This window comes from Antechinus flavipes, chromosome X (genome assembly GCF_016432865.1).
Source record: "Antechinus flavipes isolate AdamAnt ecotype Samford, QLD, Australia chromosome X, AdamAnt_v2, whole genome shotgun sequence".
NCBI lineage: Eukaryota > Metazoa > Chordata > Mammalia > Dasyuromorphia > Dasyuridae > Antechinus > Antechinus flavipes.
The window spans coordinates 536,471-598,981 of NC_067404.1; the positions used below are offsets into that span (position 1 = coordinate 536,471).

At 33.2% G+C, this 62,511-nt stretch overlaps 2 protein-coding genes across 4 annotated transcripts in view; one reads left to right on the forward strand and one right to left on the reverse strand.

The window, feature by feature from the left end:
• Window positions 1-465, reverse strand: part of LOC127542624 (RNA-binding motif protein, X chromosome-like) — a 6,344-nt gene extending 5,879 nt beyond the window's left edge. Inside the window, exons 1-2 of one of the 2 annotated variants that reach the window (XM_051968358.1) lie at window positions 185-465; window position 1 (exon numbers count right to left, since the gene is read on the reverse strand). The exon at window position 1 is cut by the window's left edge and continues 106 nt beyond it. In XM_051968358.1, the coding sequence (XP_051824318.1) occupies window position 1; window positions 185-437 (254 nt within the window). In that variant the 5' untranslated portion in view covers window positions 438-465. The remainder of the gene's footprint in view (window positions 2-184) is intronic. The other variant, XM_051968359.1, reaches the window with a different exon arrangement.
• Window positions 466-15,795: 15,330 nt separating this feature from the next.
• LOC127542586 (PHD finger protein 6-like) lies at window positions 15,796-45,592 on the forward strand. Of its 2 annotated transcripts, none has more exons than XM_051968315.1 (11): window positions 15,796-15,885; window positions 19,913-20,079; window positions 20,242-20,343; window positions 25,825-25,958; window positions 26,166-26,209; window positions 35,390-35,526; window positions 35,691-35,834; window positions 38,037-38,141; window positions 38,906-39,039; window positions 42,818-42,944; window positions 44,239-45,592. In XM_051968315.1, exons 2-10 carry the CDS (start codon window positions 19,951-19,953, stop codon window positions 42,942-42,944), a joined length of 1,056 nt encoding a protein of 351 aa, XP_051824275.1. In that variant the 5' UTR covers window positions 15,796-15,885; window positions 19,913-19,950; the 3' UTR covers window positions 44,239-45,592. The 2 variants fall into 2 exon arrangements, with proteins under 2 accessions (XP_051824275.1, XP_051824276.1); XM_051968316.1 differs by having other exon boundaries at window positions 35,393-35,526.
• The last annotated feature ends 16,919 nt before the right edge of the window (window positions 45,593-62,511 follow it).

Consider the following 62,511-nt stretch of genomic DNA (forward strand, 5'->3'; position numbering starts at 1 on the left):
ACTGAATCAGATTTTTAAAAATGAATTTTGTACAATGTTAATACATTAAAGAAATTTTAAAACATCTAGTGTAAGGCTTGTTTTAACTTTTCACGCATGTGAGGAGCAAAACATGAAATTATTGCAATCTTTGCACCGGAAACATTTTATGCTGACTTTAAAAAAATAAACCATCCACACTTACCTTCCACAATACGGCCATATTTTCCAAAAACTGATTCAAGAGCTTTTTCATTTGTTTCTGTATTGAGTCCTCCTATAAATAACTTCCCTGGACGATCCGCTTCAACCATTTTGATTACTCGGAAAAGAAATAATTTTAAACCGTGGTTATTTAGCAGGAAAACTGACCGGAAATTTTTAGTTAAAATGAACATTTTAAAAGCAAACCCAAAACAGTGACATGCATCCTTAATTCTAATTGTTTTCCTCATCATTTTTTTAAAAAAACGTACGTTCCTGAAAATTTACCTCAATACGATTCGATGGGCGGGACGCAGGCGCGAGGCAGTTAAGGCCAGAAAGGGAGGGAAGAGGGGAGCAAAGTTCGAAGTAAAGGGTAGAATGAGGCGCGAGGCGGTTAGGGAAGGCTTCGGTTGAGGGGAAAGGAGGGAGCGGTGTGGGGCTCGTGAGGGTTGGGGAGGGAAGGGCGGAGGCGCGAGGCGGCTTGGGAAGGAGGCCACAAGGAAGAGCGCGAGGCAGCTAAGGGGGCGGAGTAAGGCGCGTGACGATTGAGCAGGGAAGGGGCGGAGGCGCGAGGCGGTTGGGGAAGGAGGCCACCGGGAAAAGCAGTTAAGGGAGGGGGCGGAGTTGAGACGCATGACCGTTGGGGAGGGAGGAGACGGAAGCGCGAGGAGTTTGGGGAGAGTGGCGACTAAGGCGCATGACGATGAAGGGGGCGGAGTGAAGCCCGAGACGGTTAAAGGAGGGAGGGAGAGAGGCGCGAGACAATTAAGGGAGGGAGGAGGCGGAGCGAGGCGCGAGACAGTTTAGGGAGGGAGGAGGTGGAGCGAGGCGCGAGACCGGGAGGAAGCGGAGTGAGATCAAAGGGCGGAGGGAGGAGTTGAGAGCAAGAAACGGGGCGGGGCGGAGTGAGGCTTGGAGAAGAACTGAAGGGGGGGAGGACTTTGGGAAGAAGAGACACAAGGCGGGAAAAGAGGGTGAAGTGAGGCTCGAGGCGGGGGAGGGGAGTAGGACTGGGAGGGGTGAGGAGCTTCAGTGAAGTTCGAAGCGTGAAATGAGAGAAGGGGTGATATGAGGCTCGAGGAAGGACGAGAAGGGAAAGATGGGGAAGAGGAATGGGAGAACAAATTTTAAATACTACTTGCTATTTAAGTAAATTAAAATTCCTTTTCTATTACATTGCCTTTGAGAAACAAATAATTAAAAAAAATTTAAACTCAAAAACCTTAAAATTCTTAGTTGTAGAGACAAAAATTGAATAAAGCTACCTTATCACAAATTTTATAAACACAGTACTAAACCATTTATCCTCAAAATGGCCATTACATAATACAACTGTATTTTATTTTGGCCAAATTTGGTTATTCCTGACTTTAAAACACGTCACCGGACCGCCAAACTAAGAGCCAATAAATAACAAGATGGCGACTGTACCAATCCGACACAATCGAAGCAAGTCTAACCTCGTTAGGCCGTGATCCATTTTTTTCACTTTTAAAAGTGACAAACTCTTACAGGTTTTCAAACAGCAAAATAGTGTTATTTTACCTCAGATTTTTCCTTTAAACCTTCATCTTCCCTCCTCCTTCCCTTCCCCCCCCCTCCCCGCACTCCTCTCCCTTGGAATCCCGCGCAGTTCAAACTAAAGCCGATTCTTAAGAGAAAACTGTGGTAACGACTGCGGCTATTTTAAGGCCCTCGTACCTCAAAAACCCGAAACCTCTTTCCCTCCCCTCTTAACTCAGAAAATACCCAAATAGCAACAATGGGACATTTCTTTGTCTAAAATGGCTATTAAGTATATTCTGGTGACTTAAGCTAACAGCAGTTTTTAAATCTATGCCTTCTTAAACACAATTTACCAGAAAAAAATTTTTTTAAACAATGCTACTGTATGGATACTGTAGTTAACGCGGTTTTTCTACGTGTTGGATGATATCTTTTTACGGGCAAAGATACCACGAGTTTTTCACAAAAGCCTTACCTTCTCTTTTCTTCCACTCACACCGACCACCTACACAGACGTCCAGTATCTCAACTGCGCAACGATTACCAAAAGAAAAGTGGACGTCTAATTTTATACTGTCTGAGAACGAGGCTGAAAGACCCGGATGTGAGACGTACTTTGCGTTGAGCTTGGAAGAATGGGGGTGGGGCCGTTGCCTAGTACACATTCTCTTTCGGTCTGTACTATTTACTTCTTTTTGGCTTTGGAATTCTCTCCCTACTTTTTAAAAATAAAAATTAAACAATTTTGAAATTTTATAATGAATAAGAAATCTTTTATTACAGATTTATTAAATGGCCAACATAGCTTAAATTTTTTAAAACTACTCAATAAATTTAAATAATCTAATAATATTTTTTGCTTCTATTAAACTATTCAAACAAAAATACAAAAAATTAGAAACAGATTTATGATTATTTTCAAAGCAATTCAGAATTCTTATGGCATTAGGCAGAATTTAACAGAGGTTTTCTTAATTGTACAATTAGTAGTGCACTCCAACTCCATCCCACCCCCAAGGTTGTGAAGATTACGTGAAATAACTTTTCGAACCCTCTTACCAAGCGGTTTAGCCAGTAGTGGTCGCTGCCCACATGATAGCTATTAACCAGTTTATGGGAATAGAAAAAGAAAACACTTAAATTCCATTTTGGATCCAAAATGTTAACATTTTCTCATGAAACCATATTCAGTAATCACCTAAGTTGCTTGCTTTCTTCCTTCATTAAAATAAAAATAAATTTAAATTCAAATAAGGAAAATAAAAAAGGAAGTCATGAAACCCCAAATACAGCAGAAAAAATTTAATACATACAAGAAATTCATTCATTCCACACATTTTCCCTCAAGAGAAAATCAATTGATTAATGAAAAATGTTAAAAGTAATTTATTAGGTTAGAAAGAGTAAGTCAAGTGGAAATCATTTCAGCATTTTAAAAGCTGAAGAAATTAAATTTTATTTCAATTGAACTTTGATAATGTCAAAAGGAAAAAATAAATTACAGCATAATAAAAAAGAAAGTATAAAAAGAAAACTACCACCAAAGAATAAAATCTAAGATATTGTTGCCTGCTAAACCATGACATTAAAGTAATTCCAGATTTCACAACTCAAATGTCAAACTGAAGCTTAAGGCTAATTGGTAAATCACCTAAAAACTCTGGAGTTTTGAATTATGTATGCAACATGCAAAATAAAATTTGTCAATTAGTGGTACCCTGGTTTTGTTTTTGATGCCAGAGACATCACATTGGCACATTATAGTCTTCAAAATCTTATGATTGCTCTGAAATATTTCAATATTTCAATGTGAATTGGTAAACAATTTTATGAAATTTGAGATTATCTTATTTTTGTGATTTAACTATGATTTTTCTCCTTAGCCCATGACAAAGTAAGCCTATACCCAAAAGTTATGGAAGTAACTGTACTTTGGATATCATCTCATGAAGCAAATTCTTTATGCAGAGTTTGTTTGTTTTAAGAAACCTGGGCATTGCTCTTACATGTGCTACAGATCCAATTATTGATGATATAGGAAAAGTTTTCTTCACTAAAAATCCTGATGGAGTAATGAGAAGTATAATCTAGTTTCCCCACAGAATCACTTTCTCCAGAATCTAGAAAATAGGGCAGACAGAATTCTGATCTAAAAAGTCAATAAAAGGTTATAATGCTTCATTTTTTTGACCAGGGTAGCTTTGGAAGACAAATAGAAATATTTAGGCATACAAGGAATAGAAGATCAAAGACTAAAAAATTAAATATGGTCCAAGTCATATTTTGTTCAGAGGACTGCAACTAGATAAATCTTCTGGCATCTTTATATTATAATAGGACTAAAAGAAGAATAAATCAAACAGTTGCATTAAAATAGTTTGCCACTTCTTTCTCTAGATCATTTTATAGATGAGAAAATTTAAAAACAAAACAAAACAGGGCAAAGTGACTGTTCAGGGTCACAGATCCAGTAAATATTAAACATTAAAACAACTCTGAGGTATCATCTCATGATCTGATTGCCTAACTTAAAAAAAAAAAAAAAAGGAAAAGGAAAAATAGTGGATGTTGGAGAAGATCTGGGAAAAGTGGGATGAAATTGTAAACTGAGCATTCACTCTGGAGAACAACTTGAAACTATGCCCCAAAGACTACCAAATTGGGCATACTCTTAGACCTATAACCTGAAGACATTCAAAAAAAGGAAAAATAAGGGATGGTATATGGTATATGATGGTATAATATGGAATATTAAGGACTAACAAGATGATTTCAGAGAGGACTGGAGAGACTTACATGAACTTATGCTGAATGAAATGAGCAGAAGCAGAGATCATTGTACATGGCAACAAGAAGATTCTACTTTTCTTATGGATGTGGCTATTTTCAACAATGAAATGATTCAGGCCAATTCCAATAGTCTTACAATGAAGAGAACCAACTGAGTATGGATCACAAATAGAATTTCCACTCTTTTTGTTGTTGTTTGCTTGCATTTTATTTTCTTTCTTCTTTTTTTCTTTTTGACTTGATTTTTCTTGTGCAGCATAATAATTGTGGAAACATATGTGGAAAAATTATACACATTTAGCATATATATATATTGGATTCTTTGCTGTCTAGGAGAGGGGATAGAGAGAAGGAAAATAATTTGGAACACAAGGTTTTGCAAATCTGAATGTTGAAAACTGCATGTTTTAAATATAAAAAACTTTAATAAAAAATGAAAAGAAAAAGTTTCAAAATCAAAAACCAGAAAAGATAATTGCTCACAAATTGCAAATCTCTTCTGAATAGCTTGTTAATCTTGTAATATATAAATCATGAAGTTATCATATAAAAAATTAAAACAAAAACAAAAAAAAGCTTGCTTTTTTGCTAATAAGCAAGCTTGGTAGAATTTTAAATATAATCTTCTAGCATTGAAAATGAACACAGTTTGTCAATAATTTGAACATTTCTTGGCATCATCCTTCTTTGGGACACAGAGTGATGTTTTTGATTCTCAGGCCATTATTGGATCTTCCAAATTTATTGATTGCAGCAATTAATGGCATCTTCTTTTAGGATTGTAAATGGTTTAGCTGAAAATTTTTCATGAGGCTCACTTGACTTCATTCTTCAAGATGTCTGGCTCTAAATTTGTAACCATAGCATGATATTTCTTTTGTTTATTCTTGCTACATCTTCATCTCTCTACTTCTGTTAAATCCTATCTTTTCTGTCTTTTATTTCTTTCTATTGTTCATTTTAAAAAAAAGTTTCTCTCCTTTAAAAAATTTTAGCATGCATTTTCAAAAAAAATTAGGGCTCAAAAAAATTTTAGTACTTTTATAAGATTTTGAATATTTAAATTCCTAATTGATAAAGTTTATGCATGTACTATTTCATAAAACATATATCCACATTAGTCACAAAGGTGAAAGAAGAAACAAATCAAAAGGGTAGAAAATGGAAATGATTAAAAGAAATGAAATAATTAAATTTAATTGGTGTTCTGAGTCTATTGTTAATCTGAATATGGATAACATTAAGTCCTTTGTAGTTATGATGCTCAGTACATGGTAAACAAGATATAGGCTATACATATGTAAGTAATGTAAAACTTTTCCAAAATAGTAAATTTGGGAAGAGGGGATAAAAAAGGAAAAAAAAATGAAAGAAAGCAAAAAGTAGTTCTTTCTCTGGCAGCAGATAGTATGCTCTATCATTAGCCCTTTGGAACTGCATCATTATATTGCTGAGAATATTATTCATAGATAGTCCAGCAATAATATTGCTATCACTGTATACAAAGTTCTACTAGTTCTGCTCTTGCTACTATGCGTTAGTTTATTTAAACATTTCCAGGTTTTTCTGAAATTATGCTGTTTGTTATTTCTCAGAGCACAAAAATATTCTGTTACAATCATATAGCCCAAATTAATAGGCTTCCCTTTGATTTCCAATCATAAATCCATCACAAAAAGGGCTGTTATAAATATTATATGTATATCAATTAATTAATATATTATTATAATTATGATGTAATAATCAATTAGTTAATTATATATATTAAATATAAATATATGTCAAGTAATAGATCCTTTTTCCTTCTTTTGAATATATTCAGGCTGTAGATGTAAGAGTGTGCACAATTTGATAGTCCTTTACGTATAGTTCCTAGTTGTTCTCTAGAGTGGTTGGATCAATTCACAATTCTACCAACAATATCCCAGTTTTTCCACATCTTCTCCAATATTTTCCTTTATGTCATCTAGGTCAGGAATAAAATTTTTCTTCAAATTAGTTTAAAGGAAACTTTATTGTCACTCTTACCATTCATCCCTGAACTTCTACTGATTGTCTGTAAACCCCAATTGTTTAGATTATGTTCCTCAGTTTATCTGAAAGTGTGTATATTATTCCCTCTTTGAGCCAATTCTGATAATAATAAAGTTAATATACTTCCTCTACTTCCTTTCCCTCTTCTTCTCTCCTGAAAAATTTCCTTCCAGTTTCTTTTAATAGATTTGCAGCTTTATGTGTAATTCTCTTTTCTAATATGTGATTTTGTGGAAATGCTTGTTTTGTTTTATAAATTAAAAAGAAAAAAGAGAGAATGAAAATGAAGGCAAGTTGTTGGAGAAGAAAAGATAGAATAAGTAGAGGCTCGGTAAGTGCCCAATAGATAGAATAGACTTGGTAAGAAGAAAGATAACCTTATATATGAGATAAGCATAAAACAGGAGAGGGACAGAGGACACCAGAGTGACTGGAGATGAGAAAAAGGGAAAAGAGGGAGTTCACAATAAGTGGCCTTTTTTTTTTTTTTTTGGTAAAATATGAGGCAATGATCTCAGCATTGAAGAAAGGCAAGAGAGGAACTATGAAAGATTTGGATAAGGAAAAAAGGGTTGGAGAAACCTCTCTGGAAAGTGGGATAGTAAATAGATAAGAAAAAGGTAGAATGGTTGTAGAGTCGCAATGACAACCCATCTGAAGTTATGGAACGTAAATTTGAATTTAGGGTTAGGGTTAGACAGTGGAGAAGTTCTCTCTACATGACATTCACTTCAGGACATAAGAAATCATTCAAAGTTGAGGCTTGAGCTTTAGAAAGGTATTGCAGAAGACAGGGAATGGAGTTAGGTTGAAACTTTGGGGCAGGAGAACAAGAAGGAAGAATGGAGAATTGTGGTAAAGGATGTTAAGGAGGGTTAAGAAGATGATCTATAGGAGTTCAGAGTCACTAGAATATGTATAGATATGACTAAAGTGAATACATATAAACATTCCTCATTAAACCTCAAAGCAGAAGATGGGACACTTTAAGTTGAAGGAAGGTCTAGAAATTCTCCACATGAAATTTGAGCAGCTTTGGGACAGACAGAATATTCTTTTCCTTGAAGCTTTTCCTCAGGAAAGGTTTGCTGTAACAAGCAGGATTAGGTTAATATTAGGATTAGAGAATGCACCTATGATCTGACATCTTCTCATACACATAAATTGACTATAAAACAGCAGATGAAAAGTGCCAGACCTGGTAGCTTTTTCCAAAGTTTTCCTTTAAGTTATCCCATTCAAAACATTTATTTTATTTATTAAAATATTTTAAATACACTTTTGCATTATCTCTAGAAATTACAGTTCAGCTTGTAACCAAGCATTTTAGACATTGCTTATATGTCAGTCATTTTCTTCTTCTATTTGTATCTTGAATATTATACCTAATTATTATTGGGAGTTTTTGTTTGTTTGTTTGTTTGCAATTTTTTCTCCAACCTTCTGATTTCAGATTTGATTTTAGAGTTGGGTATTGGAGGATTTCTGCAGAGAAGATTTAGGCTAATGACATTTACCTCATTTAAGTCAAGTAAGGTATATATAAGTCCCTTATAAGTCAAGACATCTTATGTCAGTGATTTTCTTTAAGAACAGACAACAAAACCAATTTTTTTCTAACTCAAACGGGGATCATTGTATTTATATCACCAGCACCTTACATAAATTATTCTTGGCCTTTCATAAATATTTGCCAGTTGAAAGCAAATGTAGCAAGAACTTAATAGAGGTGGGTTAGGGTTGGGGTCAGGAATTGGGTGGGGAAGGGAGAAAAGAGACGGAAACTTTCTTTGATACTTTACTGAAGCTTTTCTTGATAGCTTAATAAGTTTGGCTTGTTCTTAGAGAAGAATACTGTTTGCATGTTTTGATTAAAAAACATTGGATGGCATGCATTTAAAATATAGCAGAGGAACTGATAAAACCTGATCTGTGAGACTGGCAGGGAGCAGGCTCTGATAAAGATCCATGGTTAATTTAGCTCCATGGTTACACCCTTTGGGAAAGTGATCCAGTCTGGAATCCAGTTTATGTCCAACTCCTCAGGCTCACCCCCTGTAGAAATCCCAGTCACGTCGCTGAGGCTCAACTTTCCCCATAAAATACACACACGGGCCATCCTCTGGGTGCTGCTGGCTTGCTTGGAGTCAGGCTGTCATGGCACGCTGCTTTCCCCTTTCTCTTCCCCCATGTTTCTCCCGGAACGCCACTGTGCTTCTCAACCCCACTTCTTCTGACAGCTGTCTCTTTTAGGGTGCTAAGTCTCTTTCAGGATTTAGCCTGCCAGCTAAGGGCATGACCCAACCTCAAGGGGGGCTCCCTCTCTACTGGGTAACTGAGTTCCACGGAAGAATTTGTCCTTCATATGCTCTCTCACTGTATTTCATGTTTACAATGCCATGTTTTTAGGGTGTCCCTTCATTTTGCCTATAACCGCTTTCCTCAATAAACCTTTTGTCAAAGAGAATGGTCATTGTGAATTTTTCACTTGACCAAATCCTAACTTTTGGGGCCTTCATCATTCGGTTATAAACCCCACTTCATAGAAGGACTTTGTTGGGGTTCATTAAGGAACCTCAAAAGGTTGGGGATTACAGATTGATATCAGGAGGTGTCTCCAAAGAATTTTCAGGCGTGAAGCCATCTCCAAGTCAAGGGGCAAAGATTATTTTTGAAAAAAAAAAAGATTTAATTCTAAATTAGATTAAGCATTTTAAATTGATTTTCAATCATTATGCTTAAATTCATATAGAACTAATCCTAATTAAGTTGTGAATATTGGATTCTTAATGTAAATTAGCTAATTATCTTCAATGAAAAGATCCCTTTTCCATTGAAAATTGAGATCCTCTTCCAAATGCATTTTCAGAAAATAATTCCTTAAATGAAGTGTCAGAGCTTGGAAATTGTCCAAGTGTAAGAAATAAAATATCTCCCCAAGAACCTCACTGACTCAGTGATGAATACAGGAAAGATTTATTTTACATTCTTGAAAGGATGGGTAGTCCTAGAAGAGTAGACATAACCTTTAAAACCCCAAAGCATTTTATTCCCTGTCCTGAAGCACAAGTACCTCACCAGATTGCCCATTGGTTGAATGTTACAGAAGTTTCAAGACATGAATCTCCATTTCTCATGTTGTAGCCAGCCCCTGACCCTGAGGAGCTTCCATTCATTTGGAAGAAGGTTAACCTCCTCCCCTTGATTATTCCTTGCTGTCCTTTGCATTTCAATTTTCTAATTTAAGTTTCATTTCTCCAATTTGATTTTCATAACTGTAGAAAACCATGCCCATCCCTTTCTTCACACCGGTATTGTTTGGACAATCTTGATGAGGTGCGAATGAAGAAGTTGGAGAAGTGGGTGGGAGATCCCTTATGAGGCGCAGGTCCTACACGAAAGAATTTGAAAACCCAAAATCTGTGTTGCAAAAAGGGATTTATTGCCACTGAAAGGCCAGCTTGCTAGGAAGACAGACTTGTTAGTGGGCAAAAAGGTCCTGTTAGGGAGACAGCAAAGATTAACACTGAGAAGAGAATGTCTTCCCCAGTGGGCCAAAAGTCCTGGCAGAACAGTTTGCTAAGAAGACAGCTTCCTTGGCAAGCATAATTCTGACTTCTTTAAAGACAGTTTGACCAACCCTGGATTATCTGGGCAGATCTTGGCGGGAGCAGTTTGAGTCGACCATCAGGATGAGATCTCTCATTGAATAAGCTATTGGCAATGGTTCAGAGCTAATCTTCAGCTCAAGAGAGGGGGCAACTTAGTCCCTGGCCATGATCTCCTACTGAATGAGACCCACTTGACATTGTTCCCTGAGGGTGAGTCTTTCCCAGAGGAAAATTTGAGACCTAGGTACCTCCCCCAAGAAGGAGGATCTTTCAGGGTTCACTTGCCCCTGAAATCAGTTTATATCAGTTTCATGTGCTCTTTTGCACATTTAACTTAATTTATTTAATGGCACCCAATTTAAATTAGGCAATTTACTAAAATAATAAATGCAAAATGGTAATTCAGTTGAAATTCCAGATTTTATTATAGCTGAGTTCTCTCTAGAAAGTTGCCAATTTTGGATGCCTTTATTGGAGAGATTTTAGTAGCTGGATTAGTAATGATAATGAAAAAATGATGGTTTCTAAGTCCTAAGTTTCCAGACAAGACCTTGTGAGTTGGCCGGAAAGGTTACATAAGTTCCACTTTAATTTTCAGCTGGAAGTAGCCTCAGTTTCATCAAAAGGCCAACCTTGTCCCCAGAATATCTGTTCCCCAAAAGATAGAAAAGAAAAAAAAGTGATGGCTCACAGCCTAGGACTTATTTTATCGCCAAGGATTGTGGACTAAATAAAACCTTTTTGCTCCTGATTTTCATCCAAGAAAATCCCCACCCTCATCTGATTTCTTCTCTCTCTTTCACCCCTTTGTAGGCTATTAGAAGTGCTGGCTAAACAGAATGCAATGATGAGAAATACTTTGGACTTGGCATCAGAATTTATTGGTTCTAGCCTGCTGGTCTTCTTTTTCACTCAAAGATAAGTCCCTAACTTTTCTGAGGTATGGGATGGCCCAATAGCGAATTGGGTGCGATTGATCAGATTTATTTGAGGAATGCCTCAGACAGTTTTGTTTTGCATGGACCCCATTTTTGGGGATGCTGGAACTGTGGCAACCAGCTATTGAAGCCTGGAACTGGAACCCTCAGATCACAGGTGCTTTTGGCAGGGAGAACACCTCATTTGACTGAGATTGGCTCTCTAAATTAAGAGAATCACTTTAAACCTGGGAGGTCCCCTTTTGCAGATCTGGATTATCTTTAAAATTACTTATGCCAATAATAGTCCTTTCAACTAACAGAGAGGGGGGACTGTAGATGACATTTTTTGAGCCCCTCTCTCATCTTGAAGTACTCCTAAGCCTTCACAACTACAAACCTGCTAAATTTTGAACTGGCCACTTTTGGTCTATAAAAAGTCGTTTTATGTAACCACTAAAACAATTTAGTAGATTCCAGGTTTTTTGAGAAAAAAGATAGTCGGATTTTGGGCTTGTTTTTTCTTAATTGACTCAAAAAGGAAACTCATTTGCTTAGGAAATACTTAGCAAACTTAGGAACTACTTATTGATAAGTAATAGTTAGTTCTGGAATTATAGAACTGAAATTTGGTTTGCAACTATAAGCTTTCTGTGATCCTGAAAGGCTTGCAGAAAAGCCTGTGAGGTGGGGGTGAGGGTGGAGGAGTGGGGGATAAATGGGTATGGTTTATCAGCTCAGAGGTCTGAGGGTGCAGGACCCCTTTCCCCTTTAACCTAATTGTAGAAGGGTTGAACTGGATAGACAAACTTGAAAGGGCAGTTTTCTCCCACCTTAAATTTGGGGCTATATTCAAATTGGAAGTCTAATTCTGAAATAGTATGAGATAATTAACAAATGAGTGCTAAAATTGTGAATTTGTTTATTCTGGTATAAGATCTTACAAATCGGTATACAAAGTATTATAACTAGAAATTTAAATCTATATTTGATTTGATTTTAAGTAAAAACTAAGTCACATGTTTGTATCTCTTAATTGCATGAAATTGTTACATTACTTTCTAAGTAAAATGTTAAGAGCTATGTTTTAAAATTAAGTCAGCACCACTGGACATTTGTTTACTTTGTTTTATGAAAATTTTTCCCCCAAATTATTTAATTATCACCTATTTTCTGATTTTTAGAATTGTCTTGTTTCTTTCTTTCTGAGATTGTAGTACTGGGATAATTTATTCTCTTGAGTTATTTGAAATTGAGTTTTAAAACCTAAAATTATTTTCTACTGTTCCTAGGATAGAAGGATATATGAAGACTTAATCTACGTGCATTTGTTAGCCCGATCTTTCTAGCAACTAGAAAAGTTTTTGGCTCTAGGAAATGGCTTTAGTATGTATGGAATATGAGATTTCCATATGAAAAAGAGAATACTTAGGTGACAATTTGGTTATCATTTCAAACAGTTCTTAAGGATTTTAGGTTGCACTCTGAAATTTAGGATGGAAAATTTCACAATAGCTTTATTTTAGATTAGTTGGCATAATTATAAAAGGCTGTCTTTAGCCCGAGATCTCCCTTCACTTCCATGATTTTTGGTGGAGATGGAAAGAATCCCATTGTTCTCAGGCCCCCCCTTCTGATTAGATGAATTTCCTTTAACTTTAAACATTTCCCCAACAGGACAGCTGCTCATTCCTCACATCCAATATGTGGCTTAGTCTTCGCCTTCTACCAAGCTACCCACTTGGGAGCAAGGGTCCTTGGCACACTTGTACAACCTTCTTCAGCCCATGTTTACAAGATGTGTGGTTGTCTTAAGAGTAAAAGATTTCTCTAATGCTAAAGATCACTATATAAAGTTTCTGTGCTTGATGATAGACAGAACTTCAAGGGAAGTTTGTTAGATTTCTGGTTAACTGTAAATTTGCTGAAAAATGATTATTTCAAAATCCATTCAGCAAATTGTCTTCTATTTTCTTAAGTGCAACATGGTCTCATTGTTTACTGCCCACTCTATCAACTCTGAGATAATTTAGGCACAGTGATTCATAAGCTTTTGTCTTTTTAGAGCTAAAGCCTCTAATAGGGGTGCTGGACTATTTGAGAGGAAATTTGGGGCGTAGTGAGACTTAAAGAATTTGAGTGTACTTTTGAAAACATGTAAATGAGAGTTTTTATTATATCTATACAAAAACTCAATTCTATTTATGTGGATGAGGATCAACACCTGTTCACGTGTGGTGTCTGTGACACAAACATATTTTCTCATAACTTAGTTGATATGCACAGACCAAGCCATGGGGAATTATTTTGCTAATGCAACTACAAAGGAGGTGCTATGATTTTGGCCTTCTTACTTCCATAGTTCTCCAGGCAATGGTAATTGATTAAAGGTCAATCCTAAGCGGGGCGACCTGGGAACCCCACTTGTATTGCATCCAAACAAAAAGCCATGTTATCATATCAGACTCTAAGGTTATATTTTTCTGCTGGTGTTCCCTCTCCCCAGAGTTTCTACTCCTGATTCAGAGAAAATTCCTGGGGAGAAACAGCCAGATCAGCACAAGAACAAGATCTCTAATACAAGAGATCACATTCTTTTTAGAGATGTCCAGCGCTTTACGATGATCAGCCTTCAGATCACCCAAACTGGGCTAAGGTACTTAAAATTGGTGATTATTTCCACTTTGTCTGGCAGTTTCTATCTTCAGGAAAGTGAAGATTCTGTTTCCTTTAAATACACCTCTCAGAGATGAAACTTCTGCTCGTAGTGCTCTCTCAAGAAATCTCTGATCAGTCACATGGGCCCCAGTCAGTTCTGGAGAGAATAATTTTTGGTCAGACTAAATCAAATCCTGATCTCAACCAATTATCCTCTCTACCCAGTGCCTCAGTCCTTCTGAACACTTTGCCACATGTCTTCTTGGTTACCCAAGTGACCCCTTGGTTGTTTGCAGAGCTACTAAGCTCCTCTTCTTAGGTGTGTTTTAGGCTTTGGTCCCCTTCAAATGACCAGCACTTTAAAGCTATATGGACCAAATTCAGGGAACTGGTTCAGAATTTATTGAATAACCCACTTCAGTCACCCCCAAATGCGATCTATTGGCCATTCCCAGCATGAAATCGTTTCAGAAGATGAGATCATCCCAAATCCCAAAGGATCCCATTTGTTTGGAGGGAAATTGTATTGCATAAACCCCAGCAAAATGCTATGCAGTGTCTGAATGAGCCCCAAATAAAATGCAAACTGACTTTGTGCCAATTTCTGTTATTGTGCCCTGATAAGTTCATACCCTGGTGATATCATCACCTTTGGATTCTGTTCATCTCAATAATACTCAAACTCCACAGAGTACTGTATTTCCACTCCCAGTTTCTGGAAACTAGTGTCCCAGAATTTGACCCCTAAAATTTCAGTTTGCTTAACAGATCCCCTTATGTTTAGGGATTCCCAACCAACAAGTTAAAATAGTGGGAAAATGATGAGGTGTTAGGTGTGATTAACAAAGCAATTGGTCTGTGAGACTGGCAGGGAGCAGGCTCTGATAAAGATCACTTTAGCTCCATGGTTACACCCTTTGGGAAAGTGATCCAGTCTGGAATCCAGTTTATGTCCAACTCCTCAGGCTCACCCCCTGTAGAAATCCCAGTCACGTCGCTGAGGCTCAACTTTCCCCATAAAATACACACACGGGCCATCCTCTGGGTGCTGCTGGCTTGCTTGGAGTCAGGCTGTCATGGCACGCTGCTTTCCCCTTTCTCTTCCCCCATGTTTCTCCCCGAACGCCACTGTGCTTCTCAACCCCACTTCTTCTGACAGCTGTCTCTTTTAGGGTGCTAAGTCTCTTTCAGGATTTAGCCTGCCAGCTAAAGGCATGACCCAACCTCAAGGGGGGCTTCCTCTCTACTGAGTAACTGAGTTCCACGGAAGAATTTGTCCTTCATATGCTCTCCCACTGTATTTCATGTTTACGATACCATATTTTTAGGGTGTCCCTTCATTTTGCCTATAACCTCTTCCCTCAATAAATAAAACCTCTTTTGTCAAAGAGAATGATCCTTGTGAATTTTTCATTTGTCCAAATCCTAACTTTTGGTGTCTTCATTACTTCAATGCAAATATTGCTCCATGAACCACATCATAGAGATCTCCCCATAATCAACAAATAAGATCCCTCCCCCAACTTTTGCTACTTTAGTTTTGATGTGGCTACAGTAGAAATAAAAAGGTAGTTAAATATTGACTGATTGGGTATATGAATTTATAAACTCTTATATCTGTACAATTAGCTTTAAAGGAACTCAATTTTTAATATTGCTCTGTGAGGTTACTTTCCTTGGTAATTGTTTATTCTGAACTTTTTTTTCTCCTAAAGTTTTATAATCATTTCCATTTCCATTTGCTATCTGTTTTAATTATTTTCTTTTTATTTGAATGGTCGGACATTAAAATATTGGTTTTGGAGATAATAAAAATTTCGTACAAATGGTCCCATTAGATTTATTCTAAACATCAAGTTTCGTTATAAATGCTAATCCCGCTAATATTGGTCTTATTATTTTCTCCACTATTATTCATTTACTTTACAATTTACACCTTGAAACTGTTGTATGGAAATTTTCCTTTAAGTCCTCTATCAAATCAACCACGCATGTGTAATAGAAAAGCAAGCGCATTCAAACATGGGGGGAAGGGACAGAATGGAGAATAAAATGCGCATGCTCTGTAGCTAGGTGACTGACGCGCTGTTTAGGCCCGGAAACGTGCTCACGTTATACTACGTCTAGGTAATTTCTCGAGTTTGTTCTTTCTCTGTCCCTGAATTTTCTTTTGGATTAAAGAGGTAAGTTACTACGATCGAGATTTTTTAGTTTTTTGGGATTATAGAAGATTTTCTAGAAGGAGAGCTATGGTAGGCCTTTACGGAATGGTGGGAGAACTTTTAAAGAAAATATAGATGACAGTAACGTTTTACGGTTACAACCACTTACTTTTCAAAATAAATGTGATTTTATAATGAATAGGGCTGGTTAGTTATTCTGAGCAAGACAGTAGTTTTAGTTTAAGCTGTTATTTGTTAGTTAGCTGGCTATTAAATATTATTATATAATTGTACAGTTGTAGATAAAATACTGGCCTTTGAGAGGCTTCCAGGGTTTTTATAACAATTTTTGATCTTTTAGGAAGTTATGTTTTTTTCTTCAGGTATTTTGACTGCTTTGCCTTCTTCCTGCGATCGTTTTATTTTAAATTATATTTTTAAATATTAAAATACGTTCTGTTTTGTAAGGAACATGAAAATCCCAGCTAAATACTACATTACATTACTTATTATATGCAGAGTTGTGATGTATTGTTGTTTAACCACTACAAAAAAAAAAGGATAAATCAAAGAAATAATTTTATTTTATTTAAATTTTTATTTAATTTAAATAATTACCAAAAAACAGCCCCTGTGTTCTGAGGGTGGAGAGAAATACAGAAGGTTTTAGATTAAAGTCTGATGGAAAAGTATCCTTGTTTTTAGTATGCAGTGATTAAACAAATGGAAATTTTTTCAGTTGTGAACTCGAAACATTTGCCAATGAAAAGGACTGGGAGCAATGACTTAAAATCTAGATCTTAAATAAGTTGTAAAGAGAGAACTTCTTCACAGTTATATTGTCCAGATAACGTATTCAAAAGATTTTTGAATGATATATTCTGTAAGGCTAGAAGTACAATCAAAGATTAATGGTAATCAAGAGTCACGGATTCTCGACATTCTGGAAAATTTATTGCTTATTTCACAAACTAAACTTATCTAAGGGCTTAACCCTGAGCTTTAGATTTCAAAATATTGAGAAAATATTCTGCTTAAAGTGGTTTGAGTTGGCCTGGCACATGCTGTCTCCTGTGTTTCTCATAAATTACATTATCTGAAGGACATCTTGTGCAAAATCACAGACACATATTTAAAATACAGCAAAAAAAAAAAAAAAAAAAAAAACCCAATAGCAGAAGTACAAAGTACATAAAAATGATTGTAAACACTAGAAAATCTGCATTTAAATTTATCTCTTAAACAATAGATAACCATTCTGGGTTCTACAAAATTAAAGTGACAATCACACTTATGTTTTACAATGAGAAGCCAGTTAGGTACAATTTATATGGAGCTGATCCTCCATGGCATTTTAAGAAAAGGAATGGATTCAAACACATTTTTCCCTTACTGGCTGGGCCTTGTCATATTTTTTCCTTATTTGAAAAATGTGAAAATTTGATTAGACAACACCAGCAAATCTTCAAGTTCTATATTTATAATTCTTTGAAGGCCAGCTACAATAGGCAGATGTAGACAGCCACAGTAGCCAAAAGAGAGAGACAAGAGAGAGGAGGCACTTGTTGCCAAGTGAGACAAACTACCACCACCTTAACCACTATCAGACCCTAGTGGGCACAGACCAGGACCCTGAGCCCAAGAGTCTGGGGAATAGTACAGCCCAGCATTCTCAGGCATCTTTTTTGGGATGTTACTCCTGTAGTGACAACAGCTCTTTTGGGTGTTGCTGCTGTGATTGTGGAAAAGACTTTGCTATATTCTGGTAATGGTAATCAGAGATGAAAATGACAATAAGTAAGAAAGCCCATTAGCATTTATTTTGCCAATGAATTCCCCCATTAGATTTTGAGCTTGTTAGCTAGGACTAATATTGTGTTTGAATATCAGACACCAAACATATATGGCTATAATAATGAGCAAATTTTTTTTTGAACTTTAAGATATATACTTTTCTTCACAGATATTTACATTATTGTAGTTATTAAAGATAAGTTTAAAAATTTTCTAACAAATACATTCTTTTATTATAGCATATAGCAAATTTAAAAGAAAATATTCTCTTTCTACTGAAAGTGACTTAATTTATCCAAATAAATGAAACATAGTTATTATGTAATCAAATAAATGAAACATGGCTAGTGGCTTGACTACATCTAGCAAAAAGGAACTTTAAATATCAGCCCATTTTCTTCTATAATTTTTTTTACTTCTTAGCACTTAACATGCAAGGTAATTCAAGAAGAATATTTAATAAGAATTTTTTTATATTGAAATTCCTAATTAAAATTTATAAATTTTCCTTCGCACTTCCAAATAATTGGTCTTTCTTTTCTGTAAACAAGCAAAATAAGCATTGTCTCTTGGAATTGATAAGATAACCAGCATTTGAACAAACTTAGTATTTATTTTTTAACACAATTTCTTTTTTCTGGTTATTGACATAGTTTTATGTTTGGGATTTATCTTCTTTTCCTTTTACATACCATTAGCAAACAAGACAATTTAAATTCCTTTGCTTTAACTAAATCTCCTCAGTGATGATAGCTCAATTTGTACAAGATATTTTTATTTTTTTCCTATGCAGTTATTTGCTATTAACAGGTTTTTTTCCCCTTGATTCTTATATTTGTATTTCAAAGACAGTGTTGGTCTTTTTTTTATAATGTATTTTTTAAAGGCTTTCTCTTTCATTTAAGATCCATTTCTCTCTATTTACTAAGTTTGGCTGATTTAAGTTATTCAATAATATTTTTTTTTCTAGTTACATGTAAAGCTAGTTTTCAACATTCACTTTTATAAGATTTTGAATTCCAATTTTTTTTTCTCCCTCCCTTTCTAAGACAGCAAGCAATCTGATGTCATAAATGTAAAGTCATTTTAAACATTTTCATTTTGGGATTATTTTTTATTGTAGTTATTAATACTAAATTATTATTACTTATAATATTATGTTAATATTATATTCTAATATCTTGCTTCCTTGCCAAATCTTGTATTATCCTCACTGTGGTTTTTAGATAGTTTAATTATAACTCCTCTTTGCAGTATTTTTTCTTTTATCTGAGAAATTAAGTTTTAATTTTATCAAGCACTAGTTACTATGATGATTTAGAGATTTTGCTTATTGTTCTTCTGAGTAATTTTTAACTTTTGTATTTTAAAAACTGTAGCTTTTATTGCTTCTTTTGTTTGTTACAACTAATTCTGTATATATTATTGTTACCTGACTCTGAAATCAAACAAGAATTTAATAAAGAATTAAAAAATTTGGATAAAAAGAAACAATAGGCAGTAGTTTGCAAAACCAAGTAATGTGGGTATAGATGATTGCTATTTTCCTAATGAATGGCCTCAGAACTTTTCATAAAGATGTGCTTTTCTCAGTTTTCCTGCATAGACTTGGTAATTATAATTATTTTTGTTTTAAGATTTTTTTAAATCAGTGGGGTGCTCTTTATGTATTTTGTTTTCCTGGTTCTACTTTTGTGTCACTTCAAATCATAATCCATTATAAAATTCAGCTTTTTAATAAGTAGTCATTAGACTCAGAAGGCATCTTTTTAATTTTACTTCAAAATGATTTTTCAGATATAGAAGTTCAAATGTAGAGAAGTGAATCACTAGAATATAGAGTTATAAAGAAAAGAAGTTAGAGATCATTTAAACATTTGAGATTTTAAGAAGTTCTTATCAGTGGGATCTAGGACTGATTATTAGAGGATCCATTAACATACTTGAATGGGTAAAAATTACATCTTTATTTTCATTAACTCTCTAGTTGAAATTTAGTATTTCTCTTAATTAAAAACATGGTGCTAAGAAGTCTGCTGATGTTTTCCATGATATTAAAAAAGGACTAAAAACTTTTGAAAATTGTGAAATATTAAATTACTTGTTTCATTTCAAAGAAAGTTCTCACATGCAGCAATCTTTCTACCTTCTGAAACAGGAGTAAAATGCCTCAGGTTTTTTCTATTCATGACTTCATATAATTTCCCCTGAAAATTAATGGTTTCTTGCATTTTTGTGTGTATGTACTTTTTAGTATTTTTTTTAGGATTTCAGTGTTTTTAAACGAAAACCATGTCAAGTTTAAAGAAAAGGTATTCAAGATTGCATAGATGTGGCTTTTGTAAATCTAGCAGAGACAAGGAATGTGGACAACTATTAATATCTGAAAACCAGAAAGTAGCAGCTCACCACAAATGTATGGTAGGTTAAAAAAAATGAAAATATTAGATACTAAAAATTAAAATAAATACTTAAATATTAAAATCTATTTCTATAGCATTAATTCTGTTTTTTGTCTTTTAAGAATAAATATACAGTGGTAAGATTTAAATGATTTTAAAAGTGCCTTTTGTATAATTTTAGCTTTTTTCATCTGCTCTGGTATCATCACATTCTGATAATGAAGGTCTTGGTGGATTTTCTGTTGAAGACATTGAAAAGGAAATAAAAAGAGGCACTAAATTGGTAAGTTACACAGTATTTCAAAAAATATATCTCTGTGTATGTGTTTGTTTCTGTGGGAGTGCAGGGAACTTGACTGAGGAAAATACTGATACAGATTCCTAGCTTTAACAAATTATTATTTTTTTAAGATTGTTTATTTAAAACAAATAGAAAAAGGAAAAAAAAGTTATGTTCATAGCAGAACATAAAGAGAATTCAAAATATGAAAAAATAAATTTCCATTTCAAGAAGTCATATATAGTAATACTGTGAGCATTGTTCATTTTTTCTTTGCTTTCTTGTAGCTTTTCTTTTGGTGCAGTTTTTATTTTATTCTTCCCACCCCTCTTATCCCCCAAGCAGCCTATAATTAAATGTGGAAATATTTATGTATCTATAAACTCACATACAATCATATTTGTTCTCCCCTTTTTCTTTAAAGGTGGATACCATCTAATTCCACTAACTTATTTCCTTTTCCATAACAATATTTCAACCTTATATTGGATAGTTGTATTACTCTAAAACAATATTAATGTGCTTGACTTATAATGTAGTTTTCCTTTTTTCTTGATTGAAATCTGTTTTAAGGTCTTTTTGCTGTTCTCTAGACATCTTGATTTAGATGTCAAGTAGATTTCATTGATATATTTTATTTATGTTATTTCTTTATTAAATTGTGAGCTTCTGAAAGCAGGAAATAGCTTTTTCATTGTTTTTGTATCTCCAGCAATTAGTAAAGTGCTTGGCATGTGGTAGACATTTTATTAATTAACTTTTATAAATTTGGTGATTACCTGTAAGATGTCATGAATTGGATGTTCTATAGACATCTTAAACAACATTTTCTCTCAAATTCTTCTCTTTTCTGACTTTTTTGTTTTTTTAATTAGCAAGTCCTTGATAATGTATTTTTTTTTATTTTCAAAATATGCAATTTTCAACATTCATCCTTAGAAAACCTTGTCTAACTTTTAAAGAATGTCACCATCTTCCCTGACATTTAGACTTACAATCTAGCATTTGTCATGATCAATTCCTTACATTTTTCACTAATTGCCTGTGTCCAATCAATTACCTGTCTTTAATTTTTTTTGTCTTATGTACATATGCCTTTATTATTTTAATACTCTCTAGTACAAACCGTAATGTGTCTATCCCTTGATTTACGAATGAGAAATCTCATCTTGTCAGCCTTTATTACTCACACTTGTATCAAGCTCTGTTCATCCCTCTAATGAAAAAGAACAGGATTAATGATTTCTTTTTTCTTTTGTCCCTTCTATCACTGCACTTAGATTTTGAGTTTTCTTTTGTATATTATCTTTCCTCATCATCTTTCCCAATCTGCTTACACAATGTACAACCCTTAATAGGAGAAAGAAAAATAGTTTTTTTGCAATCATGAATCCTTTAGAATAATTGTTGGTCATATGATCTTAAATCATTAAAAAAAAAAAAAAAAAAACCCGTAGGTGTTTTTGTTCATCATTTTTTTTTTTTAATTTTGGTGTTATTATGTAGTAAAGTGGTATTTCTGGGTGAAAATGTTTACATTTAATGCTTTGGGAGCATATTATAGTTTCATATTGATTTCCAAAATTAGATTTGTTTACAACTCCACCAACTCTGTAGTATACCAATTTTCCCAGAGATTTCTCCCTTCCTTAGGGACAAGTCATTTTTTCTCATTTTTTTGTCATCCTAGCCATTTTGATGGGATAGTTCATTTATATTGTTCTCATTAGAAAGCATTTTGATTTTTTTTAGAAACCTTGAGTATATCATGCAGATATTTCCTTTTGAATATCATATTCCTGCTTGACTAATCAACCTATTTATTAGTTATCATTTTGTTTGGATAATTTAAATTTGTAGAGAAGGACTGTTTGAGAAGGACTGGTCGGGTCTCCTTTTTCATTTTTATTTATTGGTTACATTGGTATTCAAGACCGTTTGCCAAGATTCCTTTACTTTATTTTTGTTTAGCTTTATGAGATAACTTTATTATTTTGCGTGGTATGATAATTTAGATAGTATTGTCACTTGCTTGCCACTTCATTAAACAGTTCTAATTTTCTGCAATATATATAATTTTGATTTTATGTAAGTTTATTTTATGCATTATCAACATTCAAATCAATTTAGTTGATAATTTATTTAAACGTTTAAGCAGCTGTTGTGTGCCAGGTTAACATTGAATTTGTAACATTCCTTATGTGAAACCAGTTAATCATTCTTGATTTCAAACTACTTTGGTCATAAGATATATATATATATATATATATTTATATATTTTTTTTTTTTTTTGCTGAGGCAATTGGGGTTCATTGCCTTGCCTAGGGTCACACAGCTATGAAGTGTTAAGTGTCTGAGGCCACATTTGAACTCAATCCTTCTGACTTCAGAGCTAGTGCTCTATCCACTGAGCCACCTAGCTGCCTCAGGATATGATCTTTTTACACATCTCATTTGATAACTTATTTGAGTTTTTCTGTCAATGTTGGTAGATAAACTGCAATTTTCTCTTCATGATTTGTAAATATCATTTTGCTATTTAATCTAAAATAAGACAAAGTACAGATATTGAAAGGTTTTCTTCATATTAAAACCAGAAGGAATTGTTTGAGTATCTGATAGAATTTGGTTATTCATTTGGTCCTCAAGCATCCTGACTCTGAACTTGTCATGCTTATTTAATAATTTGGGTGACCTAAACCATTTTACATTTTATATTTTTGTAAGCATTCATCTATTTTTTGTCTGCATCAAAGTCATGTAAAGCAGTTCTCATAATTTTCTTAATTCTTCAGTTTTTGTAATTGTCCCTTTTTAAATTGTTAATCTATTTTCTTAAGTTAAAAAATCTTCTTAAATTTCCAATTTTAGTATTCAACTTTCAGTTTAAAAACATTAATCTCTGGCCCCTCGCCATCTCCCCAGTTCTGAATTCTTTCTTTCCTTATTGAGAGGGCAAAAAACTCAAAACTTAGAGAAAATACACATGGTCAAGCAAAACCTCTTTTTTTTTTTTTTTTTTTTGACTTAAATTCCTCTATTAACCAAAACCAAAAAATACATGCTTCAGAAAGCATTCTGAGTTTATCAGTCTTCTACCTGGAGGTAACAGCTTTTCTCGTGGATCCTAGAAAATGTAATGGGTTATTGTGTGCACCAATTACTAAGTCATTTGCCTTCACAGTTTTATCATATAGTTCCTTCTCCTGGATCTCCTCACTCAGTCTGTAATCATTTTTTAGGGACCTTTAGAAATGTGTATATATTATGTTTAGCTCTATCCACGGAAAAATGTGTATATGTGTACATTTACAGGCTTATGAAAGCATATTTATGTCATGTATTAGGTGAGTATATGTGAGTGTTTATATTATATGTAACTAAAAACCTTCTCCTCTCCTCTGATATGTACACATAGCAATAGTGTCTGGCATAATTTCAAAACTGCTTTGCATAAATAGCTGGACTTCCTATTAACAATATACCAATTAATAAAACAACCAATATACCTGTTTTTCAAGTTCCTTTGGTATGTCTCATTTTTCTTTTTTGCTTAAGTTAGCCAGTCTCAGGGTGTGAAATAAGACTTCAAAAGTGTAATCAGAAGCATTTTCCTATTGCTAATAATGTAGAGCATTTTTTATATAGCTAATTGTTAGTTTGACTTTTTTCCTCGCAGTTGAAGAAGGCTCTTAATTCCTTCAAGTTTGAATTCATTCTCTACATGCCTAGTAGAATAACAATTTCGTAGAAAGTTTTTTCATTTGGCTTTCTTGAATTTTTTTGTTTTTAATAATAGTTTTACAACACAATGGTGGGAGACAGTGCTCTATCCTTTGATGAAATGCGTCACAGATTGTTTTTTTTTTTTTTTTTGAAGATTTCCCTTAAGTATAGGCATGCATTTCACTGGGGTTTATATAAATGATAGTGTTTATTCTATACTCTTTCTAGTCTTATTATTTAGTGGAACACCTGAAATCTGAGGTATCACTTCACCTATTCAGTTGGATAATATGACATAAAAGAAAAATGTAAGTGTTGGAGGGGATAGGTCTATAATGCTTGTTAACTTGGAAATGGGTGAACAAGCTGTGGCAAATGACTATAAAGATTGTCTTTGACACGCAAGATGATTTCAGAAAAACCTGGAAAGTTGGTACATGAACTGCTACAGAGTAAGATGAGCAGAGCCAAAGCACAATAACTGCAATTCATACAGTATTATACTATATCTTATGAAAATGACTTAAATATTCTCAGCAATACAACTATCCAAGAGAATTCCAAAGGATTCATGCTGAAAAGTGCTACCCATATGCATACTATTTTTATTTTTCTTCTTTCTTTGTTTTGGGTTTTTTTTTCCCCAACAAAATATGGAAATGTGTGTGTGTGTGTGTGTTTTTTTTTTTTTTTTAAACATTACTTAGTGTCTGGTGGAGGGCTAGAATTTGAAAGTCAGAATTTAACAAATGTTTAAATTTGTTTTTACGTATAATTGGGAGGAATTACAATAAATAACTTTTTAAAGTGGCCAATCTCTCTATATTTTTAAAAAAGAAAAACAGTTAAATTACTATCTTCTGTTGCTTATGCCATCATAATTATCCCAAATCCCTATTTGTTCCTTCAACAGAGGGGAGGGACTCCCAAACTGTGAGGTAGTCATTTTTTAGAGAGAGAAATAAACACATTGATAGTTTGAAAAAGACTGAAAATATGTGCAGTGTGTTTTTCTATCTCTACAAAGCAGTGATTGATCTAATTTTGTCACATTTACTTTTGATTTTGTAGTTTTTCACTTTTCTTTCCATTTACATTGTTGAAGTTCTGGTTGCTGGACTTGGCTTATTTTACCTTGCACCGTTTTTATAGGTCTCTGCATGGTGATGTATTCCAACATTCTTATATATCTCTATTTATTTAGTTATTTCCTTCTTGATAGAAATTTTTTCATTTGTGATTTCCTTGGTTAATAAATGCAAAAAATGGAGCTTTTGTTTATGTTTATGTTTATTTATTATTATTATTGTTGTACACGAATATTTATATATTATTTTAGTCACTTTATTTGCATGTTTCCAAATTGCTTTCCAAACATCTTACCTTTTTCATAATACTTATTCAATCAATATTGTATTATTACACCTGTAATTACACATCCCCCATCACTATTGCCATTTTTGCTTGTTTTTGCAAATTTTCAGGATGTAAGGATAATATTGATTAGCATTTCTTTTATTATTAACTCTGAAAAATATTAAATAGTAAAGCATGATTTAGAATTATATTTTGAATCTATAAAATGAAAGTAATTGGTTTTGATTAAAATAGTTTATGAAAGAGAATTGAATATCCAATAACAATTGTTTTCACAATTGTAAAAAGTAAGGTTTTTCTTAGAAAAATTTTGCTATATATCTGTTCTGATTTAATTACATACAATTTAATTAATTCTGTAATTATTTTGTGTTGCTTTAGATGTGTTCTTTATGCCACTGCCCAGGAGCAACAATTGGATGTGATGTGAGAACATGTCATAGGACATACCACTACCTTTGTGCCTTACGTGACAAAGCTCAGATGGAAGAAGAACCTTCACAAGGGATTTACATGTGATTATTTTCCTTTACTTTCCTATATATTAATGGTGTGTCTTTTTTATAAATATTGATGATCATGAAGAAATTATTTAGATCTTATATCCTAATCCTACAATGAAAAGAAATTCTGCCTTTTACTAACTTGAAACTAACTTTACTAACTTGAAAATAAATTGTTTTGATAAATTCTTTGTATAATTTTAAACTTTTATTTTATAGGATTTATTGTAAAAAACATAAGCAACCTGGACATAACTCTGAAGGTAAAAACTAATCAATGCTTTTTATTTTTGATATAATATAGAAAATTAGATTAGATCACAGATTTTATAAATTTATACATTGACATATTAATGATGTAAAAAGATAGGATTCAGAGATGGGAAAGGATTTTGAAAACTATTTATCAAATTCTCTTTAACAGATAATTCAGATGTAGGTAGGTAATGTAATGTTCTGAAGATCATACAAGTTAATTTCTATAATAAAAAAGGCTAAAAGTTATACAGTATTTGAGTAGGGAAATGTATATGTGGGCATACACACACATACATCCAACCCTTCTTTATTATTTTGTTATCTTGTTTATATTTTTTTATGAGATAGCAGTAAGGAATCTTTCCCTTTGCAGAACATATCTTGTCTTATTTTCATATTTTATGTATAGCTTTGTAAAATTTGGGCTGTATTATTATATCTTTTCTAATTATCCACATGATAAGGCAAAACATATAGCCATCAAGGAAATCTGAAGGAAAACAAATAAACAGTACTATCAGGGGTTTGTATAATAAGAGAAGCTAGATTAGTGTCATGGCAAAAATGGTAAATAAAGTTTTCCACAGATATCCCTTAAATTTTAAAGAAAGTGAGAGAGGGTTTATAGATGTTAGGTGGACAACTTTGGACGAAGGGAAAAAAAAGAATGTTGGATAGTTGGATAGCTTGTTCTCTATCTACAGCACTCCAATTCAGAACATTAGTATACTTATTTTGTCACAGGTCCTCTACTCATGTAATTCTTTTGGAGGCTTATTGACCTATTTATTTCATAGGAATAATTTGCAATTCTCTGAAAACTTAATTGACTGTCAAATTGATCAATACCATTTATTATTGTAAATTTGATTTGATTTCCATAATTATCACAGAGATGAGATTGTAAGAGAAAATTGATACAAATATTTCCTTTCTTCACTTGCCTCCTTTTTTCCTTCAATAATTTTGTGCAAATCTTTGAATTTTATGAAATTAAAAATAATTTTTTAAATATCTGTGAATCTCTTTAACTTATTTGAGTCAGAAACTTTTTAGATTTGAAACTGAGACAATATGAACAATTTGTGAATTAGGTGCACTTAATAGTGCTTAGAGTCAAGAAGATCTGAATGAAAACCTATTCTCATTTTTTAGTTATGGGACTCTAGGCTAGTCACCTAAACCTATTTGCTATAATTTTCTCAAGTGAACTTTGAAAAACTCATATGAGGTCACAGGTCACAAAAGAGTTGGACAAGACTGAACAATATAAAGCATCAACCAATAAATGGAGTCATTGAAGAAAGAGCTAAAGCTGTAGCTTATTAGTCTCAATATACTTTTGGGAAATACATAGTTAAAGTAGTCAGGGAAAACAATGCAGTTGGCTATACAGGATAGAAAGCATAAGGGAATGACTGCACTGAAGAATATGGATTGATCACGTCAGTCATTAAGGAATAATTGATTAGTTTATTAGACTTCTATATATTGAGGACATGTTTGGTTCCTAGAAGTATTTGTTAAGGAGATAATATGTTCTTTATTTGGACAAGGACAGGCAAGAATGAATAATATGTCAACTTGTTCATAGTTATTATTGTAACCTCATTTGCCAAAATTTGTGTGTAAGTATATTGATCAATCTGTCCAAATATGTATTTTTATGTTTTAGTTCTAATGAAAATATTTGTGTCATAAGAGGAATTTATAGGATTCCTTCATTTCTAAATGAATTATGATATTTGATAGAATTCACTTGTAAATACAGTATTCCTATTACTTTGGGTGTTTGTGGCTTTTTCAATTTTTAGGAATAAGTAATATTTCATGAGTATGATGTGTAAATAATTTTCCATTTTATTTATATTGTCAATTCTATTAGAATGTAGAATTGCTTTAAAATTTTTTTCATTAATTGTAAATTTACCTTTTTTATTTTTGATAATAATCTTTTATTTTTATTTAATTTAATTTCAAAATTTAAAAAAAACAGATCTTAGATTCATTTATTCAATACTTGCTTTCCTTACAATTTTGTTTTTCTCTGCATTAATTTTCAGGATTTATATTTTGGTTTAATTTAGAGGTTTTTAATTTGCTGGTTTTCTAGTTTTATACCCAGTTGATGTAGAAATGTTTTATGTGATTGCACATGGGATAGTCCTTTTCATCATGGGTATGGAAGGAAAATAGGATGGAAGGAGAAAGAAAAAGTTAGAATTAAAAATCTTATGAAAAATGAAGAAAATTATTTATAATTTTTTTAACCCATCTATTTTTTAGGATTTAAATTATTTATTTTCCTTTTTTTTTTTTAAAGTCTAAGACATCACATGAATGTAACTTTTATTGTATTATTATTGGTAAAAGTTCTAATATGTTTGTTCTGTATTGTGAGATTTTTATGTTCTAATTCACTTTTGTGACTATGATTTGCACAGCTGAGAAATATTCCATTTATTATTCTCCAGTGGTTTATCATATCTAAGTTTAAAAATCCTGTTCAGGTTATTAACTTCAGTTTTTAATTAATATTAAAACTTTTTATTTACAAAACATACGCATGGGTAATTTTTCCAACATTGACCCTTGCAAAATCTTTTGTTTCAAATTTTCCCTTCCTCCTCAGCCTATCCCTTAGTTGGCAGGCAGTCCCATACATGTTAAATATGTTAAAATACATGTTAAATCCAACATATGTACACATATTTATGCTGTTATCTTGGTGAACAAGAAAAATAACTTCTTGTTTATATATTTGTTCATTGTTTCATGATAGAAATAATAAATGGAGATCCTATTAAATCATTTTACTGTTTAATTTATTTTATTTAACTTTTCCTTTAAGAATTAAGTTGCTCTGCTGCCTATACATATATGTTTTATAATTTATCTGTGGTAGCTTTGGACAGTTGTGTTGTTTTTATCTCTATCTCTTTAATTTGGTTAGGTTTTTGCTTTTGTTTTATTTGAGATGATGTTTACACAAACATTTGAAAAAAGCAAAATATAGTTATACAATAAAATCTATTTTGCTTGAAACATAATAAAGACACAATTTCATATGTTTTCTGTTTTCTAATCCATTTTGATACCTTCCTTTCAATTATGATTTTCCTTTTTATGATTGCTTTGTTTCTCTTCCATCCTATTGTAGTTTTCTTCTTTTTTCTTTGCTTCATCTTTGTCTATTTTGCTTCTGATGCCTTTTTGATATGATTTTCCTTTGTTTCTCTTCTTGTGACTTAAAATCCTTGAGTGAAATCTATTTATGTTTCTATCTGTAATTGTGTGTATATTCTTCCCTTTTTAAACTAATTCACATAAGAGTGAAATTGATACTACTTTTTTCTGAGCCCTAATTATACATGGTATTTTCATATTCTTTTTTCTCTTATGCCTATCTTTACCTAGTTCTTTTTCCAATCTGTTTTTTTCTTCTTTTGAGATAGTACAAAAACATAAGAACTCAGGTTCTCCATCTAATTAGATTCCCCTTATGAGTAGTATAGTGGATAGAGTTCATTTCTAGAATCAATAAGACTTCCTTAGTCTCTTAATCGTGTTCTCTTTGAGTTTTCTTTTCTATAAAAGGATATGACAGTTACTAAAGTATTTTTGCTCAAATCTTTCTTAAGTAGGGTCACAGAGTTAAACACAAATGAAAAATGACTGAATGATTTTTAATAATGGCAACATTATGAGTGGCTCCCTCCCATTAGAATGTTAATAAGAATATTGATCATTATCTTTTATAATTTCTTAGTCATTTTACACTACTTTTGACTCATATTTGACATTTAGCTCTGAATTTGTTATTTGAGGAATAGTTAATTTTCATTATCTCTTTTCTCCCCTATAACATTATACTTAGTTTTTCTAGGTAGATAGTTCTTAGTTGTGATCTTAGCTTTTATGCCTTATAGAATATTATCTTCTAGGGAATATGGACTTTTTGAAAGCAAGGACTCCAACCTTTACTTCTATTATTATCTCTTAGAACTTTGCTTTTTGCAGTTAATAAATACTTCTTGTCTTGGTTTCTGCAGTGTTTTATAATTAAATTGATAGCAATCTTGGGAATATTTTAGAATTTAGAACATTTTTGTTTTATCTGATAGTATTATTTCAGTTCCTGCTTTTTAAAGAATACATATTTTGTTTTTTTCCCTAATTACATGTTTAAGCAATTAAAAAAAAACATTTTGAGCTTCAGATTCTATTCTTTATTCTCATTCCCTCCTCTTGAGAAAATGAGCAATAACATGTTATACATATACAGTCATATTAGTCATTTACAGGAAATAAAAGAAAAAGAAGGGGTAAAAATGAAAAATAGCTAAATAGACTATCTAGACTAATAATAGACTAAAGAGTCTGTATTCATCAAACAGTAACAGTTCTTTTTTGGGACAGTATGCTTAGCCATCCTTTGGAATTATCTTAGAAATTAAAAGTTCTCACTGAAAATATTGCTGTTTCTGTATATATACTGATTGTACTTATTTTGCTTTGCCTCAGTTCGTCTAAATCCTTGCAAGTTTTTCTGAATGCATTCTGATCATTTTTTATGGCACAATATGTTGGTAGGTTGTTCTTTGTTCTTAAAAATTACCATGGCATCAAGAAGGTGATGCCATAATGTGTAAGTGAATTAGATTTGAATGAAGAAAGTCTGTAAAATATATTGGTATACTATCACAATTTTTTGTTCACCTGTTCTCCATTTGACAGTCATTCTCTCAATTTCTAATACTTTGCTACTATTAAAAGAGCTACTATGAATATTTTTGTACTTTTAGGTCCTTTTCCTTTTTTTTTTTTTTTTTTTTTTTTTTTTTAATCTTTGGAATGTGGACTTTGAAGTATTATTGCCTGGTCAAAGGATATGTATGGTTTTATAGATCTTAAAATGTAATTCCAAATTGCTCCTCAGAAGGTTCAGTCAGTTCACAGTTTTACCAAAAAAAAAAAAAAAAAAATCCTCATTATATGTTTAAGAGGGAGGACCTGAAGAGGAGGAGATGGCTGTTGGACCCCTGAATTACAGGTCTGCTTGATCTCATCTTCATCTCCTTATAAAATCCAACAGTGCATTATTGTCTTAACTATCCCACATTTTATTTATTTTGATTTTCTGTCATATTGACCATTATGATAGACATGGGATAGTAATTTAGAGTTGTTTACTAGAGTAATGATTGAGAACATTTTTTCATGTGATACAGATAAGTTTTGATTACTTTGTCTAAAAACTGCCTCTTCATATTTTTGAATTTTCTAGATTCACTTTTCTCCTTATTGAATGAAAATAATATGCTTTGCCCCCTCCCTATTCCTATGTCACACTTTTTGCCTTATTAGTACAGTTTTACAAATTTGACTGTCTCTTGTATATTTGAGAAATTAAGCCTTTAGTAGATAAAGTTATGATATTATTGTACTATTTTCCTCTAATTTTCCCTCCATTGATGCCATTCTTTTTCTTTCTTCTTTCACCTGTCAAAATTGTTTTGCATCTGACTGCTATTTCCATTTTCCTTTTCCTGCAAAATCTCCTTTGGTCTTCCTTTCTCTTCTCCCATTTCTTCTTTTCTCTTCTTAGGCCTTTATTTATTTATTTTTTAAAAAAATAATCATCCCATTATATTTATCTCACACCACTTTCTCCTGTTTTAACAATCATTATACTTTTCTCTGTTGGAAGATAAGGCATTTAATTCTGTTGAATTGCATATGAATTACTTTTTTATTCTCCTGAGTCATGTATTTTGAAAGACAAATTTTTTATTTGTCTATACTCCATTTTTCTGAGTATATTGTTCTTCCTTGTGATAGTTCTTTTTGCTCTTTGGAATATCTAAAAATTTCCAAATCCTCTAATCTATTAATGTAAGAACTGCAAAATCTTGTTTTATTCTGACTGGCACCATGGATTTAAATTATTTCAGACTGCTTGCAAAATTCAGAGATCTGTGAATTTGATTATAATATTGCGGCAGTTTTCACTTGGAATTTCTTTCAGGAATTGATTTGTGAATTATTTCTATTTGTCCTTTAGATAACTAGAATATCAGTACGATTTCCTTGATTATTTCTTGAAAATTAATATGAAGCCTCTTTTTTTTTTTTTTTTAAACTAATAGTTTCAGATAGGTCAGTAATTGCTGAATCTGTTTTCTGGGTTAGTTTTTTTTTTTTTTCCCCTGTTTAATTCATATTTCCTATTGTGACTTATTTTTTTCACTCTTTTGATTTTAATAATTTCTTGATGTCTCATAATAGTCATTAGCTTCCATTTGACCAAATCTAATTTTTAAACAGTTAATTTTTTTTTTTTACTTTTTCTATTTTTTTGCTGAGGCAATTGGGGTTAAGTGACTTGCCCAGGATCACACAGCTAGGAAATGTTAAGTGTTTAAGAATAGATTTGAACTCAGCTCCTCCTGACTTCAGGGCTGGTGCTCTATTCACTGAACCACCTAGCTGCCTCAGCAGTTATTTTCTTTAGTGAACTTCTATACATCTTTCCCTATTTTGGTTCATCCTACTTTTTAATGAGTTCTTTTCTTCAGTGGATTTCTTGTGATTCTTTTAACATCTGACCTATTTTTATAGGGTATAATTATTTTCATTTTTGGAGTCTCATTGAGATACATTTCTTTAAACATTTGTGTATTTTAATATTTTTATTTAACCAATGATGGCGCTGATTTTCTTTTCTGAAAACAGCTATTATATTCTTTGATTTGTAAATTGGAGAATGATTTGTTTTTGTAAATTTGACTTCCAGTTTCCTGCTTTGCTTTAATTTTACTTAGTTTTGTATAAAAGCATTAATTTTATGTAATCAAAATTATCCATTTTACCTTTTGTGATTCTCTTTTTTCTTGTTTGGTCACACATTTTTCTTTTATCTGTATAATTGAAAAGTAAAATTTTCTGTGCTTTCCAAATTTACTTATAATATCATGTGCTTATATGTAAATTACATACTTATTTTGATAATTGTATTTATATAATTGAGATGTTGCTCTATATTTTTTGTTAATCTGCTATAGTATTACTAGCTTTTTTTTAAATGAGATATTTAGTTTTTTCCCCCCAAAGTTTGGATCTTTATAAACTGAGCTTAAACTTGTTCCTTAACTATTAAAAGGTACTTTAATGATTACCATGATATAACATATTTTGAAATCCAGTTATTATTAGATTTAACATTGTATTCATTGATTTACTCAATATTTTTGATCTTTTATTTTTCCTAGTTGAATTGTTAGTAGTTTTTCCAGATTTATAAAATTATTCTATGATAGTTTGATTGATATGGCACTGGATAAGCAAACTAATTTAGGTAAGATTTACATTTTTGTTAATTTGTATTATATTATATTGGTTTGGTATGACCATGAACAATGAATATGTCTCCATATATTTAGATCTCTTTGTAAAAAGTGTTTTATAATTATATTCATATAGTCCCTGGGTTTATCTTGTCAGAAAGAATTGCAAGTATTTTGCAATTGTTTTAACAGTAATTTCTCTGACTGCCAAGCTATTTGTATTTTATTTTAAGCAGATTTATGTCATTTGGTATTTGTCATTCTGGGAGGAGCAAAGGAATAGGGTAGTGTCATAGTGTTAGTTGAAGCTGGTACGGTTTTTGCAGTTTTATTGGTGATGGTCAGTGTGAGAATGGAATTTTTACTTTGTTTGGTGTCCTGAAGTCAGAAGAGATATAGCTGAAATAGATTCCTTCCAGTTTTTGTTTTATTATATTGTCATACTTCTTGTTTTTAACACCCTTTTAAATTAATAATTATGATGATACCCATCTTTGTTTTATCTTGTTCTTATTAGAAAACCATCTAATTTTTTCATTACATATATTGTTTGTTTTTGAACTTAGATAAATATTATTTACTATAATAAGTAAAGGTTATTCCTGTTTTATAGATTTTGCCATGTCAAACACCCAGTCTCCTTTGGCATCTATTGATTGTATTTTTCATAATTACATTTTCAGCATCATGTATTTTGTTAATTAGTCTTCTGTAAGTTAAAAACCTGTATGCCTGGATTAAACCCAGCCTGATCATAAGATGTTACCTTTCTAATATATTTGGTAAAAATTTATTTGCAAATCCATCTGATCCTGTGGGAATTTTTTGGTAAGTTAATTTATGACTTGTTCAATTTCTTTCAGATTATCCATTGTATCAGCACACAGAAGGGTCAGAATAATTAGAGAAACATAAATCATTAACCTAAAAACCAATGATTTAAATCTTACCTCACACAAGAACTAACTGTGGGTAACCACTTTGACCAGGAAAAGATTATCATTCAAATTCTTAAGTCTATGACGCTATAATTCTTTTTGATAAATTCATATTATCACTTCATTTCCATGACAAATTTAAGTTTTACCTTTTTAAAAAATTTATTTATTAGAAATGCATTTTATAATTCTTTTGGATAGTCTTTTCTCTCCTGGTTGCTGTTTGAATTTTCTTTTCAGAGTGTTAAATAAGCACCAAGCTTAATTACATACAAGGGATAATAAATTTAGTGTCATTTGTCCTAAATTTGACTGGTCTGGAAGAGGATGATGAGTTTGAGTAATTAATAATGTTCTTAAGAACTTAAGAGATGGTCAACGTAATAATTGTCTTCAAATAAAGGATAGGGAGTGGAGCTGTCTTGCAATTCACTGAATTGGATTTGTTCTTTTTATTCTAAGTAGAACAGGAAGTGTTTTTAAAGATCAATTAGTCTCTTTCCTTCTAAGGAGTTCCCTTCCCACCTTTTCTTGTTGAAGAATTTTAAGCTATGGGGAAGTATAAATAATATGCTTGAAAACACATGTATAATATTATGAGTTGAGCAGTGTACTAGATATTGAAGATTAAATATGAATGAAATAATCTCACTTCTTAAGAAGTTTGCTTTCTTACAAGTATACCTAAGTATATGCAGAATAAGAAGAAAAAATAATACATTTATATTAAAATTTATTCCTAATTGTAAATTAAATGATAATAGGACCTGTTTATGTTGCTTATGTATGTCTATTTTTAAACTACATTTTATTAAGATGTTACTTGAATCTGAAAATAGGAAGTGGATGGATAGATGGAAAGAGTGCATTAGGAATTGTAAACTTTATGTTAACTCTTAAGCAGCTGACTTAGAAGAAAATGTCAATGACACTGAACTGACATCTTCACCAGAAAAGGGAAAGAAGAGTGAGAAAGGAAAGCCAAGAAAAACTATTTCAAGAGGGCAATCAGAAGATACTAAATCTACATCTTCACATGTAAGAAGGAAAAAAAAACTATCCTTTTTTGAAAAAAAAAATAGCATTTTAAAATTCTATATGCCAAAAAAGACAAGCAATTAATCTTTTATTTTGTAGATGATTTAATGTGCTTTGAAAAAAAATTTTTTTGTTTCTTCATTTTTTTATGGTTTCTTTTTCAGAGAGATAGATCACCCCACAGAAATAGTCCTAATGAATCCAGGCCTAAATGTGGATTCTGTCATGTAGGTGAAGAAGAAAATGAAGCAAGGGGGAAGCTTCACATATTTAGTTCCAAAAGGGCTGCAGCACATTATAAATGCATGGTAAGATTGATATGTTTTGGTTTGTTTTTAAATTTGCTTAACATATTTTGGGAAAGAATGCCTCTATTTCCTCTAAAATTGGGGATATATACTACTTGTATAACAATTAGTTTGATTGTTACTAAAATAGACTATTGTTTCTAGAGATTGATTTATTCAGTAACTTGAAAATATTTCAAGTTAGGATAGAGTCTGAATGTCTAATTTCATTGGAATAGGGTAATTCTGGGTAGGATACATTTTACCAATATTTATAGTTACAATCTGTTTTGCACAGGTGGTGGGGATCCAAAGACAAAAGTGAAGCCTTTTCTTTCCATATCTTTTGGGGGAAAGGTTTGAGGATGTGTAGAAAGAAAATATACACTAAATAAGTTTAAGATAATTTCAAGACTGAGATAGCTAAAGTGATGAGAAAAGACTTGTATAGGGAATTGTATATTTACAGATAATAGCTTATTTTATCTTCACAACCTTATTTAGAGGTGAGCCAATTGAGGTTCACATTGCTAATAATTGTCAGAATTTAACTTGAACTTACCTTTCCAAATCCAGATTCAGTGCTTTTAAAATCAAATATCTTTGTTTAGAATTAAATTATTTTTCAATTTGCTTAGAATGTTTCCTTTCTCATCTTTATCTTGGAGTTTTTAGTTTTCTTCAAAGCTCATCACAAACAATCCTATTTACACCACACAACTTGTATCTTTCTATAACTTTTGATATTGTTGATATTAAATCTTTTAGGTTTTCAGAACATCATGCCCTATCTTATCCCCCACTCCTGATTTTCTTCCTGTCTCTTGATTCCTCCTGACAAATGAAACTGCTTTTCGATTAGTCTAAAACCATAATTCATTTTCTTCCTAAAATCTGCTTCTCATACTTTACTTATTATTGAAGACTACTTGAGTTCCTCAGGTTTCACAATTTAGGAATCCTAAATTTATCTCATACTCTCCATCTCCCAATTTTTATATCCATGCTGTTGCCAAAATCTTTAAATCATTTTTTTCTCTTCTCTGACACTGCCAATTCTCTGGTATAGTCCCTCATTACTTGTATATTGGATAGGTGCTTATAGTCTTGCCTTCTGCTACTTTAGTTGTCTTTTTACATCAGTCCATCTTAAAGTCATTAAAATAATTTTCTAAAATGCATGCCAAATCTTCCTATTTAGTAAACTCCTGTGATTCCTTGTTACAATCTCCAAAATTAAATGCACACTATTTTGTTTTGCTTTAGAACTACTTTTAACATGGCCCTCTTCTACTTTCCTAGTCTTTATTCCCTATTACATATTTTTTCCCAGTGATTTTATCCTCCTGGATGTTTCATGAACAAACCCTTCATTATCTGGTTTCTGGAAATTGGCTGACACTCATTCTTAGAATGTTCACTCTGCTACTGTTTACTTATGTGTTTTGCTTTATCTATATTTATTCTCTTATTTCTGCCATTAAATTACAAATATTTTGAGGATAGGGGTTGTCTTTTGCCTCTTTTTCTAGCCGTATGTATTTAGTATAAATATTTATTGAATTGTATAGTCCCTTAATATTATTCATATATTTGCCATTTTATATTTTACCCCCAAACCTCTAAGTTTTCCATTTAAATATTTGGAAATATTCTTTCATTAAATAATATTCTTTCTTTAAAAAAATGAAATCATTTTTTTCCCTATGAGATAATACTGAATTTCACTGGTTGTTTTTTTTTTTTTTTTTTTTTTTTTTTTTTTTTAGGCTTTCAATCTTTTGGATTATAATTTACTTAAATGCTCTACTCTTTATAGCAGTAGATGTTCAGTCTTAGGTATTTCTATTTAAAGTCTGAATTATTGTTATTGTTTTTTAATTGGAATTTCTTTCTAGAGATGATAGATTCAGTTGTACTTTATTTTCAATTCCCCAAATTTTCTCTTCCTACTTCCCAAGTCATTCAGAAGATTATGAAACTTAAATCTGTGCTAATGCACATAAATATAAAAAATTCTGTTTGTATCCCTGCTCCTGTTTCCTCCTTTTTGTGAAAAAGATTTCAGTCTTCACAATGATAAGTAGGCTTATTTAATGTTTCCTTTTGAGTTCTTTGAAACCGTGGTAGATCCTGTCATAGCATTTATATTTATTCTTGACTGATAAAACATTTGTCTCATACAACCCAAAAGAAACCATTTCATTTTGATTTTTTTGGTAGTTATTTTCTTCTGGCACAGTTCAACTTACAACAACATCACGAGCTGAATTTGGTGATTTTGATATTAAAACTGTGATTCAAGAGATTAAGCGAGGAAAAAGGATGGTATGTATACTGTGCTATTTTTAGCCTTTTGTATATCAAGAATGATTCAGGTTTACCTTCCCAGTGAAAATTGGAATATAAACTATCAGGAGTATTTTATGGTAATATTTTAGAAAATGACAATATTGGCTATTTTTGTAGTAAAAAAGTTAGCTTTTTTCTTCTATTCATAGCTAAATAAAAAGTTTTAAAAAGTGGAATTATACATTTTTTTCAACTATAAATACACATACATATGTAGCAGTTAACATATTTGGAATATATCCAGAATATACTAGAAAAATTATGTTTCATTATTAAATTATTTTTAACTTACTAGAAATTCTAATGAAGTGCTAGAAAAGGGAAGAAACATTTCTTTTAAATGAATTATTTTATTTTAAATTTAATTATATTCTGCAATCCTGGTTTCTTGGACTTAATATTTTTCTTTTGTTAGAGATGACTTCTGTTCAAAAAAATCCTGAGATATATGTAACGTAAAACAACATTTTTATTGGGCAAATGTCTTTAAAATTAGGCATTATTAGTCTTAGTTATATTACAATATTAGATTTGAGCAGGAAAATAGCTCCCAAATGTAAGCATGTAAGTTGATTTTTCCATAAATGTTTAATAATTATGTATAGGTTCAATTTTATAAAGATTATTATCCTAAAGCATTATAATAATTTGGGCTATTTTATTTTAAATACTTATATTAAGACATTTTATTTAAGATATATAGGATAATTAACTAAAAGAACTCTTTTCTTTTACAATAGAAGTGTACCTTTTGTAGCCAACCTGGTGCAACTATTGGATGTGAAATAAAAGCCTGTGTAAAAACGTACCATTACCACTGTGGAGTACAAGACAAAGCTAAATATATTGAAAATATGTCCCGAGGAATTTACAAGTAAGCAATAACATGATCCTTAAAAAAAACAAGTCAAAATCTTTTTGTCTTTTAAGAGAACTTTATTCCAAACTCTTTCTAAACAGATCTCTAAGTATGTTTTATGATGGTATCATAATGAAATATTTGATCACTATCTCTAATGTTTCGTAAATTTCATGTTAATTCTCTGGAGGGAAAAAAGCTTGTTCTTTTTCTTTAATGATTTTCTTTACCTTTGAGTCCTTTCTTTTTGTTTTATCCAAATTAGAAATCTTGCTTTGGATGTCATTCTTCAATTGAAAGAAATCTTCCACTGATTTTCTAATTCAAATCTAATCAACTTTTCTTAACACTTATTCTTAAATTATCTCATTTGTTGATCACTCTGAATATTTTCTCATTCAGGAGTTTTTCCATAGCATTATTCTTTCCATATTGCTCCTCAGTCTGACTCTCCTTTCTTTATATCTTTTCATCTTCCATGGTGTTCCCTTTACTGATTTTCCTACACCTCATCCCTAAAACTTTTTTCATTTATTCATCTTTATTAATTCTTAGATCTACCTATCCAACATCACTTTCTACCCTATTTTAAATCTTAATACTTAGCTTTTATGGAAGCCTTGAATTCAGCATATACTTTCCTATTTCTGTCAAAGGCATTTTCTCAGATTTTACTATACTCAACCAGTTGTCAATCATTTGCCTGATCTTGCTACCTCATAATACAGCTACACACTTTGTAGCACTGTACTTTCATTCATTCTTCTTAATTTACCATTTGATATGGTTGAATTAGAATTACTTTTAGTGCTCTCCATTACTATACTATAATGGTTCTCGTACCATTCAATAATTATGTTTATCTGAGGGTCATTCATTCTGTTTTTTACCATCCAGTCAAAATTCTGATAATTTCCTTTAGTCAGTGCCTAAATCATATTTCTTTTTCTTATCTCCAATTCTTGCTGTCATATTTTGGAATTTCAACATAAGTACTTCTTCAAATACTAAATATTCTTCAATTTCAAATAGAAAAAATCATCAGATCATATATGTATGACTTAAATAATATTCTTTGTCAATATAAAGTGGAACTGATAAATAGATTTAAATGATTAGAACTGGTAGAATGCCTGAAAAATTATTACTGAATTGTGTAAGTATTATACAATATTGTGTGCAGCAGCAAAAAAGTTCCCCAAAAAAAGAAAGAACAGTGAATTTCTCATGCAGCTTTATAAAAATCTGAGGAAAGAAGGAAATCAAAAGATCCAGGAGAGAGGGAATGCCCAGCCAAATGAAAAATTAAAGAGAATGGCTAGAATAGTTAACATTTTCTTAAATGAATAAATTTGTTCAAGTGTTCTGAACCACTGAACCATTCAGTTGAGGGTCTATCATATTTAACTCCTAATATTCTATTCATGATTTTGATATCTTTCCTGTTGACAAATATGTTGGATTTATCTCATTCTGAGATAAATTAGTATCTCATTTACTATGAGTATAATTTTTTATACTCATAATATGAGTATACTCATTATATAATTATTATAATATAAAATTAGTATAATTTTTTCTTTCTTACTGTAACTTATTTAAATTCAAACTTAAATTTAAAATCTCTAGCATTATTTATTCTGTTCCAGTCCCTTAGCTTTACTGTGTGTGTCTTTGTTTCAACTGTGTTTTTTGTAAATAGTATATTGTAGGATTCTGATTTTTTAATTGAGCAGTCTGCTTTCATTTGTAATGAGATCATTATTTTCATATTTATAGTTATGGTAATGAACTGTATATTTCCCTTATTCCTATTTTACCCTTGTTTCTTGCTATTTTTCTTTATTAAAATAATAATATTATTAAAGAATAAATATAACTCTTTATTATTATTTTTCTTTATAATTACTAATAATAATAATTATATTTCCTTATTCTATATTACGTTAATTTTATATATTTAATACCCGACTCTAACCCTAACCCTAACCCTAACCCGACTCTAACCCTAACCCTAACCCTATCATATAGGTAATTTATTTAATATAAATATATATTTGCTGAGGCCATTGGAGTTAAGTGACTTGCCCAGGGTCACACAGCTAGGAAATGTTACGTTTCTGAGGTCAGATTTGAACTCAGGTCCTTGAACTTCAGGGCTGGTGCTCTATCCACTGAACCATTAGCTGCCTGGCTTTTTTGCTGCTTCTCTGATCTGTCTTTTATTCTGTCATTTCTCCTATATCCACTCCTTTCTCTTATCATTGTCCCTTTTTATATTTCTAAAGAATAAGAGATTTCTACAACTGAATATGTTTTATTCTTTAAGTCATTTCAGATGAGAAGACAATTCAAGTGTTGCCCTGAATCTTCTTAACTCTTTTATGTGAGATTGTTTATGCTGTTTTTTTTTTTACATTTCCTTTTCTCTCAGTGCTATCTTCTTTCTCACTTTTAATTTTTTTAAAAACATAATCATTATCACTTTACACTTCTATCTTCTATGCATATGCCTTTTAATTGCCTTCATAGTAAAAAAGATATTATCTCATATTTGACCAAATTTTTTATACAATACTAGTCTTTTAATTAGGAGTGCTTATAAATCCTTTGTTTCATTCAATGTTCATTTTTTTCTCCCTTCCCCTCTTGTTTTATAGGATCATGGCCAAAGAATTCATCTCTATATTCCAAGATAGGATTGTCTTTAGAAATCAGATAGGACCACTTATGTTCAGGAACAAAATTTCATTCTTTAACTGTCATTTCATTTTCTAGTGGAAAGAATACAGGGCCTAGAATCAAAAAAACCCAAATTCAACTTTGTCCTCACACACTTATGAGCTGGGTGATACTGGCAAATCATTTAAGCTTATTTGCCTCAATTTACTAATCTGTAAAATGAACTGAATAAAGAAAGAGCAAACCACTCTGATGTGTTCACTTGGCCAACAAAGGACTGACATGAAATCAAACATAACTAAATCAACAAATCCATTTTAGCCCAAGTTGATAAAAATAGTTTACAAAGGGGGACTTAAAATCTGTTAGCCATGTGAAAAAATAAAATTTGAGTGCCCTCCAAAAAATTGTCAGAAAAATGCTGAATGTGAGGATCTTGAGGTACCACATTTCATCCAAATAAATATCAAAAAAGAATCGTTGCAGTTTTGGTCAAATGTAGAAATAGAGAGAAAGAGCATTTTAAAGTACCTACTACTATCTTTAGCTCAATTGATGATTTAGAGATTAATTTACCTGAGTTTCCATAAGCATTTTATGGTTTGTTCCCTTATTTGGTTCAGATAAAATTTTTCTCTCATTTTGTATTTAGGTTAGTCTTTAAATATACTTCAAATACTAAAAATATAAAAATGCTTTAAAAATAATCCACTAGACAGTAATTTAAAATATTGTAAAGATAGTCTTATGCTTGTGTCAAAGTACTAAATTATTTTATCCTATTTACCAATGTTATATACATTTTCTTTTGAATAGTAAAGAGCAGAAGTTTCTAGATAGACATTTACATATTTTTTGTTTCAGATTTTTTTGTAGATTTAAAGTTAAATTTCATGTTTTTAAAATAAATGGCTTGGAATCAAATATCACAGTTCTTTAAAAGCTTTGTGCCATGCCTTGTAGGACATTATCTGTTGAAGAGAAAAGATGATCAGAAAAATTCTATGAAATTTTAAAATTTGACTTTCCAAATATATATTTATAAATATGTCCATAGTAGAGATTCAGCTATGTGTTTACATCTCAATTTTGTTCCTTTTGGTATTTTTAGATTATACTGTAAAAATCATAGTGGCAATGATGAGAGAGATGAAGAAGATGAAGAACGGGAAAGCAAAAGTCGAGGGAAATTACCTGACTATTGTGACTCTTCTCAACAGCAACTTAATGGCAATTAGGTATGAAAGTTAATCTTAGTGATCCAACTTATCAATATTTATTATATTAAGAGCAATCAATGCACAAGGTTTTATAGTATTTAACATATGTGTGTGTATATATATATATATATACACGTGTGTGTGTGTGTGTGTGTGTGTGTGTATAGTATTTTATACACACATTTTCAGTGTGTGTTCATGTGTATATCTGGCTAACTTTCTGTCTGATTTGTAGTTGTCTCATTGTTTTTCGAATAGACTCAAGGATCATTTGGAAAATTGGAAATGAATCATATAACTACACTTTTTTTTTCATCATTTTCTAAAAATCAGAAAGGATTTTAAATGGATTCTTTTTCAGGTATTGTTTGTTAGATATTCTCCAAGATCCCTTTCAGCTCTGATGATTCAGGATTATCCTTGAAGTTCAAATTTCCATGAATAGCATTTTTAAAAATGAAATAATACTTTTAATATAAAAACCTAACTAAGATACAAAACAGATATACTAATAAGATATAAAATAGATACAGAACAAAACTTTTTCTAAGAAAATATTAATTCTAGTGAAAATATAGGAAACATTTTCTCTCATTGTATTCTAAAATTGATGTATTTATGTTGGGGAGCTGTAGTTGGGAAACTGAAGAATAGAAGCAGCATCTTGTGTAGCAGAGAAAGACAGGTTTACACTAAAGAATCTAAAATTTTAACTTGAATAAATTTATGGCAATGCACATATATATTTATATAATTACATAGGGCTTTGAAAATAATGTTATGCACTAATATTTTTTATTGTGATCAAAATAATGTTTTAATAATTGTGTTTCTTTATATAATAGCTTTTTATGCATTGAAAAATATTGACATTAAGAAATTGCCAAGGTTCTAAGGTTTATGACACACAAAAAAGTTAATTTAAAAAAATTGGTAATCGATTCTAATTGTAATTGGAAGTGATCCCAAGTAGTGATATCTAATTCTATAGAAAAAGAATTGAAAGAAGCTTGTTGCATTGTTACATTTGTTTTTTAATTTGTTTAAAAAATATTTATAAAAAGGAATCAAATCCATTCTCCATTTGCAACTTTCTTAGCAATTAAGATTTCCAATATACAATATGTTATGTTTATTAGTAAATGAAGAAGAAAAGACTTTATTTTTTAAGAGATTTAAGATGCTGTTACTTTTCTTCTTACACTTCTATATGTTTGTTTTTACTTTATTGAATCAATTATCTTAACATATTGTTCCTTATATTTATGTGCTTCAAGTTTACATTCTGTTAATTTATTTTTCCATAATGCAGATGTGGAGAATGGAATTCATATGAGTTGAGTGACATGATCATCAAATTCTCCGCTTTAAGCATTAGTAAACCATGAATCAAACTAACTCCAAGTACCACCTTCTGCCTACAACATTTTGTTAACCCTTTAATGTGTTCGTTGTTGAATAATGAGAAAATGCTTTTTAAAAATAAATAATATGGCTTTCTTTTCTCCAAGTATAATTTTCCTTTATTACATGTAGCTTTGAAATTTAACAGTTATTTTGAATGAAGAGGTAGTTACAAATGATTCGTTAAAATAACAAATTAGTCACTACAGAATGTTTTTATTAAGAATCTACTTTAGATTTTTTTCCTAATACTTCATATAGTTTGTTTTTGTATTAAGCTCCAATTTCTTTATTTTTTTAAAACTTAGCCAGTGTTCTTTAAAATAAAAAAAATTAAAAAGATGCATCAAGATATTGTCACCTAAATTAACATTATGTAAACAAGAATTTTAAAGTATTTAGTAATGACTTGACATCTCTTAGTCCAGCTTTTACCTTTTTTTGGCAATTAAAAATATCTAAAGCAAATAAAAATTAAATTCTTACAATAATTGCATTAGTTATAAATTTAAAAATATAATTTAGTATTATGTTTTGTCAAATATCCTTAGTTAAAAGTGCCTTATATTACAACAATTAATTTGTGCCCAAGTATTATTTGTTGAGTTTTTAGTTATATAATATTGTATTAATTAAATATTTTTAAACTTTATACTTACTCTCTGTCTATAGTGGTAGTTTCAGTAAACAAAAATTATTTGATAGCCAAATAACATTTATTTCAATCTTCATTAGTACTTTCATATGTTCCTTGTAATTTTTAAGATTACCTTTTTTGTATCCTATGAACTTTTATGAGTTAATATAATTTACTTTGTTATATTGTCACATTTAAAACATTTTAGCAAAATATTTACATTTCATGTCATTCTTTTAAAACATATGTATACACATAAAAAATATAAAATTTTGTCATCCACAATTTACATATACTTAATTCTCTATCTTTAGATTGTTATACATTTTTGCTTCAGTATTCTTTATCTCTAGAGAGGTAAGTTAACAGAACCCAGAGTTAACAATTGAATAAAATGACAAAGTGACATTGGACTATATTCTTGCTTAAAATGTGATAATGTTAGTAAAAGATCTTTTTTTTTTTTTCACATTTACATAAAGTATTAAAAATAAATTATACTTTGGATTAGAAATATTTCTTCAGAAGTATGTATATTTTTGTTTCTATTGCCTTTAATTCTAGGTATCTTTGCTAATAAAAACTGTGTATTATTCTTGATTGAATAAATGAACTATGACTTTAATATTCGTGTGTTCTTTTTATGAATGTGTGATTATTAACATAAAAAAATTTGTACTCTTTTAAAGAATTGTAGCATATGCAGAGCTGGTTAAAAAATCTCAGCAGCCATGCCAAACCAGTTTGGATTTCAGAATTAAGTGAATGTGGAGATTTCCCTCAGCAGATTAGGCAATTAAGTTCAGTGTTTGGCTCAACCTTTCTCTGATTCTAAAACTCTTGTTCTTCCAAAGGAAAAAAAAAGGGAGGGGAAATGAACCTATTTGTACAAGAATTATGTACAACAGCACTTTTTGTGGTGACCAAGAATTGGGAATCAATGAAATGCCCATCAATTGAGGAGTGGCTAAACATTAATGTGGTTTGATTGTAATGAATTATTGTGCTATTAAAAAAATGATTTCAGAAAAGTCTGGACTTAACATGAATTGGTATGTTGTGAAGTAAGCAGAACCAGGTTTTAACATTGTACACAAGAACAGCAACAATGTTTGATTAGCTATTCTCGACAGCATAAATTTATTTAAGACAATTCCAAAGATAAAGTATGAAGCATACTATCTGCTTCCAGAGTAAGATCTGATATTGTTTGAATACATTTTAAAGCATGCCATTTTTCTACTTTTTTTCATTTTTATTCCTTCTGACCCTTCTCATACAAAATAACAATATGGAAATGCTTTATGCAATTGCTCAGGTATAGGTGATTATTTACCATTCTTAGAGTAGGGAAGGGAAGGGAGAAAGAGATTTAAAATTTGGACCTTAAGTCTTTAAATAAAAATGTCAGAAAAAAATTATGGGGTGGGGAATCCTAAATTACTATTTTCATAGTATAGTTCTTCAGTGTGCCTCTTGAAACAGTTTCTTATTCTATTCACTTCCCCTTGGGCATAGTTCCATGTCGCTCTTCAGAATGATTGAATCAATTCACAATTTTACCAGTAGCACATTAGGATCCCAGTTTTCCCACACCCCCTCCAAAATCCAATGTTTTCTGTGATCACCAGGTCACTCTGGTCACCAGTCTTATCTTATCCTAGGTCTTAGGATATCTCCAGTTGCTGCCTTCTTGAGCAGCAGTTCTTTGTTCAACAGAGCACCCAGACACAGGAGCTTTTAAGCACAAGGCTGTATTGTATGGGATCACATCCTGCATTCTGCACTATTTCTGGTCCTGCTAGTTATATTGGATCTATGAGGTTATGCACAGCCATTAAGAGGAGATGCCTCATCAATGCAGCCAGTTTCTACACTGTGGCAGCTCCTGTTAGCTACAAAGCTCACATCTGGTTGGTTCAGACATCAAAGCCTTTTTACTTCCTTATTGAGGTTCCTGCCCTGATCCTTATAGTTTTCCTTTTTTGTCATATTAACTTCAACTTTGATATATTTTTGATAGATATAAGATGATACCTCAGAGTTGTTTCAATTTGCTTTATCCTGGTCTATTTTTCATGTGACTATAAATTGCTTTGATAACTTTATCTGAAAATTGACTGTTCATATACTTATAACCATTAATCAATTGGGATTTGTTTGTTAAGAGATCTGATTCAGTTCTCTACCGTGTTTCCCCGATAATAAGACACTGTCTTATTAAATTTTTTTGGACAGAAAAACATCAGAGGGCTTATTTTCAGGAGCGGGCTTATTTTAGTGAACATTGAGAGCAATTTTAATAAACAGGTAAATGTGAACAAAAAAAAGTACCTTTATTCAATAATGATCATGTCATCTTCTTCAACAACATCGTCATAAGTGTCCCTACCCTGAATTCCGTCCTGGATGTCTTGCGCCTCTATTACCTTCAGAAGAAGTGGATCCAATCTGTCATGTCCAGCAACATAGCTCTCTTTAAATGAACATGTCTTGTCCAGGTAATCTGCTCGTAGTGCCTTGGCAACACAGCTGTCAGTCATTTTATCCCATGATTTCTTCACCCAAGTCACGACTTCTTGCAGACAGGGCTTCACAAAGTTTCCACACTGATTTCTTTCCATTCTATTTTCAGTGTAGTCATTGACTTTCATGCGCAAATGGTCCTTGAATGGCTTGTTTATTGCAATATCAAGGGTCTGGAGATAGGCAGTCATTCCTGCAGGAATCATTACTTGATCTATTTTTCTCTCTGCAAGGAAGTTCTTCATTTCTTTAGTGTGGTGAGTGCTGGCTGAATCCCAGATTATCAGACCTCTTTGGTTACCTCGCATAACAAGTGGCAACATTAAATCAACCCATTTTCTTATAATGGCTTGTGTACACCAGGCTTTTTCGGACGTAAATGCCTGATACACGTTCAGTCTTATCTTTCTTGCCCTTACTGATGATTAGAGGTGTGGTTTTCTTTCCATCCAAACGAATTGCCAAAACACAGGTGACCTGTGCACTTTCATAGCCAGTGGTGGGAATGTAGATTGACGTTGCACCCCTGTGATGAATTGTTGTTTGAGATCCTTGTCCCATAGACACTGCAGTTTCATCCATAGCAATCATATTGCAGGTTTGGTACTTGGAAATGTCGATCCTATCAATAAAGGACTTGAATGCAAGTGCACATTTAATAACTTCAGCATCTTCCAGCTTAAACAGTGCTGTTGATCTTTTTAAGGACAGTTCATACCATTGAAGGAAACCGTCCAACCAGTGTTGTGATGCTATAAATCCTTCTGAGACCATTTCAAACTATGGTGCCATTGAAAGGGTAAATGCTTGAATATCAGCCCTGTGCACAACCAAAGCCTTTGCTCTCCTGTCAGCAATCCATTCACCAATGAGGATCTCCAAGTCAGGATATAAGGGTTGCCGACCTGATCCAGACCTGCGCTTTTTCCCTTTACCCTCATCCACCTGTTGATTGAGGTTATTATAATCTGCTCTCCATTTTCTGACCATTTGAAGATCCAAAAGTTTTTCTTTACAGAAAACTACAAGATTCTCACCATGTGACTCCTCTACAAATGCTTTCTTGTACTCAACAGTATAGCTCTTCCTTTTTGTACTCATGTCTGGGGCTCAAAACAGACAGAATAATAAAATTATGACCATCAGTCCTTCTTTTCACTCCATCATGCCCCTCGATAATGTTTTAACCCCATCATGCTCCCTGAGTGCTCCTTCTATCCTCCATCATGCCCCCTCATTCCTGCTTAGAAGGTACCGTAATATAGCGTGTAGCCAGGGGATCACCTTCACTACAGTAGCAATCTCAATAGGGCTTATTTTTTGGGGAGGGCTTATTTTAGAGGAATCTTACACAGTAAGGGGAGGGCTTATTTTCGGGATGTCTTATTATTGGAGAAACACGGTACTGTTAAACTCTTAGTGTGAACTCAACTTGAAATAAGGTGATAACTCAAAGAATTATTTCTTTATTAATTCAGTGGAATTGATACAATGCTTATTGGTTCACACTTTAGAGCTAATCTTTACAAGGTCATAAGTCCTTAATACTGATAGAAACAATGCTTGTGTTCATGCCTTTAGAGAGCTCATATAAGCAAAAAGCTCTTAGGGCCAGAGAGCACTCTGGGAGGAAACCCATAATCCCACTCTCTCATATCCCATAACCCCACTCTCAGGTGAAGGAGCATAAATAGAGCTTCAGTGAGCCAGTCAAGTCCGGTAGGCTGAAAAGATTGAGAGGGGAACGTCAAGTCAGTTCAGAGAGAAGCCCTCTCTCGGAGGCCACAGAGATTCATTCCATCTTCCACCTTTGTGCTGGCTGGACGCTGAAGGGAGCAGAGGCAAAGGACAAGTGCAAGAGCTCTTGGAACCAAGCAGAGAGAGAGAGGCCTCTAAGAAAAACTAAGCGGGCTGTTTTGGAGGAAGCAATAAAAGAGCTGAACTTTTTGGCTAGAAGCTGGAAAATGAATGGATGCCCATCAATTGGAGAATGGTTGAGTAAATTGTGGTATATGAACGTTATGGAATATTATTGTATGGAATATTGAATGACCAGCAGGATGAATACAGAGAGGACTGGCGAGACTTACATGAACCGATGCTAAGTGAAATGAGCAGAACCAGGAGATCATTATATACGACAACAACGATACTGTTTGAAGATATATTCTGATGGAAGTGGATCTCTTCGATAAAGAGAGCTTTAATTGATCAAAGATGGACAGAAGCAGCTACACCCAAAGAAAGAATGTTGGGAGATGAATATAAACTATCTGCATTTTTGTTTTTCTTCCCACGTTATTTCTACCTTCCGAATCCAATTCTCCCTGTGCAATTAGGCTTTAAGGAAGGCTCTAGTAATTTTTTTGTTTTATAGATCCAGCACTAGTCAAGTTGGGAGCTATAGAAGTAACTTGTGCACCATTATTTAAATATTACATTTTCTTGTCTCATCTTTCATACGTGCAGCCTTAACTAAAAGCTGTCTTACTATCTTAGTATATCTAAAGTAGTTTTTTTGTGCATTGACTTGAAGCTGTGTTTTATTTATAAAAGTAGCATAATTTGGATTAGTCCAAACCATTCCTGAGCAGGAGAGCAAAGAGAACATTCTATATCTTCCTCAAATGATGCTCTGGTTAAATATCTTTAATAATAAAGAGTTCCACTACCTCTTCTATTTGCTAAATGGTAATTTGGCAGAATGAATTGTCTATGGGTTTCTAACACAAAAAAATCAGAAATTTTTTACATATTGGTTTATATTTTACCTTGCATATGAGTATATATTCTGTTGATTGATTTGTTATCTACATCATCTAGCAATTGTTTACAAGGGATATTTCCAAAATATTTTGAAAGAGTGTCTTTGAGTTTTAGAAACTAATTCCAGTCTAATAATAGATGAGAAAACAGATAATTTAGATTATATACCCAAATTCTTAGATATTATTGGAAGAGTGATTATATAAACTTGGATTTCTAATTCCAAGTCCAACCCTCTTCCCAAAGGCATTTATATTTCAAAAGTAAATTTTCAATCACTCAAGAATTTATTAAATACTGTAGAAATGAAGATAATAATAATAATGACATCAGATAATGAGGAAATGAAGACTAAAGTAAAATAATTGTCTCTCCCTGGGCCAAACAAGTTTATCATGGAAGTGGGTGGGTGGATAGATGGGTGATTTTGAGGAAAAGGTCTTAGCAGCTCTGAATAAAGCCTTTATGTGTAGTGTGGCCCTTTAGATGATCCTTGAAAGAAATAAAAGATTCTGATAAATAGGTGAAGAGGAAGTACATTCTCTATTTGTGCTTTGGGAAAATAAGTTGAGTAGTATGTTATGTGAAGGATATTGTAGAAGCCTTTGCTTAGGTGGTCTTGTGACCAACTAATTTACTCTTTGGGATATCTGTATATTTTTCAGGACAGTTTCCTCCCCTTTGAGAAGACTAGATAAATTGCAATGAAAATCTCTAAAATATATGACTATTTTCGCATGTAACAAATTACATTGAAAAAGCTGGAATAAACACTACAGTCACCCTATAATGGCAAAAGAATGATTTTTACAGAGCTTTCTTATGGGAGACAGCAATGATTTTGAAATCCCTTCATTTTAGGGGGATTTCTGTTCTAATAATGTCAGTAATCTTAAATCTTTTGGCTTTGGAGTCTACCTCAGGGACTTCCCACACTAATAATCTAAATCTGAATCTAAGTCCAATTCTGAATAGACCACTCTTCAATTCATTGCTCTCTGTCAGATAGCTTTTGACTTTGGGATAGTCCCACAGAGCAAACTCCAGAGACAATAGTAATTTTTTTTATTGCTCAGTAAGAACTAAATTTCAGAGACCTTTACCTCTAATGTCATTGAATCAATGTCATAAAGGTGTTCTCTTTCTTAACACTTTGCTAAATTCTCTTGGAAGTTACTCTGCTTTAATGGTGTTATAATTGCAATAAAACTTTGCTTCATGACCAGAAAATAGGTTCAAAAGCCTTCAAATTCTTTTGAGATTTTAATTCCCACAATTTTTTCCCACAAGATTATCCGATTGGTGTATGTAGGTGTGTGTGTGTGTGTGTGTGTGTGTGTGTATGTGTATATATGTAATTTCCTTTATTTTCCCATGTTTTTCTCCTTTTTCCATGTTTCAATAAAGTCTCCTCCTTCTGAAGAACATGTGGCAAAAAAATCATCTTTAGATTTTGCCTGTGGAATTTTCTCATAAAGTTACCTTTGGGTTAAAGAGAAAGCCAATGTCAGTTTTTCACAAGAGCCTGTTACTTTTTATCATAATGTTCATTTGACACCTCACCATTGAACCAATAATTCCTCTACTAATTACATATTTTATGCTCATAACCTGCTGGCATCCTTCTAGGTAATGCGTCAGAGAATTCCTATTAATCCCATTTCATTGTGTGGTTTTCCACTAATTCTTTTTCGTACGTTTAGAGAGCTCATATAAGCAAGAAGTATTTAAACTTCATTGGAGTTCATAAGTATGGGGGATTCACACAAAGTAAACTGTGTAACTTTATGAATTCACATCTCCCTTGAAGCTTTTAGGGCCAGAGAGCACTATGGGAGAAATCCCACAATCCCTCTCTCTTGAAAGAGCATAAATAGAGCTTCAGTGAGCCCTGTCAGGGTGTTCACCTGAAGATTGAGAGGGGAGCATCAGTTCAGTTCAGAGAGAAGCCCTCTCTCAGAGGCACAATCATCTCACACCACCGGGATGACTGGCCTCCTGCCCTTCCCCCACTGAGACCACGGCTGGTCTGAAAGGCTCTCCAGAAAGCTGCCCAGCCCCGGCAAGGAGACAAGAGATTCACTCCAGTTTCCACCTTGGCGCTGCTGGAGGCTGAAGGGAGCAGAGGCAGAAGCAAAGGACAAAACTGCACTAGCTCTTAGAATCAAGCAGAGAGATAGGCCTCAACTAACCTAGCTATTTTGGAAGGAGAAAATAAACATTTGCATTTTATCAGCTGGCTGCATTTTGGAGTGATTATTACTTTCAAATGCAACTAAGGCTGCCTCTAGAAAACCTCCCGGAGAAACCTGCTTTCTCCCAGAGAGAACGATTATTATTATTTTTTTTAAATAATAACTTTTTATTGACAGAACCCATGCCAGGATAATTTTTTTTTTTACAATATTATTCCTTACACTCACTTCTGTTCTGATTTTTCCCCTCCCTCCCTCTACCCCCTCCCCAAGATGGCAAGCAGTTCTATACATGTTAAATAGTTTACAGTATATCCTAGATACAATATATGGGTGCAGAACGGAACAGTTCTCTTGTTGCACAGGGAGAATTGAATTCAGAAGGTATAAATAACCCGGGAAGAAAAACAAAAATGCAAGCAGTTTACATTCATTTCCCAGTGTTCTTTCTTTGGGTGTAGCTGCTTCTGTCCATCCTTGATCAATTGAAATTGAGTTAGATCTTCTCTTTGGCAAAGAGACCCACTTCTACCAGAATACATTCTCATACAGTATAATTGTTGAGGTATATAATGATCTCCTGGTTCTGCTCATTTCACTCAGCATCCGTTCATGTAAGTCTCGCCAGTCCTCTCTGTATTCATCCTGCTCGTTATTTCTTACAGAACAGTAATATTCCATAACATTTATATACCACAATTTCCCAACCATTCTCCAATTGATGAGCATTCACTCAGTTTCCAGCAGAACTATTATTTTTAAAGAAGAACACCACATATTACTATCCTAAACTTCTTGTTTGCAGCCTATGGAGAAGGCATGGATGTTGGTAGAGAATACAGGAAACTGTCCCTTGAAAAGAGCATGTAGAGATATTCTTTTGAGAGAACACTTAGTACTTCTTTCAAATAAGAGCGCTTAAAATTATTCCCTAAAGAGAGAAAGTTGTAATATTGTAATATTCCATGCTAGCACTCCAGGACACCCCAGAATCAACTAGAGTCAGGATAAGCAAAAGTTCGTCATCTTTATTCTTGGTCTTTAGACGCAGGATTGAACAGGATGGAAGCAGAATCTCTGCGACCGCCTTCTCCCTCCTCTATGGCCAAAGTGATCCTCACTGATCTTACTCCACAGCCCCTAGTCCCTCCTACAATCCTCTGTATACACCAATCATTGAGCCAACACGGATAGTGGGAAGGACCATTTTCCAAGCACATGCCCATAGAGAATTGTCCAATTGGTAATTAGTCCTAAGTGTTTGAACTGACCTCAGTGCAATGACTCAAGAGTTTCAGCCTTCTACAGAATATTCCTGGAGAAAACATATAGGTCTCCCTTGCACTGTGAGCCACATAGCCAACAAAATGGCACTTTTGCTTGAAACCCCAAATTCATACTAACATAAAGCTACCTGGATGGTAGATCCAGGCCCCAGGAGCAAAAATCTGCCTCAAAAAGTCACAAAATAGAAAAAAGAAGAATGAAGAAAGAAAATGAGTAAGAAATTCAATAATTCTAACCAACAAAATGGTACTTGTGCATCAGATCAGAAGAGTTGAAAATGCCCGCATGGGAAAACTCAATAGCCCAAGTTTAAGAACCTGGGACAGCTCAGAAAGGATTTCATAAGGATAGTCAGAGAATTACAAAATAGAAAACAGAAAAAAATATGTTATCAATAACAATGCCTGATAGATTGAAACATCTTTTCACCTTAAGATACAATGGAAAAACAACAAAAGTCAGTCTCATTAGGATGAAAGTGGTATTCATAGCACTTTGAGCATATGGAAAAGTCATTGAGAGGGTTTTCATCCCAGCAAATCAGCAATTGGGACCTTCACTCCTAGCTCAGTAGACAAAGCCAGCTGGAAGGGAAAAGTATAGTCCAAAAAACCAGACTGCTCCCTGGAGAGCATGGATGCTTATCTCCAGAAAATGCCAATAGGTTGCTTTTGGAGGCAGTAGGATTATTCATTGTAGAAAGTCACTAAAGCTAGCACTAATATTTTAAAAACGTGGGATTACCCCTGGTATGGCCACCACATGGAGAGTTTACATAGGGCTATCCTGTGGAGAGAGCATAGGGATACCCTCAGGAAATAACAGGTTAGGAGCATGTATGGCTATCCTGGAAAAATTATATAGGGCTACTCCCTGGAGAGTGTTCATGCACTACCCTCAGGAGAGAGTGCAGGACTATCTTATTCACAGAGCATGTACTTTAATTCCCATTGGTTACTCACAGAGACAGCCAATAGGGTATGCCCTGAGAGTGCATATAGATTTAGCCCTGGAGAGAATGCACAAGTATAACTATCTCTTAGTGATACTCCAGGAGTATTCATATAGGGCTAGCTTATAGAAAGAGCAGTAGGGCTATCCCTGGAAAAAGCCAGGAGGGATACCCACTTGAGAGAGTATGTAGGGTTATAACTAGGAGAAAACAAGTAGAGCTACCCCCAGAGGGATTGTGTATGGATGCCCCAGAAATAGTACCTGGAGAGACATAGCATCCCTGGGAGACTACCCATAGTTCAGCCATACTCCCTGTAGAGTGTGTGTATGGTTGAAGAGAATAAGTAGGATACATCCTGGAAAGAATACAGTAATTTAATAAATAGATGATTAGGCTAAATACTTATTCAGCTAATTATTTAGGATATAATGACTACATATTTTCAAATTTCAAACTTCAAATTGAAAACAGCAAGATATATAATTGAATTATGCTCATGAATTCTATTGATCTGATTATAGAGTTATAAAAGAAAAAAGAAAAATATATAATAACTCCATCTTCAGGTCTCAGGAACAGGTATATGACAGGATAAAAGTTTGGTAATGAATCATAACAATTCCATTGGATAGCCAGATTCTAGAATAATCAGATGGATTGTTTTTCAAGAAGCACAACTGGAAATTGAGTTAGAAGAACCCCATATAATCAATTATTCACAAATTTAAAACTTAAAATTGTAGAAAACTTCCAGGAAGCCAAGGACTTCAATAACTGAAATGTTCCCTCCTCCTAAGATAAATGAAGGGTGCATTTAAGCTTGAAATCATGACAAAAAAAGGTCCTGGCACATTTCCTGAGGCACTGTGAACTTTACACAAGGCTGAGTCTCCCCAAAATAATTACATGCTTCTGATGCTAGGATTCTTACAAAGTGATGTCGGTTGTCTAATTTAGCATGATACTTAAGTTCTCTAGCTCACTAACGTATTTAGCACTCATTGGAGTTCTACAAGATTCACAAGGTCAGTGGAGGAGATTCACAAGTCACAATTCCCACAATCCCATTCTCAGAGGAGGAGTCAACCTTTGAATTCACATCTTTAAGAGATCATATAAGGAGTTCCCACAAGCCAACTAGAGACTTTTGGGAGATTGAGAAGCCAGAATTCAGTCGGGCAGAATGGAGGATTTGGCAGAAGAGAGGCTGAAGCTGGCAAGAGGCAAAAGGACTAGCAACAGGAGTTCTTGGAACCAAGGAGAGAGATAGGCCTCTAAGAAAGCTAACTGGGCTCTTTTGGAAGAGCCAATAAAAGATCTGAACTTTTAACAGCTAGCTGCATTTGAGAGAATTATTACACTGAACTGAAACTAAGGCTGTTTCCAGAAGCTCCCCAAAAAACTGGCTCCCAGAGAACAATTATATTTTAGGAAAGAGAATACTGCATTCTGGGATATAGATTATAGGAAACAGGAATCAAAGTTGGTCACAGAACAATGCTTTGCATGATAACATATGTTTTAAGATTTATAAACAGCATTGTTGAACTCTCAGCAACCCTCACTCTATCAGGCATTGATCCCACAAGGGAAACAAGAATTCTGATAGAGAATCCATAGTGAACATGGTTTGTGGAAAAGGTGAAGAACTTACAGTTCAAGCACATGTTGATCAGGGACTATGAGCTAAAGCCTTAAAAGCCTCAGGAAGCGCGTGATTTTAGATAAGGCCTGGACTGCATTCCATTGTCCAAAGGAGTTTGTATAGTGAGGAAGCTGTATATCACCTTGTCTACTGCAATCCACTGACCAAATAGGGGAATAGAGACTTATGCGACCAATCACATCATATACAGGGTGGGATTTGGGGGGTTCTTTGTTTGAAATGAATAAAAGCTGCGAGCATTTTTAAGGGAGTGGCTCTCTCCTGCTGTGAAATTTGGTTCACAGACCAGGATGGGGTTCACTTCTAGAGATTCTATTAAATAATTCTGCTTTTTATGAGTGTCAATTTGGATAGGTTTCTTCATCCCAAATATGGTATTCTAGCAGTTGCCACTCTTAGGATAGTCAGAGGACAAAAGCCCTTAGTCAAAGTAAGGGGAAGGCTTTATCTTCTTATCACTCAGTTGTGTAAATGCATAGAAGATTGTCAAAGAAATTCATCTGTGCAAATTTTCTCAATCCTTTCTCCTTTTTCATTTTTCTTCAAGAATATAAAAATGGTTCTTGTAAATAATAGCTGTATACAGGTCAATAATTGCCATTAGCCATTAGCTATTATTAATTGCATTACTTAATACAATTAGGTAATCTGCTAAATAAAATTTACTTAGACTTAATTTTATTTTTATTTTTAATTATAGCTTTTTATTTTCAAAATATATACATGGATAATTTTTGACATTCACTCCTACCAAATCCTGTGTTCTATTTTTCCCTCTTTTCCCTCCCTCTCCACAATATATATTAAATATCTGTAATTCCTCTATACATATTTGCACAAATATTAGATTTGTTTTTACAAAGTTTCTCAAATCTTATAAAAAGACAAAAATTGCATTCATGACTTTTAAAAGTAAAGGATATTGGTTGCTTTTGAGAATCATCTATCTTTACTAGTCTCTTGTAATCTTTTCTTCTTCATGATATCTTGGCAACTGAGTCTTTTTAATGTTGTCACTTCCTGTTACTTATTATCTTTTTAAAGTTGTCATCTCCATAATAGATTTCTTTTATATGTATTTATCTGATCAGGTCATAGTTTTCAGTTTTTTAAGAGCTATTTAAAGTATTTCAAGTAGGTTATTTGAGATGAGATGGTAAAATTCAAATATGGTAGTTTCATAATATTGGTAATGAAGCTGTGATCTGCTAGCCAGCACAGCTCTTTTTTACTTTCACTTTTAACAATGGGAGGGCAAATAGTTGAAGGATTGAAAGAAGTCTATTAATCCACCTTTGCCAAATTCCTAATTAGGAATTTTGCCAGCTAAAAAAGCTTCCCTCTTAGTGAACAATTAAAATCCTTTTTGTTTTTGGCCACAAACAGACTTCAGGGGTTTGTGCTTGGGACTTCCATCTTTGACCAGAAGGGGATTTCCCACCCCAATTCTCACACCTCTTCACTACCACTAACCCCATCAAGACTAGAAAATAGTCCTGGCAAGAAGAACAGAGAGGTAAAAGCTTGCACAATATTTTCTTTTGCTATCCATCACTGTGCCAAATTGGTATGAGAAGGGGACTGGAGCGTTTGGGTCATCTCAAATTTTAGGTTTTTTTCAAACCCAGTTTTCCCAAATCCAATTTTTCAGAGTGGGAGGGCTTTCTATGGCCTATTACCCAAAGTATAACAATTTGTCCTGTTATGGAGGATGCACAAGGAAAGAGGACTTGGCAAAAGCTGGAGTTAAAAGAATTAAAATCAACTAATTAATTATGGTTCCATGGCTCCTTATATCTTCACATTATTAGAAAATTTGTCTGGAGATGTATTAATTTCTTATGATTGAAATTATAATGCTGGAGAAACTGAGGCAAGGGAGAGGTTAGAGAGCTTTAATATTTTATTTATTGAAGAGTTTAATGGATTGACTGGACAAGACTTTTGTCTCAAAGTATCCAGTGGTGAATGTGAGAATCCCAGGTTTTTGGTTTTTTTTTTTTTTTTAATCGGACTCTAGTAAGAAGAAAAACAAAGGCAGAAAGCAAAGAGAGGGAAGTTTCAGGACCATAAATTTGGTTCTAGCAGAATGGGGGAAAACTATAAATTCTTATTAGGATAGTAGGATGTTTGAACAAACAGAAGTAAAGATATCAATTAGGTATCCAAGATAGTCTTATCTTTTGGAACATTTAATGGGGTTAGTACAGCCCTAATAGACAGGAAAAAGGTGGGAGTTGCATACCAACTTAGGACAATGGAGATATAATTCAGGGAAACTGAGGCAGAACAATACAAGGAGATTGTGGCATAACAAAATCAGGTAACTAAAGTATGTTTGTCACTTGGAGATATTTTACAGTGGAAAACTAATAATGTAGAAAAGTGTGATAATTTGTATGATTTAATGAGGATACAAGTCACTTCTGCACCTAATTTAAACATACTATTAGATGTTAAGTTATCCATGAACTGATGCTGAGTGAAATAAGCAGAACAAGGAGATCATTATATACCTCATCAATGATTCTGTGTGAGGATGTATTCTGATGGAAGTGGATTTCTTCGACAAAGAGAAGCTCTAACTCATTTTCTGTTGGAATCTTTACAAACTGCTAACTCATTAAAGTTGATAGATTATTGATCTGATCTTACAAGGAGATGTTTTGGGCCAGAACCTGAAACAAGATACTAAGTAGAACTAATTAATACAAGGCTTGTGTTCACACCTTTACTCATTGGAGTTCACAAGTATGGGAGTTTCACAAAGTAAACTTGGTAACTTTGTGAATTCACACCTCCCTTGAAGCTCTTAAGGCCTCTCTCTTGTATCCCACAATTCCTCCCTCTTGTATAAAAGAAACAGACAGGGGCTCTCAGTCAGATTTCAGCGGAATTACGCCAGAAGCCCTCTCTCCAAGGCAAGAAGGAATATGTTCCCTTCCTGGCTAGTGGCAGAAGAAGAATTTTCAGAGGAAGAAGCTACGAGTCGAGAGTTCAGCGGACAACCAGATTCATCTTCATCTCACCACTGTGGTGGCTGGGCCCCTGCACTTCCCCCACTGAGACCAAGCTGGTCTGAAAGACTCGCCAGAAAGCTGGCCGAGCCCCAAGTGAAGGAGACAAGAGATTCATTCCATCTCTGTGCTGGCGGGAGGCTGGACAGAACCTTTGGACTTGGAGACATTCGGAGGGCTCTAAGCTAACCAGGCTATATAAGAGACAATAAAAGACCTGAACTTTTATCACCTGGCTGCGTTTTGAGGTGATTATTACTTTCAACTGATATTAAAGCTGCCTCCAAGAAAACCTCCCCGAGAAACCTGCTCTCTCCCCCAGAGAGAAACTATATTATATATTTTAAAGAAGAAAAAGAACACCACAAGTTTCAATTGATCAAGGATGGACAGAAGCAGCTACACCCAAAGAGAGAACCCTGGGAAATGAATATAAACTGCTTGCATTTTTGTTTTTCTTCCCGGGTTATTTTTACTTTCTGAATCCAATTCTCCCTGTGCAACAAGAGAACTGTTCGGTTCTGCACATATAGTGTATCTAGGATACACTGTGACATATTTAACATATATAGGACTGCTTGCCATCTTGGGAAGGAAGTGAAGGGAAGGAGGGGAAAAATCAGAACAGAAGTGAATACAAGGGATGATGATGTTAAAAATTACCCTGGCATGAGTTCTGTCAATAAAAAGTTATTTAAAAAAAAGATAAGTTATGTTAGCAGAAATTCAACTAGGTTATATTTTGGAGTTTATTATGTTATTTATAGATGTGCCCTACAGGCCTGGAAAGAGATAATGACCAGTGGACAATCTCCTGAAGATTTTATCAAAGTGGTACAGAAAGAAGAAGAAACATTTTCAGATTATGCAGCTAAAATCAAGCAGACAGCAGAAAGAATATAGGGGATTTAGAATAAAAAAAATTATGGTACTAATTACATGAGCATTTTTATTACTCTCCCTCATCCAAGTTTGGAACAGATGATTAGAAAGAATATGGAAGTTAAGTCTATGACATTTCAAGCATATTTCATAGCAGAAGTTCAACAAGTAGGAATAAAGACAATAAAAGGCATTTGCTTTAAATGTGAAAAGTCAGGACATATCAAAAGAGAAAACTGAAATGGAGATCAGGCTGCATGAGACAAAATTGTCCCAAATGTCATAAAGATTATTATTGGGCCTCAGAATGTCAATGTAAGTTGCAGGATAATAGAGTGAGGGGCTTAGCTTCAGGCCTCAAACAATAGGGGTCTGCTCCAGGACACATTCTCTCAGTTGAAAGATAATATAGTCAGGATCCCTCATGTGCTGCCTCTTTCGTAGAAATGACTATTGGGGCACAGTAAATAGAGCACCAGCTCCTGAAGTCAGGAGGATCTGAGTTCAAATGTGGCCTGAGACATTCAACACTGCCTAGCTGTGTGACCCTGGGCAAGTCACTTAATGTGATGACCATGTATTTAAAATCATTCGGAGTCAGGAAGTCAGATTAAGGGAAAAATCTTCAATCTTTATTCTCAGTAGAGGTGAAGAAGGATTGCGATAGCAATATGGGCAGACAGGAAGCCAGCTAGCAGAGGGGGGTCAGAGGTGAAGGGCGGTCATGATAGCAATGCGAGCAGCTGTGACAAGACGCCAGCCAGCAGTCTCTCTTTCCGCTTCCCTTTCCACTCCCCTGCCGCCACCCACCAAAATCATCATTTCCTATACAACACATCAGGACTTGCACAAAGAGTGGGCGGGGGCCATTCTTTCTCCAAGCTTATATATTAATAGAGTATGGTCCGATTACTATTTAGCCTCATGTGCTTGGGACCTCAGTGCATCAACCTGAGCCTCAGCCCATTACATCTCCGGCTTTCTTTTGTTTTACAACACAGGTGATCATGCCATCCCTGACTCCTCAGGGAGATCAGAGCCTGCAAGGGGAGGTGATCACACTCTCCCTGACTTCTCAGGAAAGGAGGTTAAAGCACCAAAGGGAAGTGGGGGTTGGTAGCAGGTTTCTGGGCTGAAGGGTCTTATTAGAAACAGGTATGCACAAACCCATCAGCATGGGAGCTATTACACAAGCACATAGCAATAATACAGAGACTATTAGTGATGACTCTCCCCACAGTCAGTGCAGGCTTGATGTGGTGTAACAAACATGAATTATACACCCAATTAACGGTATAACAAACAATATAAATCAACATTATGTTGCAAAAGATTGCCAGAAGTCCTAGAAGGAGAGTATGTTAACAGCAGTCACACATACACCTTCTTCAGCAGCCAAGAGAGAGTCCAAAACCAATCTATTGTCCATTGCTTCACATGTCAGGGAATCCAATGATCCCCCCAAGTTTTTGAAGTCCTGCAAAAGTCTTTTTATGTCTTAGGGAATCCAAGGATTCCAGCAGATTTTGAAGTCCTGTGACAGTCTTATCATTTCTCAGAAAATCCAATGATTCCTGAGGGCTTTCAAGTCTTAAGTCTCAAAGAATCCAATGATTCCTGAGGGATTTAAAGTCCTACAACAATCTAATGTCTCAGAGAATCCAATGATTTCTGAGGGTTTTCAAGTCCTACCACAATCTTATTTTGTCTCAGAGAATCCAGTGATTCCTGAGAGTTCTCAAGTCCAACAATTTTTGATGTCCATGAGTCAAACGCCATAACTGCCACGCTCTTTCAGTGGTGGGCACAGTCAGCAACAGAACCACCCGATGTTTCTTGGGTCTTCTCCTTCGTTTCAAGGGTCTGCTCCGTCTCTCTGCGATGGACAAGGCGAATACGTCTCATTGGCATCCATCTGATTCCTTCTCCACCTGTAGAGATACAAGCAAACCGTCTCCCCCAAGCGGTTAGCCTATCTGGTCCCTTCCATTCACCACTTTCGGAGAGCAACTAGGTGAATACTACAGTTCCCTTCTAAACTCAATTTCTAAAAAGATACTTTATAGATACAATTTAATATACCTGGCTGTAAGTAATTATTTAAGTGTTAGGATGAAAAAAAAAAAAAAAAACAAAGGGCAGGAAGGAGAAGTGCCAACTAAAATAGTTGAAAAGCAGGAAGAATCAGATATGAATGGAGTTAAGTACAACTCTGAGTGTGCTATTTCACAGCAAGAGAAATTAGTAGAT

Coding starts and splice junctions, on each gene's coding strand:
- LOC127542586 (XM_051968315.1), top strand. CDS start 19,951: ATGTCAAGTTTAAAGAAAAGGTATTCAAGATTGCATAGATGTGGCTTT. Junction 35,527..35,690: donor CTAAATCTACATCTTCACAT/GTAAGAAGGAAA, acceptor TTTCTTTTTCAG/AGAGATAGATCACCCCACAG. Junction 39,040..42,817: donor ATGTCCCGAGGAATTTACAA/GTAAGCAATAAC, acceptor TGGTATTTTTAG/ATTATACTGTAAAAATCATA.